The sequence below is a fragment of the Schistocerca gregaria genome, chromosome 7, assembly GCF_023897955.1.
Source record: "Schistocerca gregaria isolate iqSchGreg1 chromosome 7, iqSchGreg1.2, whole genome shotgun sequence".
Classification (NCBI taxonomy): Eukaryota; Metazoa; Arthropoda; class Insecta; order Orthoptera; family Acrididae; genus Schistocerca; species Schistocerca gregaria.
Window position 1 is genome coordinate 10,777,264 of NC_064926.1, and position 72,089 is coordinate 10,849,352.

Sequence of the window (72,089 nt, forward strand, 5' to 3'; positions counted from 1 at the left end):
CTTTCCTCCACGGGAGTAATGTCTCAAACAGTCTACGCTTTGATCGTTCCCTGGAAGACCAGTAGTAGTTTCCGATGCGCATCTGGAGGCATTATGTAATCTGTGGACCTTCAAAGTGTTGATGAAACACAAAAATTGCTTCGGGATTGAATACAACAGTCACCATACGCACTTACCTAAATGGGAGTAATGTCTCAAACAGTCTACGCTTTGATCGTTCCCAGGAAGACCAGTAGTAGTTTCCGGTGCAGATCTGGATTCAATCTGTAATCTGTGGACTATCAGAGTGTTGATGAAACACAGAAATTGAATAGGGATTGAATACAACAGTCACCATCCGCACTTTCCTCCATGGGAGTAATGTCTGAAACAGTCTACGTTTTGATCGTTCCCTGGAAGACCAGTAGTGGATTCCGATGCACAATTGGAGGCATTCTGTAATCTGTGGACCTTCAAAATGTTGATGAAACACAGAAATTGCATCGGGAGTGAATACAACAGTCACCATCCGCACTTTCCTCCATGGGAGTAATGTCTGAAACAGTCTACGCTTTGATCGTTCTCAGGAAGACCAGTAGTAGTTTCCGATGCACATCTGGAGGCAATCTGTAATCTGTATACTATCAGAGTGTTGATGAAAATCAGAAATTGCATCGGGATTGAATACAACAGTCACCATGCCCACTTTCCTCCACGGGAGTAATGTCTCAAACAATCTACGCTTTGATCGTTCCCTGGGAGACCAGTAGTAGTTTCCGATACACATCTGGTAGCATTCTCTAATCTGTGGACTATCAGAGTGTTGATGAAACACAGATATTGAATCGGGATTGAATACAACAGTCACCATCTGCACTTTCCTCCATGGGAGAAATGTCTGAAACAGTCCATTCTTTGATCGTTCCCTGGATGACCAGTAGTAGTCTCCGATGCACATCTGGAGGCATTCTGTAATCTGTGGGCTATCAGAGTGTTGATGAAACACAGTAATTGCATCGGGATTGAATACAACAGTCACCATGCGCACTTTCCTCCACGGGAGTAATGTCTCAAACAGTCTACGATTTGATCGTTCCCAGGAAGGAGAGTAGTACTTTCCGATGCACATCTGGAGGCATTCAGTAATGTGTGGACTATCAGAGTGTTGGTGAAACACAGAAATTGCATCGGTATTAAATACAACAGTCACCATGCGCACTTTCCTCCACGGGAGTAATGTCTCAAACAGTCTAGGCTTTGATCGTTCCCTGGAAGACCAGTAGTAGTTCCCGAAGTACAGCTGGTGGCATTCTGTAATTTGTGGACTGTCAGAGTGTTGATGAAACACAGAAATTGCATCTGGATTGAATACAACTGTCACCATCCGCACTTTCCTCCATGGGAGTAATGTCTCAAACAGTCTACGCTTTGATCGTTCCCTGGAAGACCAGTAGTGGTTTCGAATACACAACTGATGGCATTCTGTAATCTGTGGACTATCAGAGTGTTGATGAAACACAGAAATTGCATCGGGATTGTATACAACAGTCACCATGAGCACTTTCCTCCATGGGAGTATTGTCTCAAACAGTCTACGCTTTGATCGTTCCCTGGAATACCAGTAGTAGTTTCCGATGCACATCTGGAGGCATTCTGTAATCTGTGGATTATCAGAGTGTTGATGAAACACAGAAATTGCATCGGGATTAAATACAACAGTCACCATCCGCACTTTCCTCCATGGGAGTAACGTCTGAAACAGTCTACGCTTTGATCGTTCCCTGGAAGTCCGGTAGTAGTTACCGATGCACATCTGGTGGCATTCTGTAATCTGTGGACTGTGAGAGTGTTGATAAAACACAGAAATTGCATCGGGATTGAATAAAACAGTCAATATTCTCACTTTCCTCCATGGGAGTAGTGTCTCAAACAGTCTACGCTTTGATCGTTCCCAGGAAGACCAGTAGCACTTTCCGATGCACATCTGGAGGCATTCTGTAATGTGTTGACTATCAGAGTGTTGATGAAACACAGAAAATGCATCGGGATTGAATACAACAGTCACCATGCGCACTTTCTTCCACGGGAGTAATGTCTCAAACAGTCTAGGCTTTGATCGTTCCCTGGAAGACCAGTAGTAGTTCCCGACGTACATCTGGTGGCATTCTGTAATTTGTGGACTGTCAGAGTGTTGATGAAACACAGAAATTGCATCGGGATTGAATACAACAGTCACCATCCGCACTTTCCTCCATGGGAGTAATGTCTCAAACAGTCTACGCTTTGATCGTTCCCTGGAAGACCAGTAGTGGTTTCCGATACACAACTGATGGCATTCGGTAATCTCTGTACTGTCAGAGTGTTGATGAAACACAGAAATTGCATCGGGATTGTATACAACAGTCACCATGCGCACTTTCCTCCATGGGAGTAATGTCTCAAACAGTCTACGCTTTTATCGTTCCCTGGAATACCAGTAGTAGTTTCCGATGCACATCTGGAGGCATTCTGTAATCTGTGGACTATCAGAGTGTTGATGAAAAACAGAAATAGCATGGGGATTGAAAACAAAAGTCACCAAGCGCACTTCCCTCCATGGGAGTAATGTCTCAAACAGTCTACGTTTTGATCGTTCCCTGGAAGACCAGTAGTAGTTTCCGATGCACATCTGTTTGCATTCTGTAATCTGTAAACTATCAGAGTGTTGATGAAACACAGAAATTGCATCGGGTTTGAATACAACAGTCACCATGCGCACTTTCCTCCATGGGAGTAATGTGTCAAACAGTCTACGCTTTGATCGTTCCCTGGAAGACCAGTAGTAGTTTCCGATGCACATCTGGAGGCATTCTGTAATCTGTGGAACTTCAAAGTGTTGATGAAACACAGAAAATGCATCGGGAGTGAATACAACAATCACAATCCCCACTTTCCTCCATGGGAGTAATGTCTGAAACAGTCTACGGTTTGATCGTTCCCTGTAAGACCAGTAGTAGTTTCCGATGCACATCTGGAGGCATTCTGTAATCTGTGGACTATCAGAGTATTGATGAAACACAGAAATTGCATCGGGATTGAATACAACAGTCACCATCAGCACTTTCCTCCATGGGGGTAATGTCCGAAACAGTCCAAGCTTTGATCGTTCCCTGGAAGACCAGTAGTAGTTTCCCCATGCACATCTGGTGGCATTCTCTAATCTATGGACTATCAGAGTGTTGATGAAAGACGGAAATAGCATGGGGATTGAAAACAAAAGTCACCAAGCGCACTTCCCTCCATGGGAGTAATGTCTCAAACAGTCTACGTTTTGATCGTTCCCTGGAAGACCAGTAGTAATCTCCGATGCACATCTCGTGGCATTCTGCAATTTGTGGACTAACAAGGTGTTGATGAAACACTGAAAATGCATCGGGATTGAATACAACAGTCAATCTTCGCTCTTTCCTCCATAGGAGTAATGTCTTAAACAGTCTACGCTCTGATCGTTCCCTGGAAGACCAGTACTAATTTCCGATGCGCATCTGGAGGCATTCTGTAATCTGTGGACTATCAGAGTGTTGATAAAACACAGATATTGCATCGGGATTGAATACAACAGTCACCATGCGCACTTTTCTGCATGGGAGTAATGTCTCAATCAGTCTACGCATTGATCCTTCCCTGGAAGACCAGTAGTAGTTTCCGATGCACATCTGGAGGCATTCTGTAATCAGTGGACTATCAGAGTGTTGATAAAACACAGAAACTCCATCGGGATTGAATACAACAGTCACCATGCGCACTTTCCTCCATGGGAGTAATTCTCAAACAGTCTACGCTTTGATCGTTCCCTGGGTGACCAGTAGTAGTTTCCGATGCACATCTGGAGGCAATCATGTAATCTGTGGACTATCAGTGTGTTGACGAAACATAGAAATTGCATCGGGATGGAATACAACAGTCACCATCCGCACTTTTCTCCATGGGAGTAATATCTGAAACAGTTTATGCTTTGATCGTTTCCTGGAAGACCAGTACTAGTTTCCGATGCACATCTCGAGACATTCTGTAATATGTGGACCTTCAAAGTGTTGATGAAACCCAGAAATTGCATCGGGATTGAATACAACAGTCAGAATCCGCTCTTTCCTCCATGGGAGTAATGTCTGATACAGTCTACGCTTTGATCGTTCCCAGGAAGACCAGTAGTAGTTTCCGATGCACATCTGGAGACAAACTGTAATCTGTGGACTATCAGAGTGTTGATGAAACACAGAAATTGAATCGGTTTTGAATACAACTGTCACGATGCGCAGTTTCCTCCATGGGAGCAATATCTCAGACAGTCTACGATTTAATCTTTCTCTGGAAGACCAGTAGTAGTTTTCGATGCACATCTGATGGCATTCTGTATTCTGTGGACTATCAGAGTGTTGATGAAACGCAGAACTTCCATCGGGATTGAATACAACAGTCACCATGCGCACTTTCCTCCATGGGAGTAATGTCTCAAACAGTCTACGATTTGATCTTTCCCTGGAAGACCAGTAGTATTTTCCGATGCACATCTGGTGGCATATTGTAATCTGAGGACTATCAGAGTGTAGATGAAAGACTGAAATTGCATCGGGATTGAATACAACAGTCACCATGCGCACATTCCTCCATGGGAGTAATGTCTCAAACAGTCTACGCTTTTATCGTTTCCTGGAAGACCAGTAGTGGTTTCCGATGCACATCTGGTGTCATTCTGTAATCTGTGGACTATCAGAGTGTTGTTGAAACACAGAAAATGAATCGGGATTGAATACAACCGTCCCCAAGAGCACTTTCCTCCATGGAAGTAATGTTTCAAACAGTCTACGCTTTGATCGTTCCCTGGAAGACCAGTAGTGGCTTCCGATGCACAACTGGTGGCATTCTGTAATCTGTGGACTATCAGAGTGTTGATGAAACACAGATATTAAATCGGGATTGAATACAACAGTCACCATGAGCACTTTCCTCCATGGGAGTAATGTTTTAAACAGTCTACGCTTTGATCGGTCCCTGGAAGTCCAGAAGAAGTATCCGATGCACATCTGGAGGCATTCTGTAATCTGTGGACCATCAGAGTGTTGATGAAACACAGAAATTGCATTGGGATTGAATACAACAGTCACCATGCACACTTTACTCCATGGGAGTAATGTCTCAAACAGTCTACGCATCGATCGTTCCCTGGAAGACCAGTAGTGTTTCCCGATGCACATCTGGTGGCATTCTGTAATCTGTGCATTATAAGAGTGTAGATGAAACAATTTGCTTCGGGATTGAATACAACAGTCACCATGCGCACTTTCCTAAACGGGAGTAATGTCTCAAACAGTCTACGCTTTGATCGTTCCCTGGAAGACCAGCACTAGTTTCAGATGCACATCTGGTGGGATTCTGTAATCTGTGGACTATAAGAGTGTTGATGAAACACAGAAATTGCAACGGGATTGAATACAACAGTCAGCATCCGCACTTTCCTCCATGGGAGTAATGTCTGAAACAGTCCACGCTTTGATCGTTCCCTGGAAGACCAGTAGTAGTTTCCGATGCACATCTGGTGGAATTCTGTAATCTGTGGACTATCAGAGTGTTGATGAAACACAGAATTTGCCTCGGGATTGATTACAACAGTCACCATGCCCACTTTCCTCCACGGGAGTAATGTCTCAAACAGTCTACGCTTTGATCGTTCCCTGGCAGACCAGTAGTAGTTTCCCCATGCACATCTGGTGGCATTCTCTAATCTATGGACTATCAGAGTGTTGATGAAAGACGGAAATAGCATGGGGATTGAAAACAAAAGTCACCAAGCGCACTTCCCTCCATTGGAGTAATGTCTCAAACAGTCTACGTTTTGATCGTTCCCTGGAAGACCAGTAGTAATCTCCGATGCACATCTCGTGGCATTCTGCAATTTGTGGACTAACAGGGTGTTGATGAAACACTGAAAATGCATCGGGATTGAATACAACAGTCAATCTTCGCTCTTTCCTCCATAGGAGTAATGTCTTAAACAGTCTACGCTCTGATCGTTCCCTGGAAGACCAGTACTAATTTCCGATGCACATCTGGAGGCATTCTGTAATCTGTGGACTATCAGAGTGTTGATAAAACACAGATATTGCATCGGGATTGAATACAACAGTCACCATGCGCACTTTTCTGCATGGGAGTAATGTCTCAATCAGTCTACGCTTTGATCCTTCCCTGGAAGACCAGTAGTAGTTTCCGATGCACATCTGGAGGCATTCTGTAATCAGTGGACTATCAGAGTGTTGATAAAACACAGAAACTCCATCGGGATTGAATACAACAGTCACCATGCGCACTTTCCTCCATGGGAGTAATTCTCAAACAGTCTACGCTTTGATCGTTCCCTGGGTGACCAGTAGTAGTTTTCGATGCACATCTGATGGCATTCTGTATTCTGTGGACTATCAGAGTGTTGATGAAACGCAGAACTTCCATCGGGATTGAATACAACAGTCACCATGCGCACTTTCCTCCACGGGCGTAATGTCTCAAACAGTCTACGATTTGATCTTTCCCTGGAAGACCAGTAGTAGTTTCCGATGCACATCTGGTGGCATATTGTAATCTGAGGACTATCAGAGTGTAGATGAAAGACTGAAATTGCATCGGGATTGAATACAACAGTCACCATGCGCACATTCCTCCATGGGAGTAATGTCTCAAACAGTCTACGCTTTGATCGTTTCCTGGAAGACCAGTAGTGGTTTCCGATGCACATCTGGTGTCATTCTGTAATCTGTGGACTATCAGAGTGTTGTTGAAACACAGAAAATGAATCGGGATTGAATACAACCGTCCCCAAGAGCACTTTCCTCCATGGAAGTAATGTTTCAAACAGTCTACGCTTTGATCGTTCCCTGGAAGACCAGTAGTGGCTTCCGATGCACAACTGGTGGCATTCTGTAATCTGTGGACTATCAGAGTGTTGATGAAACACAGATATTAAATCGGGATTGAATACAACAGTCACCATGAGCACTTTCCTCCATGGGAGTAATGTTTTAAACAGTCTACGCTTTGATCGGTCCCTGGAAGTCCAGAAGTAGTATCCGATGCACATCTGGAGGCATTCTGTAATCTGTGGACCATCAGAGTGTTGATGAAACACAGAAATTGCATTGGGATTGAATACAACAGTCACCATGCACACTTTACTCCATGGGAGTAATGTCTCAAACAGTCTACGCTTCGATCGTTCCCTGGAAGACCAGTAGTGTTTCCCGATGCACATCTGGTGACATTCTGTAATCTGTGCATTATAAGAGTGTAGATGAAACAAAGAATTTGCTTCGGGATTGAATACAACAGTCACCATGCGCACTTTCCTAAACGGGAGTAATGTCTCAAACAGTCTACGCTTTGATCGTTCCCTGGAAGACCAGCACTAGTTTCAGATGCACATCTGGTGGGATTCTGTAATCTGTGGACTATAAGAGTGTTGATGAAACACAGAAATTGATTCGGGATAGAATACAACAGTCACCATCCGCACTTTCCTCCATGGGAGTAATGTCTGAAACAGTCTACGCTTTGATCGTTCCCTGGAAGACCAGTAGTGGATTCCGATGCACAATTGGAGGCATTCTGTAATCTGTGGACCTTCAAAATGTTGATGAAACACAGAAATTGCATCGGGAGTGAATACAACAGTCACCATCCGCACTTTCCTCCATGGGAGTAATGTCTGAAACAGTCTACGCTTTGATCGTTCTCAGGAAGACCAGTAGTAGTTTCCGATGCACATCTGAGGGCAATCTGTAATCTGTATACTATCAGAGTGTTGATGAAAATCAGAAATTACATCGGGATTGAATACAAAAGTCACCATGCCCACTTTCCTCCACGGGAGTAATGTCTCAAACAGTCTACGCTTTGATCGTTCCCTGGGAGACCAGTAGTAGTTTCCGATACACATCTGGTAGCATTCTCTAATCTGTGGACTATCAGAGTGTTGATGAAACACAGATAATGAATCGGGATTGAATACAACAGTCACCATCTGCACTTTCCTCCATGGGAGAAATGTCTGAAACAGTCCATTCTTTGATCGTTCCCTGGAAGACCAGTAGTAGTCTCCGATGCACATCTGGAGGCATTTTGTAATCTGTAGGCTATCAGAGTGTTGATGAAACACAGTAATTGCATCGGGATTGAATACAACAGTCACCATGCGCACTTTCCTCCACGGGAGTAATGTCTCAAAGAGTCTACGATTTGATCGTTCCCAGGAAGGCCAGTAGTACATTCCGATGCACATCTGGAGGCATTCAGTAATGTGTGGACCTTCAGAGTGTTGGTGAAACACAGAAATTGCATCGGGATTAAATACAACAGTCACCATGCGCACTTTCCTCCACGGGAGTAATGTCTCAAACAGTCTGGGCTTTGATCGTTCCCTGGAAGACCAGTAGTAGTTCCCGACGTACAGCTGGTGGCATTCTGTAATTTGTGGACTGTCAGAGTGTTGATGAAACACAGAAATTGCATCTGGATTGAATACAACTGTCACCATCCGCACTTTCCTCCATGGGAGTAATGTCTCAAACAGTCTACGCTTTGATCGTTAACTGGAAGACCAGTAGTGGTTTCCAATACACAACTGATGGCATTCTGTAATCTGTGGACTATCAGAGTGTTGATGAAACACAGAAATTGCATCGGGATTGAATACAACAGTCACCATACGCACTTACCTAAATGGGAGTAATATCTAAAACAGTCTACGCTTTGATCGTTCCCAGGAAGACCAGTAGTAGTTTCCGGTGCAGATCTGGATTCAATCTGTAATCTGTGGACTATCAGAGTGTTGATGAAACACAGAAATTGAATCGGGATTGAATACAACAGTCACCATCCGCACTTTCCTCCATGGGAGTAATGTCTGAAACAGTCTACGCTTTGATCGTTCCCTGGAAGACTAGTAGTAGTTTCCGATGCACATCTGGATTCAATCTGTAATCTGTGGGTTATCGAGTGTTGATGAAAATCAGAAATTGCATCGGGATTGAATACAACAGTCACCATGCACACTTTCCGCCATGGGAGTAATGTATCAAACAGTCTACGCTTCGATCGTTCCCTGGAATGCCAGTACTGTTTCCCGATGCACATCTGGTGGCATTCTGTAATCTGAGCAATATCAGAGTGTAGATGAAACAAAGAATTTGCTTCGGGATTGAATACAACAGTCACCATGCGCACTTTCCTAAACTGGAGTAATGTCTCAAACAGTCTACGCTTTGACCGTTCCCTGGAAGACCAGCACTAGTTTCCGATGCACATTTGGTGCGATTCTGTAATCTGTGGACTATAAGAGTGTTGATGAAACACAGAAATTGCATCGGGATTGAATACAACAGTCACCATCCGCACTTTCCTCCATGGGAGTAATGTCAGAAACAGTCCACGCTTTGATCGTTCCCTGGAAGACCAGTAGTAGTTTCCGATGCACATCTGGTGGCATTCTGTAATCTGTGGACTATCAGAGTGTTGATGAAACACAGAAATTTCCTCGTGATTGATTACAACAGTCACCATGCCCACTTTCCTCCACGGGAGTAATGTCTGAAACAGTCTACGCTTTGATCGTTCCCTGGAAGACCAGTAGTAGTTTCCGATGCGCATCTGGAGGCATTATGTAATCTGTGGACCTTCAAAGTGTTGATGAAACACAAAAATTGCATCGGGATTGAATACAACAGTCACCATACGCACTTACCTAAATGGGAGTAATGTCTCAAACATTCTACGCTTTGATCGTTCCCTGGAAGACCAGTAGTAGTTTCCGGTGCAGATCTGGATTCAATCTGTAATCTGTGGACTATCAGAGTGTTGATGAAACACAGAAATTGAATCGGGATAGAATACAACAGTCACCATCCGCACTTTCCTCCATGGGAGTAATGTCTGAAACAGTCTACGCTTTGATCGTTCCCTGGAAGACCAGTAGTGGATTCCGATGCACAATTGGAGGCATTCTGTAATCTGTGGACCTTCAAAATGTTGATGAAACACAGAAATTGCATCGGGAGTGAATACAACAGTCACCATCCGCACTTTCCTCCATGGGAGTAATGTCTGAAACAGTCTACGCTTTGATCGTTCTCACGAAGACCAGTAGTAGTTTCCGATGCACATCTGGAGGCAATCTGTAATCTGTATACTATCAGAGTGTTGATGAAAATCAGAAATTGCATCGGGATTGAATACAAAAGTCACCATGCCCACTTTCCTCCACGGGAGTAATGTCTCAAACAGTCTACGCTTTGATCGTTCCCTGCGAGACCAGTAGTAGTTTCCGATACACATCTGGTAGCATTCTCTAATCTGTGGACTATCAGAGTGTTGATGAAACACAGATAATGAATCGGGATTGAATACAACAGTCACCATCTGCACTTTCCTCCATGGGAGAAATGACTGAAACAGTCCATTCTTTGATCGTTCCCTGGAAGACCAGTAGTAGTCTCCGATGCACATCTGGAGGCATTCTGTAATCTGTGGGCTATCAGAGTGTTGATGAAACACAGTAATTGCATCGGGATTGAATACAACAGTCACCATGCGCACTTTCCTCCACGGGAGTAATGTCTCAAACAGTCTACGATTTGATCGTTCCCAGGAAGGCCAGTAATACTTTCCGATGAACATCTGGAGTCATTCAGTAATGTGTGGACTATCAGAGTGTTGGTGAAACACAGAAATTGCATCGGGATTAAATACAACAGTCACCATGCGCACTTTCCTCCACGGGAGTAATGTCTCAAACAGTCTAGGCTTTGATCGTTCCCTGGAAGACCAGTAGTAGTTCCCGACGTACAGCTGGTGGCATTCTGTAATTTGTGGACTGTCAGAGTGTTGATGAAACACAGAAATTGCATCTGGATTGATTACAACTGTCACCATCCGCACTTTCCTCCATGGGAGTAATGTCTCAAACAGTCTACGCTTTGATCGTTCCCTGGAAGACCAGTAGTGGTTTCCAATACACAACTGATGGCATTCTGTAATCTGTGGACTATCAGAGTGTTGATGAAACACAGAAATTGCATTGGGATTGTATACAACAGTCACCATGCGCACTTTCCTCCATGGGAGTAACGTCTGAAACAGTCTACGCTTTGATCGTTCCCTGGAAGTCCGTTAGTAGTTTCCGATGCACATCTGGTGGCATTCTGTAATCTGTGGACTGTGAGAGTGTTGATAAAACATAGAAATTGCATCGGGATTGAATAAAACAGTCAATATTCTCACTTTCCTCCATGGGAGTAGTATCTCAAACAGTCTACGCTTTGATCGTTCCCAGGAAGACCAGTAGCACTTTCCGATGCACATCTGAAGGCATTCTGTAATGTGTTGACTATCAGAGTGTTGATGAAACACAGAAATTGCATCGGGATTGAATACAACAGTCACCATGCGAACTTTCTTCCACGGGAGTAATGTCTCAAACAGTCTAGGCTTTGATCGTTCCCTGGAAGACCAGTAGTAGTTCCCGACGTACATCTGGTGGCATTCTGTAATCAGTGGACTATCAGAGTGTTGATAAAACACAGAAACTCCATCGGGATTGAATACAACAGTCACCATGCGCACTTTCCTCCATGGGAGTAATTCTCAAACAGTCTACGCTTTGATCGTTTCCTGGAAGACCAGTAGTAGTTTCCGATGCACATCTGGAGGCAATCATGTAATCTGTGGACTATCAGTGTGTTGATGAAACATAGAAATTGCATCGGGATGGAATACAACAGTCACCATCCGCACTTTTCTCCATGGGAGTAATATCTGAAACAGTTTATGCTTTGATCGTTTCCTGGAAGACCAGTACTAGTTTCCGATGCACATCTGGAGACATTCTGTAATATGTGGACCTTCAAAGTGTTGATGAAACCCAGAAATTGCATCGGGATTGAATACAACAGTCAGAATCCGCACTTTCCTCCATGGGAGTAATGTCTGATACAGTCTACGCTTTGATCGTTCCCAGGAAGACCAGTAGTAGTTTCCGATGCGCATCTGGAGACAAACTGTAATCTGTGGACTATCAGAGTGTTGATGAAACACAGAAATTGAATCGGGATTGAATACAACTGTCACGATGCGCAGTTTCCTCCATGGGAGCAATGTCTCAGACGGTCTACGATTTGATCTTTCCCTGGAAGACCAGTAGTAGTTTCCGATGCACATCTGGTGGCATATTGTAATCTGAGGACTATCAGAGTGTAGATGAAAGACTGAAATTACATCGGGATTGAATACAACAGTCACCATGCGCACATTCCTCCATGGGAGTAATGTCTCAGTCTACTCTTTGATCGTTTCCTGGAATACCAGTAGTGGTTTCCGATGCACAACTGGTGGCATTCTGTAATCTGTGGACTATCAGAGTGTTGTTGAAACACAGAAAATGAGTCGGGATTGAATACAACCGTCACCAAGAGCACTTTCCTCCATGGAAGTAATGTTTCAAACAGTCTACACTTTGATCGTTCCCTGGAAGACCAGTTGTGGCTTCCGATGCACAACTGTTGGCATTCTGTAATCTGTGGACTATCAGAGTGTTGATGAAACACAGATATTAAATCGGGATTGAATACAACAGTCACCATGAGCACATTCCTCCATGGAAGTAATGTTTTAAACATTCTACGCTTTGATCGGTCCCTGGACGTCCAGAAGTAGTATCCGATGCACATCTGGTGGCATTCTGTAATCTGTGGACTATCAGAGTGTTGATGAAACACAGAAATTGCATCGGGATTGAATACAACATTTACCACCCGCACTTTCCTCCATGGGAGTAATGTCTCAAACAGTCTACGCTTTGATCGTTCCCTAAAAGACCAGTAATAGTTTCCGATGTACGTCTGGAGGCATTCTGTAATCTGTGGACTATCACAGTGTTGATGAAACACAGAAATTGCATCGGGATTCAATACAACAGTCACCATGCGCAATTTCCTCCATGGGATTAATGTCTGAAACAGTCCACGCATTGATCGTTACCTGGAAGACCAGTAGTAGTTTCCCCATGCACATCTGGTGGCATTCACATATCTGTGGGCTATCAGAGTGTTGATGAAACACAGAAATTGCATCGATATGGAATACAACAGTCACCATCCGCACTTTCCTCCATGGGAGTAATGTCTCAAACAGTCTACGCTTTGATCGTTCCCTAGATGACCAGTAGTGGTTTCCGATGCACAACTGGTGGCATTCTGTAAGCTGTGGACTACCAGAGTATTGATGAAACACAGAAAACGCATCGTGATTGAATACAACAGTCACCATGCGCACTTTCCTCCATGGGAGTAATGTCTCAAACAGTCTACGCTTTGATCGTTCCCTGGAATACGAGTAGTAGTTTCCGATGCACATCTGGTGACATTCTGTAATGTGTGGACTATCAGAGTGTCGATGAAACACAGAAATAGCATCGGGATTGAATACAACAGTCACCATGCGCACTTTCCTCCATAAGAGTAATGTCTCAAACAGTCTACGCTTTGATCGTTCCCTAGAAGACCAGTAGTTGGTTCCGATGCACATCTGGTGGCATTGTGTACTCTGTGGACTATCAGAGTGTTGATGAAACATAGAAATTGCATCGGGATTGAATACAACAGTCACCACCCGCACTTTCCTCCATGGGTGTAACGTCTGAAACAGTCCACGATTTGATCGTTCCCTGGAAGACCAGTAGTAGTTCCCGATGTACATCTGGTGGCATTCTGTAATTTGTGGACTATCAGAGTGTTGATGAAACACAGAAATTGCATCGGGATTGAATACAACAGTCACCATCCGCACTTTCCTTCATGGGAGTAATGTCTCTAACAGTCTACGCTTTGATCGTTCCCTGGAAGACCAGTAGTGGTTACCGATGCACAACTGGTCTCATTCTGTAATCTGTGGACTATCAGGGTGTTGCTGAAACACAGAAAATGCATCGGGATTGAATACAACAATCACCATGCGCACTTTTCTGCATGGGAGTAATGTCTCAATCAGTCTACGCATTGAGAGTTCCCTGGAAGACCAGTAGTAGTTTCCGATGCACATCTGGAGGCATTCTGTAATCAGTGGACTATCAGAGTGTTGATAAAACACAGAAACTCCATCGGGATTGAATACAACAGTCACCATGCGCACTTTCCTCCATGGGAGTAATTCTCAAACGGTCTACGCTTTGATCGTTCCTTGGAAGACCAGTAGTAGTTTCCGATGCACACCTGGAGGCATTCAGTAATCTGTGGACCTTCAAAGTGTTGATGAAACACAGAAATTACATCGAGTTTGAATAAAACAGTCACCATCCGCACTTCCCTCCATGGCAGTAATGTCTCAAACAGTCTACGCTTTGATCGTTCCCAGGAAGACCAGTAGTAGTTTCCGATGCACACCTGGAGGCATTCAGTAATCTGTGGACCTTCTAAGTGTTGATGAAACACAGAAATTGCATCGAGGTTGAATAAAACAGTAACCATCCGCACTTTCCTATATGGGAGTGATAACTCAAGCAGTCTACGCTTTGATCGTTTCCTGGAAGACCAGTAGTAGTTTCCGATGCACAACTGGTGGCATTCTGTAATCTGTGGACTATCAGAGTGTTGATGAAAAACAGAAATAGCAACGGGATTGAATACAACAGTCACCATGCGCACTTTCCTCCATGGGAGTAATGTCTGAAACAGTCCACGCTTTGATCGTTACCTGGAAGACCAGTACTAGTTTCCCCATGCACATCTGGTGGCATTCACTTATCTGTGGGCTATCAGAGTGTTGATGAAACACAGAAATTGCATCGGGATTGAATATAACAGTCAATATTCGCACTTTCCTCCATGGGAGTAATGTCTCAGACAGTCTACGCTTTTATCGTTCCCTGCAAGACCAGTAGTAGTTTCCGATGTACATCAGGAGGCATTCTGTAATCTGTGGACTATCAGAATGTTGATGAAACACAGAAATTGCATCGGGATTGAATACAACAGTCACCATGCGCACTTTCCTCCATGGGAGTAATGTCTGAAACAGTCCACGCTTTGATCGTTACCTGGAAGACCAGTACTAGTTTCCCCATGCACATCTGGTGGCATTCACTTATCTGTGGGCTATCAGAGTGTTGATGAAACACAGAAATTGCATCGGGATTGAATATAACAGTCAATATTCGCACTTTCCTCCATGGGAGTAATGTCTCAGACAGTCTACGCTTTTATCGTTCCCTGCAAGACCAGTAGTAGTTTCCGATGTACATCAGGAGGCATTCTGTAATCTGTGGACTATCAGAATGTTGATGAAACTCAGATATAGCATCGAGATAGAATACAACAGTCACCATGCGCAGTTTCCTCCATGGGAGTAATGTCTCAGACAGTCTACGATTTGATCGTTCTCTGGAAGACCAGTAGTAGTTTTCGATTCACATCTGATGGCATTCTGTATTCTGTGGACTATCAGAGTGTTGTTGAAACACAGAACTTCCATCGGGATTGAATACAACAGTCACCATGCGCACTTTCCTCCATGGAAGTAAAGTCTCAAACAGTCTAAGATTTGATCGTTCCCTGGAAGATTAGTAGTGGTTTCCGATGCACAACTGGTCTCATTCTGTAATCTGTGGACTATCCGGGTGTTGATGAAACACAGAAATTGCATCGGGATTGAATATAACCGTCAATATTCGCACTTTCCTCCATGGGAGTAATGTCTCAAACAGTCTACGCTTTTATCGTTCCCTGCAAGACCAGTAGTAGTTTCCGATGTACATCTGGAGGCATTCTGTAATCTGTGGACTATCAGAATGTTGATGAAACACAGAAATTGCATCGGGATTGAATACAACAGTCACCATGCGCACTTTCCTCCATGGGAGTAATGTCTGAAACAGTCCACGCTTTGATCGTTACCTGGAAGACCAGTACTAGTTTCCCCATGCACATCTGGTGGCATTCACTTATCTGTGGGCTATCAGAGTGTTGATGAAACACAGAAATTTCATCGGGATTGAATATAACAGTCAATATTCGCACTTTCCTCCATGGGAGTAATGTCTCAGACAGTCTACGCTTTTATCGTTCCCTGCAAGACCAGTAGTAGTTTCCGATGTACATCAGGAGGCATTCTGTAATCTGTGGACTATCAGAATGTTGATGAAACTCAGATATAGCATCGAGATAGAATACAACAGTCACCATGCGCAGTTTCCTCCATGGGAGTAATGTCTCAGACAGTCTACGATTTGATCGTTCTCTGGAAGACCAGTAGTAGTTTTCGATTCACATCTGATGGCATTCTGTATTCTGTGGACTATCAGAGTGTTGTTGAAACACAGAACTTCCATCGGGATTGAATACAACAGTCACCATGCGCACTTTCCTCCATGGGAGTAAAGTCTCAAACAGTCTAAGATTTGATCGTTCCCTGGAAGATAAGTAGTGGTTTCCGATGCACAACTGGTCTCATTCTGTAATCTGTGGACTATCCGGGTGTTGATGAAACACAGAAATTGCATCGGGATTGAATATAACAGTCAATATTCGCACTTTCCTCCATGGGAGTAATGTCTCAAACAGTCTACGCTTTTATCGTTCCCTGCAAGACCAGTAGTAGTTTCCGATGTACATCTGGAGGCATTCTGTAATCTGTGGACTATCAGAATGTTGATGAAACACAGAAATTGCATCGGGATTGAATACAACAGTCACCATGCGCACTTTCCTCCATGGGAGTAATGTCTGAAACAGTCCACGCTTTGATCGTTACCTGGAAGACCAGTACTAGTTTCCCCATGCACATCTGGTGGCATTCACTTATCTGTGGGCTATCAGAGTGTTGATGAAACACAGAAATTGCATCGGGATTGAATATAACAGTCAATATTCGCACTTTCCTCCATGGGAGTAATGTCTCAGACAGTCTACGCTTTTATCGTTCCCTGCAAGACCAGTAGTAGTTTCCGATGTACATCAGGAGGCATTCTGTAATCTGTGGACTATCAGAATGTTGATGAAACTCAGAAATAGCATCGAGATAGAATACAACAGTCACCATGCGCAGTTTCCTCCATGGGAGTAATGTCTCAGACAGTCTACGATTTGATCGTTCTCTGGAAGACCAGTAGTAGTTTTCGATTCACATCTGATGGCATTCTGTATTCTGTGGACTATCAGAGTGTTGTTGAAACACAGAACTTCCATCGGGATTGAATACAACAGTCACCATGCGCACTTTCCTCCATGGGAGTAAAGTCTCAAACAGTCTAAGATTTGATCGTTCCCTGGAAGACGAGTAGTAGTTTCCGATGCACATCTGGTTTCATATTGTAATCTGTGGACTATCAGAGTGATGATGAAACACAGAAATTGCATCGGGATTGTATACAACAGTCACCATGCGCACATTCCTCCATGGGAGTAATGTCTCAAACAGTCTACGCTTTGATCGCTTCCTGGAAGACCAGTAGTGGTTTCCGATGCACAACTGGTGGCATTCTGTAATCTGTGGACAATCAGAGTGTTGTTGAAACACAGAAAATTAATCGGGATTGAATACAACCGTCACCATTAGCACTTTCCTCCATGGGAGTAATGTTTCAAACAGTCTACGCTTTGATCGTTCCCTGGAAGACCAGTAGTGGTTTCCGATGCACAACTGGTGGCATTCTGTAATCTGTGGACTATCAGAGTGTTGATGAAACACAGAAATTGCATCGGGATTGAATACAACATTCACCATCCCCTCTTTCCTCAATGGGAGTAATGTCACTAACAGTCTACGCTTTGATCGTTCCCCTTAAGACCTGTTGTGGTTTCCGATGTACATCTGGAGGCATTCAGTAATCTGTGGACTATCAGAGTGTTGATGAAAAACAGAAAATGCATCGAAAGTGAATACAACAGTCACCATGCGCACTTACCTCCACGGAAGTAATGTCTGAAACAGTCTACGCTTTGATGGTTCCCTGGAATACCAGTAGTAGTTTCCGATGCACATCTGGTGTCATTCTGTAATCTGTGGACTAACAGGGTGTTGATGAAACAATGAAATTGCATCGGGATGGAATACAACAGTCAATATTCGCACTTTCCTCCAGGGGAGTAATGTCTCAAACAGTCTACGCTCTGATCGTTCCCTGGAAGACCAGTAGTAATTTCCGATGCACATCTGGAGGCATTCTGTAATCTGTGTACTATCAGAGTGTTGATGAAACACAGAAATTGCATCGGGATTGAATACAACAGTCACCATGAGCAGTTTCCTCCATGGGAGTAATTCTCAAACAGTCTACGCTTTGATCGTTCCCTGGAAGACCAGTAGCAGTTTCCGATGCACATCTGGGAGCATTCAGTAATCTGTGGACCTTCAAAGTGTTGATGAAACACAGAAATTGCATCGAGTTTGAATAAAACAGTAACCATCCGCACTTTCCTATATGGGAGTGATATCTCAAGCAGTCTACGCTTTGATCGTTCCCTGGAATACCAGTAGTAGTTTCCGATGCACATCTGGTGTCATTCTGTAATCTGTGGACTAACAGTGTGTTGATGAAACACTTAAATTGCATCGGGATTGAATACAACAGTCAATATTCGCCCTTTCCTCAATGGGAGTAATGTCTCAAACAGTCTACATTTTGATGGTTCCCTGGAAGACCAGTAGTAATTTCCGATGCACATCTGGAGGCATTCTGTAATCTGTGGACTATCAGAGTGTTGGTGAAACACAGAAGTAGCATCGGGATTGAATACAACAGTCACCATGCGCACTTTCCTCCATGGGAGTAATGTCTCATACAGTCTACGCTTCGATCGTTCCCTGGAATACCAGTACTAGTTTCCCCATGCACATCTGGTGGCAATCACTTATCTGTGGACTATCAGAGTGTTGATGAAACACAGAAATTGCATCGAGTTTGAATAAAACAGTAACCATCCGCACTTTCCTATATGGGAGTGATATCTCAAGCAGTCTACGCTTTGATCGTTCCCTGGAATACCAGTAGTAGTTTCCGATGCACATCTGGTTTCATATTGTAATCTGTGGACTATCAGAGTGATGATGAAACACAGAAATTGCATCGGGATTGTATACAACAGTCACCATGCGCACATTCCTCCATGGGAGTAATGTCTCAAACAGTCTACGCTTTTATCGTTCCCTGCAAGACCAGTAGTAGTTTCCGATGTACATGTGGAGGCATTCTGTAGTCTGTGGACTATCAGAGTGTTGATGAAAAACAGAAAATGCATCGGGAGTGCATACAATAGTCACCATGCGCACTTTCCTCCACGGGAGTAATGTCTCAAACAGTCTACGCTTTGATCGTTCCCTGGAATACCAGTAGTAGTTTCCGATGCACATCTGGTGTCATTCTGTAATCTGTGGACTATCAGAGTGTAGATGAAAGACAGAAATAGCAACGGGATTGAATACAACAGTCACCATCCGCACTTTCCTCCATATGAGCAATGTCTCAAACAGTCTACGCTTTGATCGTTCCCTGGAAGATTAGTAGTGGTTTCCGATGCACAACTGGTCTCATTCTGTAATCTGTGGACTATCCGGGTGTTGATGAAACACAGAAACTGCATCGGGATTGAATACAACAGTCACCATGCGCACTTTCCTCCATGGGAGTAATGTCTGAAACAGTCCACGCTTTGATCGTTACCTGGAAGACCAGTACTAGTTTCCCCATGCACATCTGGTGGCATTCACTTATCTGTGGGCTATCAGAGTGTTGATGAAACACAGAAATTGCATCGGGATTGAATATAACAGTCAATATTCGCACTTTCCTCCATGGGAGTAATGTCTCAAACAGTCTACGCTTTTATCGTTCCCTGCAAGACCAGTAGTAGTTTCCGATGTACATCTGGAGGCATTCTGTAATCTGTGGACTATCAGAATGTTGATGAAACTCAGAAATAGCATCGAGATTGAATACAACAGTCACCATGCGCAGTTTCCTCCATGGGAGTAATGTCTCAGACAGTCTACGATTTGATCGTTCTCTGGAAGACCAGTAGTAGTTTTCGATTCACATCTGTTGGCATTCTGTAATCTGTGGACTATCAGAATGTTGATGAAACTCAGAAATAGCATCGAGATTGAATACAACAGTCACCATGCGCACTTTCCTCCATGGGAGTAATGTCTCAAACAGTCTAAGATTTGATCGTTCCCTGGAAGACGAGTAGTAGTTTCCGATGCACATCTGGTTTCATATTGTAATCTGTGGACTATCAGAGTGATGATGAAACATAGAAATTGCATCGGGATTGTATACAACAGTCACCATGCGCACATTCCTCCATGGGAGTAATGTCTCAAACAATCTACGCTTTGATCGCTTCCTGGAAGACCAGTAGTGGTTTCCGATGCACAACTGGTGGCATTCTGTAATCTGTGGACAATCAGGGTGTTATTGAAACACAGAAAATTAATCGGGATTGAATACAACCGTCACCATTAGCACTTTCCTCCATGGGAGTAATGTTTCAAACAGTCTACGCTTCGATCGTTCCCTGGAAGACCAGTAGTGGTTTCCGATGCACAACTGGTGGCATTCTGTAATCTGTGGACTATCAGAGTGTTGATGAAACACAGAAATTGCATCGGGATTGAATACAACATTCACCATCCGCACTTTCCTCAATGGGAGTAATGTCACTAACAGTCTACGCTTTGATCGTTCCCTGGAAGACCTGTTGTGGTTTCCGATGTACATCTGGAGGCATTCAGTAATCTGTGGACTATCAGAGTGTTGATGAAAAACAGAAAATGCATCGAAAGTGAATACAACAGTCACCATGCGCACTTACCTCCACGGAAGTAATGTCTGAAACAGTCTACGCTTTGATGGTTCCCTGGAATAACAGTAGTAGTTTCCGATGCACATCTGGTGTCATTCTGTAATCTGTGGACTAACAGGGTGTTGATGAAACACTGAAATTGCATCGGGATTGAATACAAAAGTCAATATTCGCACTTTCCTCCAGGGGAGTAATGTCTCAAACAGTCTACGCTCTGATCGTTCCCTGGAAGACCAGTAGTAATTTCCGATGCACATCTGGAGGCATTCTGTAATCTGTGTACTATCAGAGTGTTGATGAAACACAGAAATTGCATCGGGATTGAATACAACAGTCACCATGAGCAGTTTCCTCCATGGGAGTAATTCTCAAACAGTCTACGCTTTGATCGTTCCCTGGAAGACCAGTAGCAGTTTCCGATGCACATCTGGGAGCATTCAGTAATCTGTGGACCTTCAAAGTATTGATGAAACACAGAAATTGCATCGAGTTTGAATAAAACAGTAACCATCCGCACTTTCCTATATGGGAGTGATATCTCAAGCAGTCTACGCTTTGATCGTTCCCTGGAATACCAGTAGTAGTTTCCGATGCACATCTGGTGTCATTCTGTAATCTGTGGACTAACAGTGTGTTGATGAAACACTTAAATTGCATCGGGATTGAATACAACAGTCAATATTCGCACTTTCCTCAATGGGAGTAATGTCTCAAACAGTCTACATTTTGATGGTTCCCTGGAAGACCAGTAGTAATTTCCGATGCACATCTGGAGGCATTCTGTAATCTGTGGACTATCAGAGTGTTAGTGAAACACAGAAGTAGCATCGGGATTGAATACAACAGTCACCATGCGCACTTTCCTCCATGGGAGTAATGTCTCATACAGTCTACGCTTCGATCGTTCCCTGGAATACCAGTACTAGTTTCCCCATGCACATCTGGTGGCATTCACTCATCTGTGGGCTATCAGAGTGTTGATGAAACACAGAAATTGCATCGGGATTGAATATAACAGTCAATATTCGCACTTTCCTCCATGGGAGTAATGTCTCAAACAGTCTACGCTTTTATCGTTCCCTGCAAGTCCAGTAGTAGTTTGCGATGTACATCTGGAGGCATTCTGTAATCTGTGGACTATCAGAGTGTTGATGAAAAACAGAAAATGCATCGGGAGTGCATACAATAGTCACCATGCGCACTTTCCTCCACGGGAGTAATGTCTCAAACAGTCTACGCTTTGATCGTTCCCTGGAATACCAGTAGTAGTTTCCGATGCACATCTGGTGTCATTCTGTAATCTGTGGACTATCAGAGTGTAGATGAAAGACAGAAATAGCAACGGGATTGAATACAACAGTCACCATCCGCACTTTCCACCATATGAGTAATGTCTCAAACAGTCTACGCTTTGATCGTTCCCTGGAAGATTAGTAGTGGTTTCCGATGCACAACTGGTCTCATTCTGTAATCTGTGGACTATCCGGGTGTTGATGAAACACAGAAATTGCATCGGGATTGAATACAACAGTCACCATGCGCACTTTCCTCCATGGGAGTAATGTCTGAAACAGTCCACGCTTTGATCTTTCCCTGGAAGACCAGTAGCACTTTCCGATGCACATCTGGGGGCATTCAGTAATCTGTGGACCTTCAAGGTGTTGATGAAACACAGAAATTGCATCGAGTTTGAATAAAACAGTAACTATCCGCACTTTCCTATATGGGAGTAATGTCTCAAACAGTCTACGCTTTGATCGTTTCCTGGAAGACACATAGTGCTTTCCGATGCACAACTGGTGGCATTCTCTAATCTGTGGACAATCAGAGTGTTGTTGAAACACAGTAAATTATTCGGGATTGAATACAACAGTCACCATGCGCACTTTAGTCCACGGGAGCGATATCTCAAACAGTCTACGCTTTGATCGTTCTCTGGAATACCAGTAGTAGTTTCCGATGCACATCTGATGGCATTCTGTAATCTGTGGACTATCAGAGTGTTGATGAAACTCAGAAATAGCATCGAGATTGAATACAACACTCACCATGCGCAGTTTCCTCCATGGGAGTAATGTCTCAGACAGTCTACGATTTGATCGTTCTCTGGAAGACCAGTAGTAGTTTTCGATGCACATCTGATGGCATTCTGTATTCTTTGGAATATCAGAGTGTTGATGAAACACAGAAATTGCATCGGGATTGTATACAACAGTCACCATGCGTACATTCCCCCATGGGGGTAATGTCTCAAACAGTCTACGCTTTGATCGTTTCCTGGAAGACCAGTAGTGGTTTCCGTTGCACAACTGGTGGCATTCTGTAATCTGTGGACAATCAGAGTGTTGCTGAAACACAGAAAATTAATCGGGATTGAATACAACCGTCACCATGAGCACTTTCCTCCATGGGAGTAATGTTTCAAACAGTCTACGCTTTGATCGTTCCCTGGAAGACCAGTAGTGGTTTCCGGTGCACAACTGGTGGCATTCTGTAATCTGTGGACTATCAGAGTGTTGATGAAACACAGAAATTGCATCGGGATTGAATACAACAGTCACCATGAGCACTTTCCTCCATGGGAGTAATGTTTCAGTCTACGCTTTGATCGGTCCCTGGAAGACCAGAAGTAGTATCCGATGCACATCTGGAGGCATTCTGTAATCTGTGGACTATCAGAGTGTTGATGAAACACAGAAATTGCATCGAGTTTGAATAAAACAGTAACCATCCGCACTTTCCTATATGGGAGTAATGTCTCAAACAGTCTACGCTTTGATCGTTTCCTGGAAGACACATAGTGCTTTCCGATGCACAACTGGTGGCATTCTCTAATCTGTGGACTATCAGAGTGTTGTTGAAACACAGTAAATTATTCGGGATTGAATACAACAGTCACCATGCGCACTTTAGTCCACAGGAGCGATATCTCAAACAGTCTACGCTTTGATCGTTCTCTGGAATACCAGTAGTAGTTTCCGATGCACATCTGATGGCATTCTGTAATCTGTGGACCATCAGAGTGTTGATGAAACTCAGAAATAGCATCGAGATTGAATACAACACTCACCATGCGCAGTTTCCTCCGTGGGAGTAATGTCTCAGACATTCTACGATTTGATCGTTCTCTGGAAGACCAGTAGTAGTTTTCGATGCACATCTGATGGCATTCTGTATTCTTTGCAATATCAGAGTGTTGATGAAACACAGAAATTGCATCGGGATTGTATACAACAGTCACCATGCGCACATTCCCCCATGGGAGTAATGTCTCAAACAGTCTACGCTTTGATCGTTTCCTGGAAGACCATTAGAGGTTTCCGATGCACAACTGGTGGCATTCTGTAATCTGTGGACAATCAGAGTGTTGCTGAAACACAGAAAATTAATCGGGATTGAATACAACCGTCACCATGAGCACTTTCCTCCATGGGAGTAATGTTTCAAACAGTCTACGCTTTGATCATTCCCTGGAAGACCAGTAGTGGTTTCCGGTGCACAACTGGTGGCATTCTGTAATCTGTGGACTATCAGAGTGTTGATGAAACACAGAAATTGCATCGGGATTGAATACAACAATCACCATGAGCACTTTCCTCCATGGGAGTAATGTTTCAGTCTACGCTTTGATCGGTCCCTGGAAGACCAGAAGTAGTATCCGATGCACATCTGGAGGCATTCTGTAATCTGTGGACTATCAGAGTGTTGATGAAACACAGAAATTGCATCGAGTTTGAATAAAACAGTAACCATCCGCACTTTCCTATATGGGAGTAATGTCTCAAACAGTCTACGCTTTGATCGTTTCCTGGAAGACACATAGTGCTTTCCGATGCACAACTGGTGGCATTCTCTAATCTGTGGACTATCAGAGTGTTGTTGAAACACAGTAAATTATTCGGGATTGAATACAACAGTCACCATGCGCACTTTAGTCCACAGGAGCGATATCTCAAACAGTCTACGCTTTGATCGTTCTCTGGAATACCAGTAGTAGTTTCCGATGCACATCTGATGGCATTCTGTAATCTGTGGACCATCAGAGTGTTGATGAAACTCAGAAATAGCATCGAGATTGAATACAACACTCACCATGCGCAGTTTCCTCCGTGGGAGTAATGTCTCAGACATTCTACGATTTGATCGTTCTCTGGAAGACCAGTAGTAGTTTTCGATGCACATCTGATGGCATTCTGTATTCTTTGCAATATCAGAGTGTTGATGAAACACAGAAATTGCATCGGGATTGTATACAACAGTCACCATGCGCACATTCCCCCATGGGAGTAATGTCTCAAACAGTCTACGCTTTGATCGTTTCCTGGAAGACCATTAGAGGTTTCCGATGCACATCTGGAGGCATTCTGTAATCTGTGGACTATCAGAGTGTTGATGAAACACAGAAATTGCATCGAGTTTGAATAAAACAGTAACCATCCGCACTTTCCTATATGGGAGTGATATCTCAAGCAGTCTACGCTTTGATCGTTCCCTGGAATACCAGTAGTAGTTTCCGATGCACATATGGTGTCATTCTGTAATCTGTGGACTAACAGTGTGTTGATGAAACACTTAAATTGCATCGGGATTGAATACAACAGTCAATATTCGCACTTTCCTCAATGGGAGTAATGTCTCATACAGTCTATGCTTCGATCGTTCCCTGGAATACCAGTACTAGTTTCCCCATGCACATCTAGTGGCATTCACTTATCTGTGGGCTATCAGAGTGTTGATGAAACACAGAAATTGCATCGGGATTGAATATAACAGTCAATATTCGCACTTTCCTCCATGGGAGTAATGTCTCAAACAGTCTACGCTTTTATCGTTCCCTGCAAGACCAGTAGTAGTTTCCGATGTACATCTGGAGGCATTCTGTAATCTGTGGACTATCAGAGTGTTGATGAAAAACAGAAAATGCATCGGGAGTGCATACAATAGTCACCATGCGCATTTTCCTCCACGGGAGTAATGTCTCAAACAGTCTACGCTTTGATCGTTTCCTGGAAGACCAGTAGTGGTTTCCGATGCACAACTGGTGGCATTCTGTAATCTGTGGACTATCAGAGTGTTGATGAAAAACAGAAATAGCAACGGGATTGAATACAACAGTCACCATCCGCACTTTCCTCCATATGAGTAATGTCTCAAACAGTCTACGCTTTGATCGTTCCCTGGAAGATTAGTAGTGGTTTCCGATGCACAACTGGTCTCATTCTGTAATTTGTGGACTATCCGGGTGTTGATGAAACACAGAAATTGCAACGGGATTGAATACAACAGTCACCATGCGCACTTTCCTCCATGGGAGTAATGTCTGAAACAGTCCACGCATTGATCGTTACCTGGAAGACCAGTACTAGTTTCCCCATGCAAATCTGGTGGCATTCACTTATCTGTGGGCTATCAGAGTGTTGATGAAACACAGAAATTGCATCGGGATTGAATATAACAGTCAATATTCGCACTTTCCTCCATGGGAGTAATGTCTAAAACAGTCTACGCTTTTATCGTTCCCTGCAAGACCAGTAGTAGTTTCCGATGTACATCTGAAAGGCATTCTGTAATCTGTGGACTATCAGAATGTTGATGAAACACAGAAATTGCATCGGGATTGAATACAACAGTCACCATGCGCACTTTCCTCCATGGGAGTAATGTCTGAAACAGTCCACGCTTTGATCGTTACCTGGAAGACCAGTACTAGTTTCCCCATGCACATCTGGTAGCATTCACTTATCTGTGGGCTATCAGAGTGTTGATGAAACACAGAAATTGCATCGTGATTGAATACAACAGTCCCCATCCGCACTTTCCTCCATGGGAGTAATGTCTCAAACAGTCTACGCTTTGATCGTTCCCTGGAATACCAGTAGTAGTTTCCGATGCACATCTGGTTTCATATTGTAATCTGTGGACTATCAGAGTGATGATGAAACACAGAAATTGCATCGGGATTGTATACAACAGTCACCATGCGCACATTCCTCCATGGGAGTAATGTCTCAAACAGTCTACGCTTTGATCGCTTCCTGAAAGACCAGTAGTGGTTTCCGATGCACAACTGGTGGCATTCTGTAATCTGTGGACAATCAGAGTGTTGTTGAAACACAGAAATTGCATCGGGATTGAATACAACATTCACCATCCGCACTTTCCTCAATGGGAGTAATGTCACTAACAGTCTACGCTTTGATCGTTCCCTGGAAGACCTGTTGTGGTTTCCGATGTACATCTGGAGGCATTCAGTAATCTGTGGACTATCAGAGTGTTGATGAAAAACAGAAAATGCATCGAAAGTGAATACAACAGTCACCATGCGCACTTACCTCCACGGAAGTAATGTCTGAAACAGTCTACGCTTTGATGGTTCCCTGGAATACCAGTAGTAGTTTCCGATGCGCATCTGGTGTCATTCTGTAATCTGTGGACTAACAGGGTGTTGATGAAACACTGAAATTGCATCGGGATTGAATACAACAGTCAATATTCGCACTTTCCTCCATGGGAGTAATGTCTGAAACAGTCCACGCTTTGATCGTTACCTGGAATACCAGTACTAGTTTCCCCATGCACATCTGGTGGCATTCACTTATCTGTGGGTTATCAGAGTGTTGATGAAACACAGAAATTGCATCGGGATTGAATATAACAGTCAATATTCGCACTTTCCTCCATGGGAGTAATGTCTCAAACAGTCTACGCTTTTATCGTTCCCTGCAAGACCAGTAGTAGTTTCCGATGTACATCTGGAGGCATTCTGTAATCTGTGGACTATCAGAGTGTTGATGAAAAACAGAAAATGCATCGGGAGTGCATACAATAGTCACCATGCGCACTTTCCTCCACGGGAGTAATGTCTCAAACAGTCTACGCTTTGATCGTTCCCTGGAATACCAGTAGTAGTTTCCGATGCACATCTGGTGTCATTCTGTAATCTGTGGACTATCAGAGTGTAGCTGAAAGACAGAAATAGCAACGGGATTGAATACAACAGTCACCATCCGCACTTTCCTCCATATGAGTAATGTCTCAAACAGTCTACGCTTTGATCGTTCCCTGGAAGATTAGTAGTGGTTTCCGATGCACAACTGGTCTCATTCTGTAATCTGTGGACTATCCGGGTGTTGATGAAACACAGAAATTGCATCGGGATTGAATACAACAGTCACCATGCGCACTTTCCTCCATGGGAGTAATGTCTGAAACAGTCCACGCTTTGATCGTTACCTGGAAGACCAGTACTAGTTTCCCCATGCACATCTGGTGCATTCACTTATCTGTGGGCTATCAGAGTGTTGATGAAACACAGAAATTGCATCGGGATTGAATATAACAGTCAATATTCGCACTTTCCTCAATGGGAGTAATGTCTCAAACAGTCTACGCTTTTATCGTTCCCTGCAAGACCAGTAGTAGTTTCCGATGTACATCTGGAGGAATTCTGTAATCTGTGGACTATCAGAATGTTGATGAAACTCAGAAATAGCATCGAGATTGAATACAACAGTCACCATGCGCAGTTTCCTCCATGGGAGTAATGTCTCAGACAGTCTACGATTTGATCGTTCTCTGGAAGACCAGTAGTAGTTTTCGATTCACATCTAATGGCATTCTGTATTCTGTGGACTATCAGAATGTTGATGAAACACAGAAATTGCATCGGGATTGAATACAACAGTCACCATGCGCACTTTCCTCCATGGGAGTAATGTCTCAAACAGTCTAAGATTTGATCGTTCCCTGGAAGACGAGTAGTAGTTTCCGATGTACATGTGGTTTCATATTGTAATCTGTGGACTATCAGAGTGATGATGAAACACAGAAATTGCATCGGGATTGTATACAACTGTCACCATGCGCACATTCCTCCATGGGAGTAATGTCTCAAACAGTCTACGCTTTGATCGCTTCCTGGAAGAACAGTAGTGGTTTCCGATGCACAACTGGTCTCATTCTGTAATCTGTGGACAATCAGAGTGTTGTTGAAACACAGAAAATTAATCGGGATTGAATACAACCGTCACCATTAGCACTTTCCTCCATGGGAGTAATGTTTCAAACAGTCTACGCTTTGATCGTACCCTGGAAGACCAGTAGTGGTTTCCGATGCACAACTGGTGGCATTCTGTAATCTGTGGACTATCAGAGTGTTGATGAAACACAGAAGCTGCATCGGGATTGAATACAACATTCACCATCCGCACTTTCCTCAATGGGAGTAATGTCACTAACAGTCTACGCTTTGATCGTTCCCTGGAAGACCTGTTGTGGTTTCCGATGTACATCTGGAGGCATTCAGTAATCTGTGGACTATCAGAGTGTTGATGAAAAACAGAAAATGCATCGAAAGTGAATACAACAGTCACCATGCGCACTTACCTCCACGCAAGTAATGTCTGAAACAGTCTACGCTTTGATGGTTCCCTGGAATACCAGTAGTAGTTTCCGATGCACATCTGGTGTCATTCTGTAATCTGTGGACTAACAGGGTGTTGATGAAACACTGAAATTGCATCGGGATTGAATACAACAGTCAATATTCGCACTTTCCTCCAGGGGAGTAATGTCTCAAACAGTCTACGCTCTGATCGTTCCCTGGAAGACCAGTAGTAATTTCCGATGCACATCTGGAGGCATTCTGTAATCTGTGTACTATCAGAGAGTTGATGAAACACAGAAATTGCATCGGGATTGAATACAACAGTCACCATGAGCAGTTTCCTCCATGGGAGTAATTCTCAAACAGTCTACGCTTTGATCGTTCCCTGGAAGACCAGTAGCAGTTTCCGATGCACATCTGGGAGCATTCAGTAATCTGTGGACCTTCAAAGTGTTGATGAAACACAGAAATTGCATCGAGTTTGAATAAAACAGTAACCATCCGCACTTTCCTATATGGGAGTGATATCTCAAGCAGTCTACGCTTTGATCGTTCCCTGGAATACCAGTAGTAGTTTCCGATGCACATCTGGTGTCATTCTGTAATCTGTGGACCAACAGTGTGTTGATGAAACACTTAAATGGCATCGGGATTAAAAACAACAGTCAATATTCGCACTTTCCTCAATGGGAGTAATGTCTCAAACAGTCTACATTTTGATGGTTCCCTGGAAGACCAGTAGTAATGTCCGATGCACATCTGGAGGCATTCTGTAATCTGTGGACTATCAGAGTGTTGGTGAAACACAGAAGTAGCATCGGGATTGAATACAACAGTCACCATGCGCACTTTCCTCCATGGGAGTAATGTCTCATACAGTCTACGCTTCGATCGTTCCCTGGAATACCAGTACTAGTTTCCCCATGCACATCTGGTGGCATTCACTTATCTGTGGGCTATCAGAGTGTTGATGAAACACAGAGATTGCATCGGGATTGAATATAACAGTCAATATTCGCACTTTCCTCCATGGGAGTAATGTCTCAAACAGTCTACGCTTTTATCGTTCCCTGCAAGACCAGTAGTAGTTTCCGATGTACATCTGGAGGCATTCTGTAATCTGTGGACTATCAGAGTGTTGATGAAAAACACAAAATGCATCGGGAGTGCATACAATGGTCACCATGCGCACTTTCCTCCACAGGAGTAATGTCTCAAACAGTCTACGCTTTGATCGTTCCCTGGAATACCAATAGTAGTTTCCGATGCACATCTGGTGTCATTCTGTAATCTGTGGACTATCAGAGTGTAGAAGAAAGACAGGAATAGCAACGGGATTGAATACAACAGTCACCATCCGCACTTTACTCCATATGAGTAATGTCTCAAACAGTCTACGCTTTGATCGTTCCCTGGAAGATTAGTAGTGGTTTCCGATGCACAACTGGTCTCATTCTGTAATCTGTGGACTATCCGGGTGTTGATGAAACACAGAAATTGCATCGGGATTGAATACAACAGTCAATATTCGCTCTTTCCTCCAGGGGAGTAATGTCTCAAACAGTCTACGCTCTGATCGTTCCCTGGAAGACCAGTAGTAATTTCCGATGCACATCTGGAGGCATTCTGTAATCTGTGGACTATCAGAGTGTTGATGAAACACAGAAATTGCATCGGGATTGAATACAAGAGTCACCATGAGCAGTTTCCTCCATGGGAGTAATTCTCAAACAGTCTACGCTTTGATCGTTCCCTGGAAGACCAGTAGCAGTTTCCGAAGCACATCTGGGGGCATTCAGTAATCAGTGGACCTTCAAGGTGTTGATGAAACACAGAAATTGCATCGAGTTTGAATAAAACAGTAACCATCCGCACTTTCCTATATGGGAGTAATATCTCAAACAGTCTACGCTTTGATCGTTTCCTGGAAGACACATAGTGCTTTCCGATGCACAACTGGTGCCATTCTCTAATCTGTGGACTATCAGAGTGTTGTTGAAACACAGAAAATTATTCGGGATTGAATACAACAGTCACCATGCGCACTTTAGTCCACGGGAGCGATATCTCAAACAGTCTACGCTTTGATCGTTCTCTGGAATACCAGTAGTAGTTTCCGATGCACATATGATGGCATTCTGTAATCTGTGGACTATCAGAGTGTTGATGCAACTCAGAAATAGCATCGAGATTGAATACAACACTCACCATGCGCAGTTTCCTCCATGGGAGTAATGTCTCAGACAGTCTACGATTTGATCGTTCTCTGGAAGACCAGTAGTGGTTTCCGATGCACAACTGGTGGCATTCTGTAATCTGTGGACTATCAGAGTGTTGATGAAACACAGAAATTGCATCGGGATTGAATACAACAGTCACCATGAGCACTTTCTCCATGGGAGTAATGTTTCAGTCTACGCTTTGATCGGTCCCTGGAAGACCAGAAGTAGTATCCGATGCACATCTGGAGGCATTCTGTAAGCTGTGGACTATCAGAGTGTTGATGAAACACAGAAATTGTATCGGGATTGAATACAACATTCACCATCCGCACTTTCCTCAATGGGAGTAATGTCACTAACAGTCTACGCTTTGATCGTTCCCTGGAAGACCTGTTGTGGTTTCCGATGCACATCTGGAGGCATTCTGTAATCTGTGGACTATCAGAGTGTTGATGAAACACAGAAATTGCATCGGGATTGAATACAACATTCACCATCCGCACTTTCCTCAATGGGAGTAATGTCACTAACAGTCTACGCTTTGATCGTTCCCTGGAAGACCTGTTGTGGTTTCCGATGTACATCTGGAGGCATTCTGTAATCTGTGGACTATCAGAATGTTGATGAAACACAGAAATTGCATCGGGATTGAATACAACAGTCACCATGCGCACTTTCCTCCATGGGAGTAATGTCTGAAACAGTCCACGCTTTGATTGTTACCTGGAAGACCAGTACTAGTTTCCCCATGCACATCTGGTGGCATTCACTTATCTGTGGGCTATCAGAGTGTTGATGAAACACAGAAATTGCATCGGGATTGAATATAACAGTCAATATTCGCACTTTCCTATATGGGAGTAATGTCTCAAACAGTCTACGCTTTGATCGTTCCCAGAAAGACCAGTAGTAGTTTCCGATGCACATCTGGAGGCATTCTGTAATCAGTGTACTATCACAGTGTTGATAAAACACAGCATTTCCATCGGGATTGAATACAACAGTCACCATGCGCACTTTCCTCCACGGGAGTAATGTCTCAAATAGTCTACGCTCTGATCGTTCCCTGGAAAACCAGTAGTAATTTCCGATGCACGTCTGGAGGCATTCTGTAATCTGTGGACTAGCAGAGTGTTGATGAAACACAGATATTGCATCGTGATTGAATACCACAGACACCATGCGCACTTTCCTGCATGGGAGTAATGTCTCAATCATTCTAGGCATTGATCGTTCCCTGGAAGACCAGTAGTAGTTTCCGATGCACATCTGGAGGCATTCTGTAATCAGTGTACTATCACAGTGTTGATAAAACACAGCAATTCCATCGGGATTGAATACAACAGTCACCATGCGCACTTTCCTACATGGGAGTAATTTCCAAACAGTCTACGCTTTGATCGTTCCCTGGAAGACCAGTAGTAGTTTCCGATGCACATCTAGAGGCATTCAGTAATCTGTGGACCTTCAAAGTGTTGATGAAACAGAGAAATTGCATCGGGATTGAATACAACAGTCACCATGCACACTTTCCTCAACGGGAGTGATATCTCAAGCAGTCTATGCTTTGATCGTTCCCTGGAATACCAGTAGTAGTTTCCGATGCACATGTGGTGTCTTTCTGTAATCTGTGGACTAACAGGGTGTTGATGAAACACTGAAATTGCATCGGGATTGAATACAACAGTCAATATTCGCACATTCCTCCGTGGGAGTAATGTCTCAAACAGTCTACGCTCTGATCGTTCCCTGGAAGACAAGTAGTAATTTCCGATGCACATCTGGAGGCATTCTGTAGTCTGTGGACTATCAGAGTGTTGTTGAAACATAGAAATTGCATCGTGATTGAATAAAACAGTCACCATCCACACTTTCCTCCATGGGAGTAATGTCGCAAACAGTCTACGCTTTGATCGTTCCCAGAATGAAGAGTAGTAGTTTCCGATGCACATCTGCAGGCAATCATGTAATCTGAGGACTATCAGAGTGTTGATGAAACATAGGAATTGCATCGGGATGCAATACAACAGTCACCATCCGCACATTTCTCCATGGGAGTAACGTCTGAAACAGTCTACGCTTTGATCGTTCCCTGGAAGACCAGTAGTTGTTTCCGATGCACATCGGGTAGCACTCTGTAATCTGTGGACTGTGAGAGTGTTGATGAAACACAGAAGTTGCATCGGGATTGAATACAACAGTCAATATTCGCACTTTCCTCCATGGGAGTAATGTCTCAAACAGTCTACGCTTTGATCGTTCCCTGGAAGACCAGTAGTAGTTTGCGATGCACATCTGGTGGCATTCTGTAATCTGCAGACTATCAGAGTGTTGATGAAACACAGAAATAGCATCGCGATTGAATACAACAGTCACCATGCGCACTTTCCTCCATGGAAGTAATGTCTCAAAGAGCCTACGCTTTGATCGTTCCCTGGAAGACCAGTAGTAGTCTCCAATGCTCATCTGGTGGCATTCTGTAATCTGTGGACTAACAGAGTGTTGATGAAACACAGAAATTGCATCGGGATTGAATACAACAGTCAATATTCGCACTTTCCTCCATGGGAGAAATGTCTCAAACAGTCTACGTTTTGATCGTTCCCTGGAAGACCAGTAGTAATTTCCGATGTACATCTGGTGGCATTCTGTAATCTGTGGACTATCAGAGTGTTGGTGAAACACAGAAATGGCATCGGGATTGAATAAAACAATCACCATGCGCACTTTCCTCCATGGGAGTAATGTCTCATACAGTCTACGCTTTGATCGTTCCCTGGAGGACCAGTAGTAGTTTCCGATGCACATCTGGTGGCATTCTGTAGTCTGTGGACTATCAGAGTGTTGATGAAACACAGAAATTGCATCGGGATTGAATACAACAATCACCATGCGCACTTTCCTCCATGGGAGTAATGTGTGATACAGTCTACGCTTTGATCGTTCCCAATAAGACCAGTAGTAGTTTCCGATGCACATCCGGGGACAATCTGTAATCTGTGGAATATCAGAGTGTTGATGAAACACAGAAATAGCATCTAGATTGAATATAAAAGTCACCATCCGCACTTTCCTCCACGGGAGTAATATCTCAAACAGTCTTCGCTTTGATCGTTCCTTGGAAGACCAGTAGTAGTTTCCGATGCACATCTGGAGGCATTCTGTAATCTGTGGGCTATCAGAGTGTTGATGAAACACAGAAATTCCATCGGGATTGAATACAACAATCACCATGCGCATTTTCCTCCATGCGAGTAATTCTCAAATATTCTACGCTTTGATCGTTCCCTGGAAGACCAGTAGTAGTTTCCGATGGACGTCTAATGGCATTTTGTAATCTGTGTACTATCACAGTGTTGATGAAACACAGAAAATATATCGCGATTGAATACAACAGTCCCCATGCGCACTTTCCTCCATGGGAGTAATGTCTCATGCCGACTACGCTTTGATCGATTCCTGGAAGACCAGTAGTGGTTTCCGAGGCACAACTGGTGGCATTCTGTAATCTGTGGATTATCAGAGTGTTGTTGAAACACAGAAATTGCATCGGGTTTGATTACAACAGTCACCATTCGCACTTTCCTCAATGGGAGTAATGTCTCAAACAGTCTAGGCTTTGATCGTTCCCTGGAAGACCAGTAGTAGTTTCCGATGCCCATCTGGTGGCATTCTGAAATCTATGGACTATCAGAGTGTTGATGAAACACAGAAATTGCATCGGGATTGATAACAACAGTCAGTATGCCCACTTTCCTAAATGGGAGTAATGTCTCAAACAGTCTACGCTTTGATCGTTCCCTGGAAGACCAGTAGCAGTTTCCGATGCACATCTGGGAGCATTCAGTAATCTGTGGACCTTCAAAGTGTTGATGAAACACAGAAATTGCATCGAGTTTGAATAAAACAGTAACCATCCGCACTTTCCTACATGGGAGTGATATCTCAAGCAGTCTACGCTTTGATTGCTCCCTGGAATACCAGTAGTAGTTTCCGATGCACATCTGGTGTCATTCTGTAATCTGTGGACTAACAGTGTGTTGATGAAACACTTAAATTGCATCGGGATTGAATACAACAGTCAATATTCGCACTTTCCTCAATGGGAGTAATGTCTCAAACAGTCTACGCTTTTATCGTTCCCTGCAAGACCAGTAGTAGTTTCCGATGTACATCTGGAGGCATTCTGTAATCTGTGGACTATCAGAGTGTTGATGAAAAACAGAAAATGCATCGGGAGTGCATACAATAGTCACCATGCGCACTTTCCTCCACGGGAGTAATGTCTCAAACAGTCTACGCTTTGATCGTTCCCTGGAATACCAGTAGTAGTTTCCGATGCACATCTGGTGTCATTCTGTAATCTGTGGACTATCAGAGTGTAGCTGAAAGACAGAAATAGCAACGGGATTGAATACAACAGTCACCATCCGCACTTTCCTCCATATGAGTAATGTCTCAAACAGTCTACGCTTTGATCGTTCCCTGGAAGATTAGTAGTGGTTTCCGATGCACAACTGGTCTCATTCTGTAATCTGTGGACTATCCGGGTGTTGATGAAACACAGAAATTGCATCGGGATTGAATACAACATTCACCATGCGCACTTTCCTCCATGGGAGTAATGTCTGAAACAGTCCACGCTTTGATCGTTACCTGGAAGACCAGTACTAGTTTCCCCATGCACATCTGGTGCATTCACTTATCTGTGGGCTATCAGAGTGTTGATGAAACACAGAAATTGCATCGGGATTGAATATAACAGTCAAGATTCGCACTTTCCTCCATGGGAGTAATGTCTCAAACAGTCTACGCTTTTATCGTTCCCTGCAAGACCAGTAGTAGTTTCCGATGTACATCTGGAGGAATTCTGTAATCTGTGGACTATCAGAATGTTGATGAAACTCAGAAATAGCATCGAGATTGAATACAACAGTCACCATGCGCAGTTTCCTCCATGGGAGTAATGTCTCAGACAGTCTACGATTTGATCGTTCTCTGGAAGACCAGTAGTAGTTTTCGATTCACATCTGATGGCATTCTGTATTCTGTGGACTATCAGAGTGTTGTTGAAACACAGAACTTCCATCGGGATTGAATACAACAGTCACCATGCGCACTTTCCTCCATGGGAGTAATGTCTCAAACAGTCTAAGATTTGATCGTTCCCTGAAAGACGAGTAGTAGTTTCCGATGCACATCTGGTTTCATATTGTAATCTGTGGACTATCAGAGTGATGATGAAACACAGAAATTGCATCGGGATTGTATACAACTGTCACCATGCGCACATTCCTCCATGGGAGTAATGTCTCAAACAGTCTACGCTTTGATCGCTTCCTGGAAGACCAGTAGTGGTTTCCGATGTACAACTGGTGGCATTCTGTAATCTGTGGACAATCAGAGTGTTGTTGAAACACAGAAAATCAATCGGGATTGAATACAACCGTCACCATTAGCACTTTCCTCCATGTGAGAAATGTTTCAAACAGTCTACGCTTTGATCGTTCCCTGGAAGACCAGTAGTGGTTTCCGATGCACAACTGGTGGCATTCTGTAATCTGTGGACTATCAGAGTGTTGATGAAACACAGAAATTGCATCGGGATTGAATACAACATTCACCATCCGCACTTTCCTCAATGGGAGTAATGTCACTAAGAGTCTACGCTTTGATCGTTCCCTGGAAGACCTGTTGTGGTTTCCGATGTACATCTGGAGGCATTCAGTAATCTGTGGACTATCAGAGTGTTGATGAAAAACAGAAAATGCATCGAAAGTGAATACAACAGTCACCATGCGCACTTACCTCCGCGGAAGTAATGTCTGAAACAGTCTACGATTTGATGGTTCCCTGGAATACCAGTAGTAGTTTCCGATGCACATCTGGTGTCATTCTGTAATCTGTGGACTAACAGGGTGTTGATGAAACACTGAAATTGCATCGGGATTGAATACAACAGTCAATATTCGCACTTTCCTCCAGGGGAGTAATGTCTCAAACAGTCTACGCTCTGATCGTTCCCTGGAAGACCAGTAGTAATTTCCGATGCACATCTGGAGGCATTCTGTAATCTGTGTACTATCAGAGAGTTGATGAAACACAGAAATTGCATAGGGATTGAATACAACAGTCACCATGATCAGTTTCCTCCATGGGAGTAATTCTCAAACAGTCTACGCTTTGATCGTTCCCTGGAAGACCAGTAGCAGTTTCCGATGCACATCTGGGAGCATTCAGTAATCTGTGGACCTTCAAAGTGTTGATGAAACACAGAAATTGCATCGAGTTTGAATAAAACAGTAACCATCCGCACTTTCCTATATGGGAGTGATATCTCAAGCAGTCTACGCTTTGATCGTTCCCTGGAATACCAGTAGTAGTTTCCGATGCACATCTGGTGTCATTCTGTAATCTGTGGACTAACAGTGTGTTGATGATACACTTAAATTGCATCGGGATTGAATACAACAGTCAATATTCGCACTTTCCTCAATGGGAGTAATGTCTCAAACAGTCTACATTTTGATAGTTCCCTGGAAGACCAGTAGTAATTTCCGATGCACATCTGGAGGCATTCTGTAATCTGTGGACTATCAGAGTGTTGGTGAAACACAGAAGTAGCATCGGGATTGAATACAACAGTCACCATGCGCACTTTCCTCCATGGGAGTAATGTCTCATACAGTCTACGCTTCGATCGTTCCCTGGAATACAAGTACTAGGTTCCCCATGCACATCTGGTGGCATTCACTTATCTGTGGGCTATCAGAGTGTTGATGAAACACAGAAATTGCATCGGGATTGAATATAACAGTCAATATTCGCACTTTCCTCCATGGGAGTAATGTCTCAAACAGTCTACGCATTTATCGTTCCCTGCAAGACCAGTAGTAGTTTCCGATGTACATCTGGAGGCATTCTGTAATCTGTGGACTATCAGAGTGTTGATGAAAAACACAAAATGCATCGGGAGTGCATACAATAGTCACCATGCGCACTTTCCTCCACGGGAGTAATGTCTCAAACAGTCTACGCTTTGATCGTTCCCTGGAATACCAGTAGTAGTTTCCGATGCACATCTGGTGTCATTCTGTAATCTGTGGACTATCAGAGTGTAGATGAAAGACAGAAATAGCAACGGGATTGAATAAAACAGTCACCATCCGCACTTTCCTCCATATGAGTAATGTCTCAAACAGTCTACGCTTTGATCGTTCCCTGGAAGATTAGTAGTGGTTTCCGATGCACAACTGGTCTCATTCTGTAATCTGTGGACTATCCGGGTGTTGATGAAACACAGAAATTGCATCGGGATTGAATACAACAGTCAATATTCGCACTTTCCTCCAGGGGAGTAATGTCTCAAACAGTCTACGCTCTGATCGTTCCCTGGAAGACCAGTAGTAATTTCCGATGCACATCTGGAGGCATTCTGTAATCTGTGGACTATCAGAGTGTTGATGAAACACAGAAATTGCATCGGGATTGAATACAAGAGTCACCATGAGCAGTTTCCTCCATGGGAGTAATTCTCAAACAGTCTACGCTTTGATCGTTCCCTGGAAGACCAGTAGCAGTTTCCGATGCACATCTGGGGGCATTCAGTAATCTGTGGACCTTCAAGGTGTTGATGAAACACAGAAATTGCATCGAGTTTGAATAAAACAGTAACCATCCGCACTTTCCTATATGGGAGTAATGTCTCAAACAGTCTACGCTTTGATCGTTTCCTGGAAGACACATAGTGCTTTCCGATGCACAACTGGTGGCATTCTCTAATCTGTGGACTATCAGAGTGTTGTTGAAACACAGAAAATTATTCGGGATTGAATACAACAGTCACCATGCGCACTTTAGTCCACGGGAGCGATATCTCAAACAGTCTACGATTTGATCGTTCTCTGGAATACCAGTAGTAGTTTCCGATGCACATCTGATGGCATTCTGTAATCTGTGGACTATCAGAGTGTTGTCGCAACTCAGAAATAGCATCGAGATTGAATACAACACTCACCATGCGCAGTTTCCTCCATGGGAGTAATGTCTCAGACAGTCTACGAGTTGATCGTTCTCTGGAAGACCAGTAGTAGTTTTCGATGCACATCTGATGGCATTATGTATTCTTTGGAATATCAGAGTGTTGATGAAACACAGAAATTGCATCGGGATTGTATACAACAGTCACCATGCGCATATTCCCCCATGGGAGTAACGTCTCAAACAGTCTACGCTTTGATCGTTTCCTGGAAGACCAGTAGTGGTTTCCGATGCACAACTGGTGGCATTCTGTAATCTGTGGACAATCAGAGTGTTGCTGAAACACAGAAAATTAATCGGGATTGAATACAACCGTCACCATGAGCACTTTCCTCCATGGGAGTAATGTTTCAAACAGTCTACGCTTTGATCTTTCCCTGGAAGACCAGTAGTGGTTTCCGATGCACAACTGGTGGCATTCTGTAATCTGTGGACTATCAGAGTGTTGATGAAACACAGAAATTGCATCGGGATTGAATACAACAGTCACCATGAGCACTTTTCTCCATGGGAGTAATGTTTCAGTCTACGCTTTGATCGGTCCCTGGAAGACCAGAAGTAGTATCCGATGCACATCTGGAGGCATTCTGTAATCTGTGGACTATCAGAATGTTGATGAAACACAGAAATTGCATCGGGATTGAATACTACAGTCACCATGTGCACTTTCCTCCATGGGAGTAATGTCTGAAACAGTCCACGCTTTGATCGTTACCTGGAAGACCAGTACTAGTTTCCCCATGCACATCTGGTGGCATTCACTTCTCTGTGGGCTATCAGAATGTTGATGAAACACAGAAATTGCATTGGGAGTGAATACAACAGTCACCATGCGCACTTTCCTCCACGGGAGTAATGTCTCAAACAGTCTACGCTTTGATGGTTCCCTGGAATACCAGTAGTAGTTTCCGATGCACCTCTGGTCTCATTCTGTAATCTGTGGACTATCTGAGTGTTGATGAAGGACAGAAATAGCATTGGGATTGAATACAACAGTCACCATCCGCACTTTCCTCCATATGAGTAATGTCTCAAACAGTCTACGCTTTGATCGTTCCCTGGAAGACCAGTAGTGATTTCCGATGCACAACTGGTCTCATTCTGTAATCTGTGGACTATCAGGGTGTTGATGAAACACAGAAAATGCATCGGGATTGAATACAACAGTCACCATGCGCCCTTTCCTCAACGGGAGTGATATCTCAAGCAGTCTACGCTTTGATCGTTCCCTGGAATACCAGTAGTAGTTTCCGATGCACCTCTGGTCTCATTCTGTAATCTGTGGACTATCAGAGTGTTGATGAAGGACAGAAATAGCATTGGGATTGAATACAACAGTCACCATCCGCACTTTCCTCCATATGAGTAATGTCTCAAACAGTCTACGCTTTGATCGTTCCCTGAAAGACCAGTAGCGGTTTCCGATGCACAACTGGTCTCATTCTGTAATCTGTGGTTTATCAGGGTGTTGATGAAACACAGAAAATGCATCGGGATTGAATACAACAGTCACCATGCACACTTTCCTCAACGGGAGTGATATCTCAAGCAGTCTATGCTTTGATCGTTCCCTGGAATACCAGTAGTAGTTTCCGATGCACATCTGGTGTCTTTCTGTAATCTGTGGACTAACAGGGTGTTGATGAAACACTGAAATTGCATCGGGATTGAATACAACAGTCAATATTCGCACATTCCTCCGTGGGAGTAATGTCTCAAACAGTCTACGCTCTGATCGTTCCCTGGAAGACAAGTAGTAATTTCCGATGCACATCTGGAGGCATTCTGTAATCTGTGGACTATCAGAGTGTTGTTGAAACATAGAAATTGCATCGTGATTGAATAAAACAGTCACCATCCACACTTTCCTCCATGGGAGTAATGTCGCAAACAGTCTACGCTTTGATCGTTCCCAGAAAGACCAGTAGTAGTTTCCGATGCACATCTGCAGGCAATCATGTAATCTGAGGACTATCAGAGTGTTGATGAAACATAGGAATTGCATCGGGATGCAATACAACAGTCACCATCCGCACATTTCTCCATGGGAGTAACGTCTGAAACAGTCTACGCTTTGATCGTTCCCTGGAAGACCAGTAGTTGTTTCCGATGCACATCGGGTAGCACTCTGTAATCTGTGGACTGTGAGAGTGTTGATGAAACACAGAAGTTGCATCGGGATTGAATACAACAGTCAATATTCGCACTTTCCTCCATGGGAGTAATGTCTCAAACAGTCTACGCTTTGATCGTTCCCTGGAAGACCAGTAGTAGTTTGCGATGCACATCTGGTGGCATTCTGTAATCTGCAGACTATCAGAGTGTTGATGAAACACAGAAATAGCATCGCGATTGAATACAACAGTCACCATGCGCACTTTCCTCCATGGAAGTAATGTCTCAAAGAGCCTACGCTTTGATCGTTCCCTGGAAGACCAGTAGTAGTCTCCAATGCTCATCTCGTGGCATTCTGTAATCTGTGGACTAACAGAGTGTTGATGAAACACAGAAATTGCATCGGGATTGAATACAACAGTCAATATTCGCACTTTCCTCCATGGGAGAAATGTCTCAAACAGTCTACGTTTTGATCGTTCCCTGGAGGACCAGTAGTAATTTCCGATGTACATCTGGTGGCATTCTGTAATCTGTGGACTATCAGAGTGTTGGTGAAACACAGAAATGGCTCGGGATTGAATACAACAATCACCATGCGCACTTTCCTCCATGGGAGTAATGTCTCATACAGTCTACGCTTTGATCGTTCCCTGGAGGACCAGTAGTAGTTTCCGATGCAAATCTGGTGGCATTCTGTAATCTGTGGACTATCAGAGTGTTGATGAAACACAGAAATTGCATCGGGATTGAATACAACAATCACCATGCGCACTTTCCTCCATGGGAGTAATGTGTGATACAGTCTACGCTTTGATCGTTCCCAATAAGACCAGTAGTAGTTTCCGATGCACATCCGGGGACAATCTGTAATCTGTGGAATATCAGAGTGTTGATGAAACACAGAAATAGCATCTAGATTGAATACAAAAGTCACCATCCGCACTTTCCTCCATGGGAGTAATATCTCAAACAGTCTTCGCTTTGATCGTTCCTTGGAAGACCAGTAGTAGTTTCCGATGCACATCTGGAGGCATTCTGTAATCTGTGGGCTATCAGAGTGTTGATGAAACACAGAAATTCCATCGGGATTGAATACAACAATCTCCATGGGCATTTTCCTCAATGCGAGTAATTCTCAAATATTCTACGCTTTGATCCTTCCCTGGAAGACCAGTAGTAGTTTCCGATGGACGTCTAATGGCATTTTGTAATCTGTGTACTATCACAGTGTTGATGAAACACAGAAAATATATCGCGATTGAATACAACAGTCCCCATGCGCACTTTCCTCCATGGGAGTAATGTCTCATGCAGTCGACGCTTTGATCGATTCCTGGAAGACCAGTAGTGGTTTCCGAGGCACAACTGGTGGCATTCTGTAATCTGTGGATTATCAGAGTGTTGTTGAAACACAGAAATTGCATCGTGTTTGATTACAACAGTCACCATTCGCACTTTCCTCAATGGGAGTAATGTCTCAAACAGTCTACGCTTTGATCGTTCCCTGGAAGACCAGTAGTAGTTTCCAATGCCCATCTGGTGGCATTCTGAAATGTATGGACTATCAGAGTGTTGATGAAACACAGAAATTGCATCGGGATTGATAACAACAGTCAGTTTGCAAACTTTCCTAAATGGGAGTAATGTCTCAAACAGTTTACGCTTTGATCGTTCCCTGGAAGACCAGTACTAGTCTCCGATGCACATCTGGTGGCATTCTGTAATCTGTGGACCATCAGAGCGTCGATGAAACACAGAAATAGCATCGGGATTCAATACAACAGTCAACATGCACACTTTCCACCATGGGAGTAACGTCTCAAATAGTCTACGTTTTGATCGTTCTCTGGAAGACCAGTAATAGTTTCCGATGCACATCTGATGGCATTCTGTAATCTGTGGACTATCAGAGTGTTGATGAAACACAGAAATTACATTGGGATTGAATACAACAGTCACCATGCGCACTTTCCTCAATGGGAGTAATGTCTCAAACAGTCTACGCTTTGGTCGTTCCTTGGAAGACCAGTAGTAGTTTCCGATGCACATCTGGTGGCATTTTGTAATCTGTGGACTATCAGAGTGTTGATGAAACACAGAAATTGCATCGGAATTGAATGCAACAGTCACCATGCGCACTTTCCTCCATGGGAGTAATGTCTCAAACAGTCTACGCTTTGATCGTTCCCTGGAAGACCAGTAGTAGTTTCCAATGCACATCTGAGGCATTCTGTAATGTATGGACTATCAGATTGTTGATGAAACACAGAAATTGCATCGGGATTGAATACAACAGTCACCATCCGCAATTTTCTCCATGGGAGTAATATCAGAAACAGTCTACGCTTTGATCGTTCGCTGGAATACCAGTAGTAGTTTCCGATGCACATCTGGAGGCATCCAATAATCTGTGGAGCATCAAAGTGGGGATGAAACACAGAAATTGCATCGGGAGTGAATACAACAGTCTCAATCCGCACATTCCTCCATGGGAGTAATGTCTGATACAGTCTACGCTTTGATCGTTCCCTGGAAGACCAGTAGTAGTTTCCGATGCACATCTTGAGGCATTCTGTAATCTGTGGACTATCTCAGTGTTGATGAAACACTGAAATTGCTTCGGGATTGAATACAACAGTCACCATGCGCACTTTCCACAATGGGAGTAATGTCTCAAACAGTCTACGCTTTCATCGTTCCCAGGAAGACCAGTAGTAGTTTCCGAAGCACATCTGGAGGCATTCTGTAATCTGTGGTCTATCAGAGTGTTGATGAAACACAGAAATTGCATCGGGATTGAATACAACAATCACCATGCGCACTTTCCTCCATGGGAGTAATGTCACTAAAAGTCTACGCTTTGATCGTTCCCTGGAAGACCTGTAGTGGTTCCCGATGAACAACTGGTGGCATTCTGTAATCTGTGGATGATCAGACTGTTGATGTAGCACAGAAAATGCATCGGGATTGAATACAACAGTCACCATGCGCACTTTCCTCCATGGGAGTTATATCTCAAACAGTCTACGCTTTGATCGTTCCCTAGAATACCAGTAGTAGTATCCGATGCACATCTGGTGGCATTCTGTAATCTGTGGACTATCAGAGAGTGTATGAAACACAGAAATAGCATCGGGATTGAATACAACAGTCACCATGCGCACTTTCCTCCATGGGAGTAATGTCTCAAACAGTCTACTCTTTGATCGTTACCTGGAAGACCAGTACTAGTTTCCCCATGCACATCTGGTGGCATTCCCTTATCTGTGGGCTATCAGAGTGTTGATGAAACACAGAAATTGCATCTATATTGAATACAAAAGTCACCATGCGCACTTTCCTCCATGGGAGTAATGTCTGAAACAGTCCACGCTTTGATCGTTACCTGGAAGACCAGTACTAGTTTCCCCATGCACATCTGGTGGCATTCACTTCTCTGTGGGCTATCAGAATGTTGATGAAACACAGAAATTGCATTGGGAGTGAATACAACAGTCACCATGCGCACTTTCCTCCACGGGAGTAATGTCTCAAACAGTCTACGCTTTGATGGTTCCCTGGAATACCAGTAGTAGTTTCCGATGCACCTCTGGTCTCATTCTGTAATCTGTGGACTATCAGAGTGTTGATGAAGGACAGAAATAGCATTGGGATTGAATACAACAGTCACCATCCGCACTTTCCTCCATATGAGTAATGTCTCAAACAGTCTACGCTTTGATCGTTCCCTGGAAGACCAGTAGTGATTTCCGATGCACAACTGGTCTCATTCTGTAATCTGTGGACTATCAGGGTGTTGATGAAACACAGAAAATGCATCGGGATTGAATACAACAGTCACCATGCGCCCTTTCCTCAACGGGAGTGATATCTCAAGCAGTCTACGCTTTGATCGTTCCCTGGAATACCAGTAGTAGTTTCCGATGCACCTCTGGTCTCATTCAGTAATCTGTGGACTATCAGAGTGTTGATGAAGGACAGAAATAGCATTGGGATTGAATACAACAGTCACCATCCGCACTTTCCTCCATATGAGTAATGTCTCAAACAGTCTACGCTTTGATCGTTCCCTGAAAGACCAGTAGCGGTTTCCGATGCACAACTGGTCTCATTCTGTAATCTGTGGTTTATCAGGGTGTTGATGAAACACAGAAAATGCATCGGGATTGAATACAACAGTCACCATGCACACTTTCCTCAACGGGAGTGATATCTCAAGCAGTCTATGCTTTGATCGTTCCCTGGAATACCAGTAGTAGTTTCCGATGCACATCTGGTGTCTTTCTGTAATCTGTGGACTAACAGGGTGTTGATGAAACACTGAAATTGCATCGGGATTGAATACAACAGTCAATATTCGCACATTCCTCCGTGGGAGTAATGTCTCAAACAGTCTACGCTCTGATCGTTCCCTGGAAGACAAGTAGTAATTTCCGATGCACATCTGGAGGCATTCTGTAATCTGTGGACTATCAGAGTGTTGTTGAAACATAGAAATTGCATCGTGATTGAATAAAACAGTCACCATCCACACTTTCCTCCATGGGAGTAATGTCGCAAACAGTCTACGCTTTGATCGTTCCCAGAAAGACCGGTAGTAGTTTCCGATGCACATCTGCAGGCAATCATGTAATCTGAGGACTATCAGAGTGTTGATGAAACATAGGAATTGCATCGGGATGCAATACAACAGTCACCATCCGCACATTTCTCCATGGGAGTAACGTCTGAAACAGTCTACGCTTTGATCGTTCCCTGGAAGACCAGTAGTTGTTTCCGATGCACATCGGGTAGCACTCTGTAATCTGTGGACTGTGAGAGTGTTGATGAAACACAGAAGTTGCATCGGGATTGAATACAACAGTCAATATTCGCACTTTCCTCCATGGGAGTAATGTCTCAAACAGTCTACGCTTTGATCGTTCCCTGGAAGACCAGTAGTAGTTTGCGATGCACATCTGGTGGCATTCTGTAATCTGCAGACTATCAGAGTGTTGATGAAACACAGAAATAGCATCGCGATTGAATACAACAGTCACCATGCGCACTTTCCTCCATGGAAGTAATGTCTCAAAGAGCCTACGCTTTGATCGTTCCCTGGAAGACCAGTAGTAGTCTCCAATGCTCATCTCGTGGCATTCTGTAATCTGTGGACTAACAAAGTGTTGATGAAACACAGAAATTGCATCGGGATTGAATACAACAGTCAATATTCGCACTTTCCTCCATGGGAGAAATGTCTCAAACAGTCTACGTTTTGATCGTTCCCTGGAGGACCAGTAGTAATTTCCGATGTACATCTGGTGGCATTCTGTAATCTGTGGACTCTCAGAGTGTTGGTGAAACACAGAAATGGCATCGGGATTGAATACAACAATCACCATGCGCACTTTCCTCCATGGGAGTAATGTCTCATACAGTCTACGCTTTGATCGTTCCCTGGAGGACCAGTAGTAGTTTCCGATGCAAATCTGGTGGCATTCTGTAATCTGTGGACTATCAGAGTGTTGATGAAACACAGAAATTGCATCGTGATTGAATACAACAATCACCATGCGCACTTTCCTCCATGGGAGTAATGTGTGATACAGTCTACGCTTTGATCGTTCCCAATAAGACCAGTAGTAGTTTCCGATGCACATGCGGGGACAATCTGTAATCTGTGGAATATCAGAGTGTTGATGAAACACAGAAATAGCATCTAGATTGAATACAAAAGTCACCATCCGCACTTTCCTCCATGGGAGTAATATCTCAAACAGTCTTCGCTTTGATCGTTCCTTGGAAGACCAGTAGTAGTTTCCGATGCACATCTGGAGGCATTCTGTAATCTGTGGGCTATCAGAGTGTTGATGAAACACAGAAATTCCATCGGGATTGAATACAACAAACACCATGCGCATTTTCCTCAATGCGAGTAATTCTCAAATATTCTACGCTTTGATCGTTCCCTGGAAGACCAGTAGTAGTTTCCGATGGACGTCTAATGGCATTTTGTAATCTGTGTACTATCACAGTGTTGATGAAACACAGAAAATATATCGCGATTGAATACAACAGTCCCCATGCGCACTTTCCTCCATGGGAGTAATGTCTCAAACAGTCTACGCTTTGATCGATTCCTGGAAGACCAGTAGTGGTTTCCGAGGCACAACTGGTGGCATTCTGTAATCTGTGGATTATCAGAGTGTTGTTGAAACACAGAAATTGCATCGTGTTTGATTACAACAGTCACCATTCGCACTTTCCTCAATGGGAGTAATGTCTCAAACAGTCTACGCTTTGATCGTTCCCTGGAAGACCAGTAGTAGTTTCCAATGCCCATCTGGTGGCATTCTGAAATCTATGGACTATCAGAGCGTTGATGAAACACAGAAATTGCATCGGGATTGATAACAACAGTCAGTATGCAAACTTTCCTAAATGGGAGTAATGTCTCAAACAGTTTACGCTTTGATCGTTCCCTGGAAGACCAGTAGTAGTCTCCGATGCACATCTGGTGGCATTCTGTAATCTGGGGACCATCAGAGCGTCGATGAAACACAGAAATAGCATCGGGATTCAATACAACAGTCACCATGCACACTTTCCACCATGGGAGTAACGTCTCAAACAGTCTACGTTTTGATCGTTCTCTGGAAGACCAGTAATAGTTTCCGATGCACATCTGATGGCATTCTGTAATCTGTGGACTATCAGAGTGTTGATGAAACACAGAAATTACATTGGGATTGAATACAACAGTCACCATGCGCACTTTCCTCAATGGGAGTAATGTCTCAAACAGTCTACGCTTTGATCGTTCCCTGGAAGACCAGTAGTAGTTTCCAATGCACATCTGAGGCATTCTGTAATGTATGGACTATCAGATTGTTGATGAAACACAGAAATTGCATCGGGATTGAATACAACAGTCACCATCCGCAATTTTCTCCATGGGAGTAATATCAGAAACAGTCTACGCTTTGATCGTTCGCTGGAATACCAGTAGTAGTTTCCGATGCACATCTGGAGGCATCCAATAATCTGTGGAGCATCAAAGTGGGGATGAAACACAGAAATTGCATCGGGAGTGAATACAACAGTCTCAATCCGCACATTCCTCCATGGGAGTAATGTCTGATACAGTCTACGCTTTGATCGTTCCCAGGAAGACCAGTAGTAGTTTCATATGCACATCTGGAGACAAACTGTAATCTGTGGACTGTCAGAGTGTTGATTAAACACAGAAACTGCATCGGGTTTCATAACAACAGTAACCATGCAAACTTTCCTCCACGGGAGTAATGTCTCAAACAGTCTACGCTTTGATCGTTCCCTGGAAGACCAGTAGTAGTTTCCGATGCACATCTGGAGGCATTCTGTAATCTGTGGACTATCTCAGTGTTGATGAAACACTGAAATTGCTTCGGGATTGAATACAACAGTCACCATGCGCACTTTCCACAATGGGAGTAATGTTTCAAACAGTCTACGCTTTCATCGTTCCCAGGAAGACCAGTAGTAGTTTCCGAAGCACATCTGGAGGCATTCTGTAATCTGTGGTCTATCAGAGTGTTGATGAAACACAGAAATTGCATCGGGATTGAATACAACAATCACCATGCGCACTTTCCTCCATGGGAGTAATGTCACTAAAAGTCTACGCTTTGATCGTTCCCTGGAAGACCTGTAGTGGTTCCCGATGAACAACTGGTGGCATTCTGTAATCTGTGGATGATCAGACTGTTGATGTAGCACAGAAAATGCATCGGGATTGAATACAACAGTCACCATGCGCACTTTCCTCCATGGGAGTTATATCTCAAACAGTCTACGCTTTCATCGTTCCCTGGAATACCAGTAGTAGTATCCGATGCACATCTGGTGGCATTCTGTAATCTGTGGGCTATCAGAGTGTTGATGAAACACAGAAATTCCATCGGGATTGAATACAACAATCACCATGCGCATTTTCCTCCATGCGAGTAATTCTCAAATATTCTACACTTTGATCGTTCCCTGGAAGACCAGTAGTAGTTTCCGATGCACGTCTAATGGCATTTTGTAATCTGTGTACCATCAGAGTGTTGATGAAACGCGGAAATTATATCGCGTTTGAATACAACAGTCCCCATGCGCACTTTCCTCCATGGGAGTAATGTCTCATGCAGTCTACGCTTTGATCGTTTCCTGGAAGACCAGTAGTGGTTTCCGATGCACAACTGGTGGCATTCTGTAATATGTGGAATATCAGAGTGTTGTTGAAACACAGAAATTGCATCGGGTTTGATTACAACAGTCACCATTCGCACTTTCCTCAGTGGGAGTAATGTCTCAAACAGTCAACGCTTTGATCGTTCCCTGGAAGACCAGTAGTAGTTTCCGATGCTTATCTGGTGGCATTCTGTAATCTATGGACTATCAGAGTGTTGATGAAACACAGAAATTGCATCGGGATTGATAACAACAGTCAGTATGCCCACTTTCCTAAATGGGAGTAATGTCTCAAATAGTCTACGCTTTGATCGTTCCCTGGAAGACCAGTAGTAGTCTCCGATGCACATCTGGTGGCATTCTGTAATCTGTGGACCATCAGAGCGTCGATGAAACACAGAAATAGCATCGGGATTCAATACAACAGTCACCATGCACACTTTTCACCATGGGAGTAACGTCTCAAACAGTCTACGTTTTGATCGTTCTCTGGAAGACCAGTAATAGTTTCCGATGCACATCTGATGGCATTCTGTAATCTGTGGACTATCAGAGTGTTGATGAAACACAGAAATTGCATCGGGATTGAATACAACAGTCACCATGCGCACTTTCCTCAATGGGAGTAATATCTCAAACAGTCTACGCTTTGGTCGTTCCCTGGAAGACCAGTAGTAGTTTCCGATGCACATCTGGTATCATTTTGCAATCTGTGGACTATCAGAGTGTTGATGAAACACAGAAATTGCATCGGAATTGAATGCAACAGTCACTATGCGCACTTTCCTCCATGGGAGTAATTTCTAAAACAGTCTACGCTTTTATCGTTCCCAGGAAGACCAGTAGTAGTTTCAGATGCACATCTGGAGACAAACTGTAACCTGTTTACTGTCAGAGTGTTGATTAAACACAGAAACTGCATCGGGTTTCATAACAACAGTAACCATGCGAACTTTCCTCCACGGGAGTAATGTCTCAAACAGTCTACGCTTTGATCGTTCCCTGGAAACCAGTAGTAGTTTCCGATGCACATCTGGAGGCATTCTATAATCTGTGGACTATCAGAGTGTTGATGAAACACAGGAATTGCTTCGGTATTGAATACAACAGTCACCATGCGCACTTTCCTCCATGGGAGTAATGTCACTAAAAGTCTACGATTTGATCGTTCCCTGGAAGACCTGAAGTGGTTCCCGAAGAACAACTGGTGGCATTCTGGAATCTGTGGACGATCAGACTGTTGATGTAGCACAGAAAATGCATCGGGATTGAATACAACAGTCACAATGCGCACTTTCCTCCATGGGAGTTATATCTCAAACAGTCTACGTTTTGATCGTTCCCTGGAATACCAGTAGTAGTTTCCGATGCTCATCTGGAGGCTATCTGTAATCTGTGGACTATCAGAGTGTAGATGAAACACAGAAATTCCGTCGGGTTTGAATACAACAGTCACCATGCGCACTTTCCTCCATGGGAGTAAAGTCTCAAACAGTCTACTCTTTGATCGTTAGCTGGAAGACCAGTAGTAGTTTCCGATGCCTATGTGGTGGCATTCTGTAATCTGTGGACTAACAGAGCGTTGATGAAACACAGAAATAGCATCGAGATTCAATACAACAGTCACCATGCGCACCTTTCTCCATGGGAGTAATGTCTCAGTCAGTCTACGCTTTGATTGTTCTCTGGAAGACCAGTAGTAGTTTCCGATGCACATCTGATGGCATTCTGTAATCTGTGGACTATCAGAGTGTTGATGAAACACAGAAATTGCATCGGGATTGATAACAACAGTCAGTATGCCCACTTTCCTAAATGGGAGTAATGTCTCAAATAGTCTACGCTTTGATCGTTCCCTGGAAGACCAGTAGTAGTCTCCGATGCACATCTGGTGGCATTCTGTAATCTGTGGACCATCAGAGCGTCGCTGAAACACAGAAATAGCATCGGGATTCAATACAACAGTCACCATGCACACTTTTCACCATGGGAGTAACGTCTCAAACAGTCTACGTTTTGATCGTTCTCTGGAAGACCAGTAATAGTTTCCGATGCACATCTGATGGCATTCTGTAATCTGTGGACTATCAGAGTGTTGATGAAACACAGAAATTGCATCGGGATTGAATACAACAGTCACCATGCGCACTTTCCTCAATGGGAGTAATGTCTCAAACAGTCTACGCTTTGGTCGTTCCCTGGAAGACCAGTAGTAGTTTCCGATGCACATCTGATGGCATTCTGTAATCTGTGGACTATCAGAGTGTTGATGAAACACAGAAATTGCATCGGGATTGAATACAACATTCACCATGCGCACTTTCCTCCATGGGAGTAATGTCACTAACAGTCTACGCTTTGATCGTTCCCTGGAAGTCCTGTTGTGGTTTCCGATGAACAACTGGTTGCATTCTGTAATCTGTGGATTATCAGAGTGTTGATGTAACACAGAAAATGCATCGGTATTGAATACAACAGTCACAAAGCGCACTTTCCTCCACGGGAGTGATATCTCAAACAGTCTACGCTTTGATCGTTCCCTGGAAACCAGTAGTAGTTTCCGATGCACATCTGGAGGCATTCTGTAAGCTGTTTGTCAAACAGAGCGTTGATGAAACACAGAAATAGCATCGGGATTCAATACAACACTCACCATGCGCACTTTACCCTATGTGAGTAATGTCTCAAACATTCTACGCTTTGATCGTTCCCTGTTAGACCAGTAGTAGTTTCCGATGCACATCTGGAGGCATTCTATAATCTGTGGACTATCAGAGTGTTGATGAAACACAGGAATTGCTTCGGTATTGAATACAACAGTCACCATGCGCACTTTCCTCCATGGGAGTAATGTCACTAAAAGTCTACGCTTTGATCGTTCCCTGGAAGACCTGAAGTGGTTCCCGAAGAACAACTGGTGGCATTCTGTAATCTGTGGACGATCAGACTGTTGATGTAGCACAGAAAATGCATCGGGATTGAATACAACAGTCACAATGCGCACTTTCCTCCATGGGAGTTATATCTCAAACAGTCTACGTTTTGATCGTTCCCTGGAATACCAGTAGTAGTTTCCGATGCACATCTGGAGGCTATCTGTAATCTGTGGACTATCAGAGTGTAGATGAAACACAGAAATTCCGTCGGGTTTGAATACAACAGTCACCATGCGCACTTTCCTCCATGGGAGTAAAGTCTCAAACAGTCTACTCTTTGATCGTTAGCTGGAAGACCAGTAGTAGTTTCCGATGCCTATGTGGTGGCATTCTGTAATCTGTGGACTAACAGAGCGTTGATGAAACACAGAAATAGCATCGGGATTCAATACAACAGTCACCATGCGCACTTTTCTCCATGGGAGTAATGTCTCAGTCAGTCTACACTTTGATTGTTCTCTGGAAGACCAGTAGTAGTTTCCGATGCACATCTGATGGCATTCTGTAATCTGTGGACTATCAGAGTGTTGATGAAACACAGAAATTGCATCGGGATTGATAACAACAGTCAGTATGCCCACTTTCCTAAATGGGAGTAATGTCTCAAATAGTCTACGCTTTGATCGTTCCCTGGAAGACCAGTAGTAGTCTCCGATGCACATCTGGTGGCATTCTCTAATCTGTGGACCATCAGAGCGTCGATGAAACACAGAAATAGCATCGGGATTCAATACAACAGTCACCATGCACACTTTTCACCATGGGAGTAACGTCTCAAACAGTCTACGTTTTGATCGTTCTCTGGAAGACCAGTAATAGTTTCCGATGTACATCTGATGGCATTCTGTAATCTGTGGACTATCAGAGTGTTGATGAAACACAGAAATTGCATCGGGATTGAATACAATAGTCACCATGCGCACTTTCCTCAATGGGAGTAATGTCTCAAACAGTCTACGCTTTGGTCGTTCCCTGGAAGACCAGTAGTAGGTTCCGATGCACATCTGGTATCATTTTGTAATCTGTGGACTATCAGAGTGTTGATGAAACACAGAAATTGCATCGGAATTGAATGCAACAGTCACCATGCGCACTTTCCTCCATGGGAGTAATTTCTCAAACAGTCTACGCTTTGATCGTTCCCTGGAAACCAGTAGTAGTTTCCGATGCACATCTGGAGGCATTCTGTAAGCTGTTTGTCAAACAGAGCGTTGATGAAACACAGAAATAGCATCGGGATTTAATACAACAGTCACCATGCGCACCTTTCTCCATGGGAGTAATGTCTCAATCAGTCTACGCTTTGATTGTTCTCTGGAAGACCAGCAGTAGTTTCCGATGCACATCTGATGGCATTCTGTAATCTGTGGACTATCAGAGTGTTGATGAAACACAGAAATTGCATCGGGATTGAATACAACATTCACCATGCGCACTTTCCTCCATGGGAGTAATGTCACTAACAGTCTACGCTTTGATCGTTCCCTGGAAGACCTGTTGTGGTTTCCGATGAACAACTGGTTGCATTCTGTAATCTGTGGATTATCAGAGTGTTGATGTAACACAGAAAATGCATCGGTATTGAATACAACAGTCACAAAGCGCACTTTCCTCCACGGGAGTGATATCTCAAACAGTCTACGCTTTGATCGTTCCCTGGAATACCAGTAGTGGTTTCCGATGCACATCTGGTTGCATTCTGTAATCTGTGGACTATCAGAGTGTGGATGAAACACAGATATAGCATCGGGATTGAATACAACAGTCACCATGCGCACTTTCCTCCATGGGAGTAATGTCTCAAACGGTCTACGCTTTGATCGTTCCCTGGAAGACCAGTAGTAGTCTCCGATGCACATCTGGTGGCATTCTGTAATCTGTGGACCATCAGAGCGTCGATGAAACACAGAAATAGCATCGGGATTCAATACAACAGTCACCATGCACACTTTCCACCATGGGAGTAATGTCTCAAACAGTCTACGTTTTGATCGTTCTCTGGAAGACCAGTAATAGTTTCCGATGCACATCTGATGGCATTCTGTAATCTGTGGACTATCAGAGTGTTGATGAAACACAGAAATTGCATCGGGATTGAATACAACAGTCACCATGCGCACTTTCCTCCATGGTAGTTATATCTCAAACAGTCTACGCTTTAATCGTTCCCTGGAATACCAGTAGTAGTATCCGATGCACATCTGGTGGCATTCTGTAATCTGTGGACTATCAGAGAGTGTATGAAACACAGAAATAGCATCGGGATTGAATACAACAGTCACCATGCGCACTTTCCTCCATGGGAGTAATGTCTCAAACAGTCTACTCTTTGATCGTTTCCTGGAAGACCAGTACTAGTTTCCCCATGCACATCTGGTGGCATTCACTTATCTGTGGGCTATCAGAGTGTTGATGAAACACAGAAATTGCATCTAGATTGAATACAAAAGTCACCATGCGCACTTTCCTCCATGGGAGTAATATCTCAAACAGTCTTCGCTTTGAGCGTTCCTTGGAAGACCAGTAGTAGTTTCCGATGCACATCTGGAGGCATTCTGTAATCTGTGGGCTATCAGAGTGTTGATGAAACACAGAAATTCCATCGGGATTGAATACAACAATCACCATGCGCATTTTCCTCCATGCGAGTAATTCTCAAATATTCTACGCTTTGATCGTTCCTGGAAGACCAGTAGTAGTTTCCGATGCACGTCTAATGGCATTTTGTAATCTGTGTACTATCAGAGTGTTGATGAAACACAGAAATTATATCGCGATTGAATACAACAGTCCCCATGCGCACTTTCCTCCATGGGGGTAATGTCTCATGCAGTCTACGCTTTGATCGTTTCCTGGAAGACCAGTAGTGGTTTCCGATGCACAACTGGTGGCATTCTGTAATCTGTGGATTATCAGAGTGTTGTAGAAACACAGAAATTGCATCGGGTTTGATTACAACAGTCACCATTCGCACTTTCCTCAATGGGAGTAATGTCTCAAACAGTCTACGCTTTGATCGTTCCCTGGAAGACCAGTAGTAGTTTCCGATGCTTATCTGGTGGCATTCTGTAATCTATGGACTATCAGAGTGTTGATGAAACACAGAAATTGCATCGGGATTGATAACAACAGTCAGTATGCCCACTTTCCTAAATGGGAGTAATGTCTCAAATAGTCTACGCTTTGATCGTTCCCTGGAAGACCAGTAGTAGTCTCCGATGCACATCTGGTGGCATTCTGTAATCTGTGGACTATCAGAGTGTTGATGAAACACAGAAGTTGCATCGGGATTGAATACAACATTCACCATGCGCACTTTCCTCCATGGGAGTAATGTCACTAACAGTCTACGCTTTGATCGTTCCCTGGAAGTCCTGTTGTGGTTTCCGATGAACAACTGGTGGCATTCTGTAATCTGTGGATTATCAGAGTGTTGATGTAACACAGAAAATGCATCGGTATTGAATACAACAGTCACAAAGCGCACTTTCCTCCACGGGAGTGATATCTCAAACAGTGTACGCTTTGATCGTTCCCTGTAATACCAGTAGTGGTTTCCGATGCACATCTGGTTGCATTCTGTAATCTGTGGACTATCAGAGTGTGGATGAAACACAGAAATAGCATCGGGATTGAATACAACAGTCACCATGCGCACTTTCCTCCATGGGAGTAATGTCTCAAACGGTCTACGCTTTGATCGTTCCCTGGAAGACCAGTAGTAGTCTCCGATGCACATCTGGTGGCATTCTGTAATCTGTGGACTATCAGAGTGTTGATGAAACACAGAAATGGCATCGGGATTGAATACAACATTCATCATGCACACTTTCCACCATGAGAGTAACGTCTCAAACAGTCTACGTTTTGATCGTTCTCTGGAAGACCAGTAATAGTTTCCGATGCACATCTGATGGCATTCTGTAATCTGTGGACTATCAGAGTGTTGATGAAACACAGAAATTGCATCGGGATTGAATACAACAGTCACCATGCGCACTTTCCTCCATGGGAGTTATAACTCAAACAGTCTACGCTTTGATCGTTCCCTGGAATACCAGTAGTAGTATCCGATGCACATCTGGTGGCATTCTGTAATCTGTGGACTATCAAAGAGAGTATGAAACACAGAAATAGCATCGGGATTGAATACAACAGTCACCATGCGCACTTTCCTCCATGGGAGTAATGTCTCAAACAGTCTACTCTTTGATCGTTTCCTGGATGACCAGTACTAGTTTCCCCATGCACATCTGGTGGCATTCACTTATCTGTGGGCTATCAGAGTGTTGATGAAACACAGAAATTGCATCTAGATTGAATACAAAAGTCACCATGCGCACTTTCCTCCATGGGAGTAATATCTCAAACAGTCTTCGCTTTGATCGTTCCTTGGAAGACCAGTAGTAGTTTCCGATGCACATCTGGAGGCATTCTGTAATCTGTGGGCTATCAGAGTGTTGATGAAACACAGAAATTCCATCGGGATTGAATACAACAATCACCATGCGCATTTTCCTCCATGCGAGTAATTCTCAAATATTCTACGCTTTGATCGTTCCCTGGAAGACCAGTAGTAGTTTCCGATGCACGTCTAATGGCATTTTGTAATCTGTGTACTATCAGAGTGTTGATGAAACACAGAAATTATATCGCGATTGAATACAACAGTCCCCATGCGCACTTTCCTCCATGGGAGTAATGTCTCATGCAGTCTACGCTTTGATCGTTCCCTGGAAGACCAGTAGTGGTTTCCGATGCACAACTGGTGGCATTCTGTAATCTGTGGATTATCAGAGTGTTGTTGAAGCACAGAAATTGCATCGGGTTTGATTACAACAGTCACCATTCGCACTTTCCTCAAAGGGAGTAATGTCTCAAACAGTCTACGCTTTGATCGTTCCCTGGAAGACCAGTAGTAGTTTCCGATGCTTATCTGGTGGCATTCTGTAATCTATGGACTATCAGAGTGTTGATGAAACACAGAAATTGCATCGGGATTGATAACAACAGTCAGTATGCCCACTTTCCTAAATGGGAGAAATGTCTCAAATAGTCTACGCTTTGATCGTTCCCTGGAAGACCAGTAGTAGTCTCCGATGCACATCTGGTGGCATTCTGTAATCTGTGGACCATCAGAGCGTCGATGAAACACAGAAATAGCATCGGGATTGAATACAACAGTCACCATGCACACTTTCCACCATGGGAGTAACGTCTCAAACAGTCTACGTTTTGATCGTTCTCTGGAAGACCAGTAATAGTTTCCGATGCACATCTGATGGCATTCTGTAATCTGTGGACTATCAGAGTGTTGATGAAACACAGAAATTGCATCGGGATTGAATACAACAGTCACAATGCGCACTTTCCTCCATGGGAGTTATATCTCAAACAGTCTACGTTTTGATCGTTCCCTGGAATACCAGTAGTAGTTTCCGATGCACATCTGGAGGCTATCTGTAATCTGTGGACTATCAGAGTGTAGATGAAACACAGAAATTCCGTCGGGTTTGAATACAACAGTCACCATGCGCACTTTCCTCCATGGGAGTAAAGTCTCAAACAGTCTACTCTTTGATCGTTAGCTGGAAGACCAGTAGTAGTTTCCGATGCCTATGTGGTGGCATTCTGTAATCTGTGGACTAACAGAGCGTTGATGAAACACAGAAATAGCATCGGGATTCAATACAACAGTCACCATGCGCACCTTTCTCCATGGGAGTAATGTCTCAGTCAGTCTACGCTTTGATTGTTCTCTGGAAGACCAGTAGTAGTTTCCGATGCACATCTGATGGCATTCTGTAATCTGTGGACTATCAGAGTGTTGATGAAACACAGAAATTGCATCGGGATTGAATACAACATTCACCATGCGCACTTTCCTCCATGGGAGTAATGTCACTAACAGTCTACGCTTTGATCGTTCCCTGGAAGTCCTGTTGTGGTTTCCGATGAACAACTGGTGGCATTCTGTAATCTGTGGATTATCAGAGTGTTGATGTAACACAGAAAATGCATCGGTATTGAATACAACAGTCACAAAGCGCACTTTCCTCCACGGGAGTGATATCTCAAACAGTCTACGCTTTGATCGTTCCCTGGAATACCAGTAGTGGTTTCCGATGCACATCTGGTTGCATTCTGTAATCTGTGGACTATCAGAGTGTGGATGAAACACAGAAATAGCATCGGGGTTGAATACAACAGTCACCATGCGCACTTTCCTCCATGGGAGTAATGTCTCAAACGGTCTACGCTTTGATCGTTCCCTGGAAGACCAGTAGTAGTCTCCAATGCACATCTGGTGGCATTCTGTAATCTGTGGACCATCAGAGCGTCGATGAAACACAGAAATAGCATCGGGATTCAATACAACAGTCACCATGCACACTTTCCACCATGGGAGTAACGTCTCAAACAGTCTACGTTTTGATCGTTCTCTGGAAGACCAGTAATAGTTTCCGATGCACATCTGATGGCATTCTGTAATCTGTGGACTATCAGAGTGTTGATGAAACACAGAAATTGCATCGGGATTGAATACAACAGTCACCATGCGCACTTTCTTCCATGGGAGTTATATCTCAAACAGTCTACGCTTTGATCGTTCCCTGGAATACCAGTAGTAGTATCCGATGCACATCTGGTGGCATTCTGTAATCTGTGGACTATCAGAGAGTGTATGAAACACAGAAATAGCATCGGGATTGAATACAACAGTCACCATGCGCACTTTCCTCCATGGGAGTAATGTCTCAAACAGTCTACTCTTTGATCGTTACCTGGAAGACCAGTACTAGTTTCCCCATGCACATCTGGTGGCATTCACTTATCTGTGGGCTATCAGAGTGTTGATGAAACACAGAAATTGCATCTAGATTGAATACAAAAGTCACCATGCGCACTTTCCTATATGGGAGTAATATCTCAAACAGTCTTCGCTTTGATCGTTCCTTGGAAGATCAGTAGTAGTTTCCGATGCACATCTGGAGGCATTCTGTAATCTGTGGGCTATCAGAGTGTTGATGAAACACAGAAATTCCATCGGGATTGAATACAACAATCACCATGCGCATTTTTCTCCATGCGAGTAATTCTCAAATATTCTACGCTTTGATCGTTCCCTGGAAGACCAGTAGTAGTTTCCGATGCACGTCTAATGGCATTTTGTAATCTGTGTACTATCAGAGTGTTGATGAAACACAGAAATTATATCGCGATTGAATACAACAGTCACCATGCGTACTTTCCTCAATGGGAGTAATGTCTCAAACAGTCTACGCTTTGGTCGTTCCCTGGAAGACCAGTAGTAGTTTCCGATGCACATCTGGTATCATTTTGTAATCTGTGGACTATCAGAGTGTTGATGAAACACAGAAATTGCATCGGAATTGAATGCAACAGTCACCATGCGCACTTTCCTCCATGGGAGTAATTTCTCAAACAGTCTACGCTTTTATCGTTCCCAGGAAGACCAGTAGTAGTTTCAGATGCACATCTGGAGACAAACTGTAACCTGTTTACTGTCAGAGTGTTGATTAAACACAGAAACTGCATCGGGTTTCATGACAACAGTAACCATGCGAACTTTCCTCCACGGGAGTAATGTCTCAAACAGTCTACGCTATGATCGTTCCCTGGAAACCAGTAGTAGTTTCCGATGCACATCTGGAGGGATTCTGTAAGCTGTTTGTCACACAGAGCGTTGATGAAACAAAGAAATTGCTACGGTATTGGATACAACAGTCACCATGCGCACTTTCCTCCATGGGAGTAATGTCACTAAAAGTCTACGCTTTGATCGTTCCCTGGAAGACCTGAAGTGGTTCCCGAAGAACAACTGGTGGCATTCTGTAATCTGTGGACGATCAGACTGTTGATGTAGCACAGAAAATGCATCGGGATTGAATACAACAGTCACAATGCGCACTTTCCTCCATGGGAGTTATATCTCAAACAGTCTACGTTTTGATCGTTCCCTGGAATACCAGTAGTAGTTTCCGATGCACATCTGGAGGCTATCTGTAATCTGTGGACTATCAGAGTGTAGATGAAACACAGAAATTCCGTCGGGTTTGAATACAACAGTCACCATGCGCACTTTCCTCCATGGGAGTAAAGTCTCAAACAGTCTACGCTTTTATCGTTCCCTGGAAGTCCTGTTGTGGTTTCCGATGAACAACTGGTGGCATTCTGTAGTCTGTGGATTATCAGAGTGTTGATGTAACACAGAAAATGCATCGGTATTGAATACAACAGTCACAAAGCGCACTTTCCTCCACGGGAGTGATATCTCAAACAGTCTACGCTTTGATCGTTCCCTGGAATACCAGTAGTGGTTTCCGATGCACATCTGGTTGCATTCTGTAATCTGTGTACTATCAGAGTGTGGATGAAACACAGTAATAGCATCGGGATTGAATACAACAGTCACCATGCGCACTTTCCTCCATGGGAGTAATGTCTCAAACGGTGTACGCTTTGATCGTCCACTGGAAGACCAGTAGTAATTTCCGATGCACATCTGGAGGCATTCTGTATTCTGTGGACTATCATAGTGTTGATGAAACACAGAAATTGCATCGGGATTGAATACAACAGTCACCATGCGCACTTTCCTCCATGGGAGTAATGTCTCAAACAGTGTACGCTTTGATCGTTCCCTCGAAGACCAGTAGTAGCTTCCGATGCACATCTGAGGCATTCTGTAATCTGTGGACTATCAGAGTGTTGATGAAACACAGAAATTCCATCGGGATTGAATACAACAGTCACCATCCGCACTTTTCTCCATGGGAGTAATATCTGAAATAGTCAACGCTTTGATCGTTCCCTGGAATACCAGTAGTAGTTTCCGATGCACATCTGGAGGCGTTCTGTAATCTGTGAACCTTCAAAGTGTTGATGAAACACAGAAATTGCATCGGGAGTGAATACAACAGTCACAATCCGCACTTTCCTCCATGGGACTAATGTCTGATACAGTCTACGCTTTAATCGTTCCCATTAAGACCAGTAGTAGTTTCCGATGCTCATCTGGAGACAATCTGTAAACTGTGACTATCAGAGTGTTGATGAAACACAGAAATTGCATCGGGATTGAATACAACAGTCACCATAAGCACTTTCCTCCATGGGAGTAATGTGTGATACAGTCTACGCTTTGATCGTTCCCAGGAAGACCAGTAGTAGTTTCCGATGCAATACTGGAGGCTATCTGTAATCTGTGGACTATCAGAGTGTAGATGAAACACAGAAATTCCGTCGGTTTTGAATACAACAGTCACCATGCGCACTTTCCTCCATGGGAGTAAAGTCTCAAATAGTCTACTCTTTGATCGTTAGCTGGAAGACCAGTAGTAGTTTCCGATGCCTATCTGGTGGCATTCTGTAATCTGTTGACTAACAGAGCGTTGATGAAACACAGAAATAGCATTGGGATTCAATACAACAGTCATCTTGCGCACCTTTCTCCATGGGAGTAATGTCTCAAACGGTCTACGCTTTGATCGTTCTCTGGAAGACTAGTAGTAGTTTCCGATGCACATCTGATGGCAATCTGTAATCTGTGGACTATCAGAGTGTTGATGAAACACAGTAATTGCATCGGGATTGAATACAACAGTCACCATGTGCACTTCCCTCCATGGGAGTAATGTCAGTAACAGTCTACGCTTTGATCGTTCCCTGGAAGACCTGTTGCGGTTTCCGAGAACAACTGGTGGCATACTGTAATCTGTGGATTATCAGAGTGTTGATGTAACACAGTAATTGCATCGGGATTGAATACAACAGTCACAATCCGCACTTTCCTCCATGGGAGTAATGTGTGATACAGTCTACGCTTTGATCGTTCCCAGGAAGACCAGTAGTAGTTTGCGATGCATATCTGGAGGCTATCTGTAATCTGTGGACTATCAGAGTGTAGATGAAACACAGAAATTCCGTCGGGTTTGAATACAACAGTCACCATTCGCACTTTCCTCCATGGGAGTAATGTCTCAAACGGTCTACGCTTTGATCGTCCCCTGGAAGACCAGTAGTAATTTCCGATGCACATCTGGAGGCATTCTGTAATCTGTGGACTATCAGAGTGTTGATGAAACACAGAAATTGCATCGGGATTGAATACAATAGTCACCATGCGCACTTTCCTCCATGGGAGTAATGTCTTAAATAGTGTACGCTTTGATCGCTCCCTCGAAGACCAGTAGTAGTTTCCGATGCACATCTGAGGCATTCTGTAATCTGTGGACTATCAGAGTGTTCATGAAACACAGAAATTCCATCGGGATTGAATACAACAGTCATCATGCGCACTTTTCTCCATGGGAGTAATATCTGAAATAGGCTACGCTTTGATCGTTCCCTGGAATACCAGTAGTAGTTTCCGATGCACATCTGGAGGCATTCTGTAATCTGTGAACCTTCAAAGTGTTGATGAAACACAGAAATTGCATCGGGAGTGAATACAACAGTCACAATCCGCACTTTCCTCCATGGGAGTAATGTCTGATACAGTCTACGCTTTAATCGTTCCCATTAAGACCAGTAGTAGTTTCCGATGCACATTTGGAGACAATCTGTAAACTGTGACTATCAGAGTGTTGATGAAACACAGAAATTGCATCGGGATCGAATACAACAGTCACCATAAGCACTTTCCTCCATGGGAGTAATGTGCGATACAGTCTACGCTTTGATCGTTCCCAGGAAGACCAGTAGTAGTTTCCGATGCACATCTGGAGGCTATCTGTAATCTGCGGACTATCAGAGTGTAGATGAAAAACAGAAATTCCGTCGGGTTTGAATACAACAGTCACCATGCGCACTTTCCTCCATGGGAGTAAAGTCTCAAACAGTCTACGCTTTGATCGTTAGCTGGAAGACCAGTAGTAGTTTCCGATGCTTGTCTGGTGGCATTCTGTAATCTATGGACAATCAGAGTGTTGATGAAACTCAGAAATTGCATCTAGATTGAGTACAACAGTCACCATCCGCACTTTCCTCCATGGGAGTAACGTCTGAAACAGTCTACGGTTTGATCGTTCCCTGGAAGACCCGTAGTAGTTTACGATGCACATCTGGAGGCATTCTGTAATCTGTGGTCGGTCAGAGTGTTAATGAAACACAGAAATTGCATCGGGTTTGATTACAACAGTTACCATTCGCACTTTCCTCAATGGGAGTAATGTCTCAAACAGTCTACGCTTCTATCGTTCCCTGCAAGACCAGTGGTAGTTTCCGATGCCCATCTGGTGGCATTCTGTAATCTATGGACTATCAGAGTGTTGATGAAACACAGAAATTGCATCGGGATTGATAACAACAGTCAGTATGCCCACTTTCCTCCATGGGAGTAATGTCTCAAACAGTCTACGCTTTGATCGTTCTATGGAAGACCAGTAGTAGTCTCCGATGCACATCTGGTGGCATTCTGTAATCTGTGGACAATCAGAGCGTCAATGAAACACAGAAATAGCATCAGGATTCAATACAACTGTCACCATGCGCACCTTTCTCCATGGGAGTAATGTCTCAGTCAGTCTACGCATTGATCTTTCTCTGGAAGACCAGTAGTGGTTTCCGATGGACATCTGATATCATTCTGTAATCTATGGACTATCAGAGTGTTGATGAAACACAGAAATTCCGTCGGGTTTGAATACAACAGTCACCATGCGCACTTTCCTCCATGGGAGTAATGTATGATACAGTCTACGCTTTGATCGTTCCCAGGAAGACCAGTAGTAATTTCCGATGCAGATCTGGAGGCATTCTGTAATCTGTGGACTATCAGAGTGTTGATGAAACACTGAAATTGCATCGGGATGGAATACAACAGTCGCCATGCGCACTTTCCTCCATGGGAGTAATGTCTCAAACATCCGCTCTTTTCTCCATGGGAGTAATATCTGAAACAGTCTACGCTTTGATCGTTCGCTGGAATACCAGTAGTAGTTTCCGATGTACATCTGGAGGCATTCTATAATCTGTGGAGCTTCAAAGTAGTGATGAAACACAGAAATTGCATCGGCAGTGAATACAACAGTCACAATCCGCACATTCCTCCATGGGAGTAATGTCTGATACAGTCTACGCTTTGATCGTTCCCAGGAAGACCAGTAGTAGTTTCAGATGCACATCTGGAGACAAACTGTAATTTGTGGACTGTCAGAGTGTTGATTAAACATAGAAACTGCATCGGGTTTCATAACAACAGTAACCATGCGAACTTTCCTCCACGGGAGTAATGTCTCAAACAGTCTACGCTTTGATTGTTCCCTGGAAGACCAGTAGTAGTTTCCGATGCACATCTGGAGGCATTCTGTAATCTTTGGACTATCTCAGTGTTGATGAAACACTGAAATTGCTTAGGGATTGAATACAACAGTCACCATGCGCACTTTCCACAATGGGAGTAATATCTCAAACAGTCTACGCTTTGATCGTTCCCAGGAAGACCAGTAGTAGTTTCCGATGCACATCTGGAGGCATTCTGTAATCTGTGGACTAACTGAGTGTTGATGAAACACAGAAATTGCATCGTGATTGAATACAACAGTCACCATGAGCACTTTCCTCCATGGGAGTAATGTCTCAAACAGTATACGCTTTGATCGTTCCCTGGAAGACCAGTAGTAATTTCCGATGCACTTCTGGAGGCATTCTGTAATCTGTGGTCTATCAGAGTGTTGATGAAACACAGAAATTGCATCGGGATTGAATACAACAGTCACCATGCGCACTTTCCTCCATGGGAGCAATATCTCAAACAGTCTAGGCTTTGATCGTTCCCTGGAAGACCAGTAGTAATTTCCGATGCACATCTGGAGGCATTCTGTAATCTGTGGACTATCAGAGTGTTGATGAAACACAGAAATTCATCGGGATTGAATACAACAGTCACCATCCGCCTTTTTCTCCATGTTAGTAATATCTGAAACAGTCTACGCTTTGATCGTTCCCTGGAATACCAGTAGTAGTTTCCGATGCACATCTGGAGGCATTCTGTAATCTGTGGACCTTCAAAGTGTTGATGAAACACAGAAATTGCATCAGGTGTGAATACAACAGTCACAATCCTCACTTTCCTCCATGGGAGTAATGTGTGATACAGTCTACGCTTTGATCGTACCCAGGAAGACCAGTAGTAGTTTCCGATGCAAATCTGGAGGCTATCTGTAATCTGTGGACTATCAGAGTGTTGATGAAACACAGAAATTCCATGGGGTTTGAATACAACAGTCACCATGCGCACTTTCCTCCATGGGAGTAAAGTCTCAAACATCTACGCTTTGATCGTTCCCTGGAATAACAGTAGTAGTTTCCGATCTACATCTGGAGGCATGGCCGCGGTGGTCTCGCGGTTCTAGGCGCGCAGTCCGGAACCGTGGGACTGCTACGGTCGCAGGCTCGAATCCTGCCTCGGGCATGGATGTGTGTGATGTCCTTAGGTTAGTTAGGTTTAAGTAGTTCTAAGTTCTAGGGGACTAATGACCACAGCAGTTGAGTCCCATAGTGCTCGGAGCCATTTGAACCATCTGGAGGAATTCTGTAATCTGTGGACCTTCAAAGTGTTGATGAAACACAGAAATTGCATCAGGAGTGAATACAACAGTCACAATCCGCACTTTTCTAAATGGGAGTAATGTATGATACAGTCTACGCTTTGATCGTTCTCAGGAAGACCAGTTGTAGTTTCCGATGCACATCTGGAGACAATCTGTAATCTGTGGACTATCAGAGTGTTGATGAAACACAGAAATTGCATCGGGATTGAATACAACAGTCACCATAAGCACTTTCCTCCATGGGAGTAACGTCTGAAACAGTCTACGCTTTGATCGTTCCCTGGAAGACCAGTAGTAGATTCCGATGCACATCTGGTGGCATTCTGTAATCTGTGGACTGTCAGAGTGTTGATGAAACGCAGAAATTGCATCGGGTTTGATAACAACAGTCACCATCCGCACTTTCCTCCATGGGAGTAAAGACTCAAACAGTCTACGCTTTGATCGTTAGCTGGCAGATCAGTAGTAGTTTCCGATGCCTATCTGGTGGCATTCTGTAATCTATGGACTATCAGAGTGTTGGTGAAACACAGAAATTGCATCGGGATTGAATACAACAGTCTCCATCCGCACTTTTCTACATGGGAGTAATATCTGAAACAGTCTACGCTTTGATCGTTCCCTGGAATACCAGTAGTAGTTTCCGATGCAAATCTGGAGGCATTCTGTAATCTTTGGACCTTCAAAGTGTTGATGAAACACAGAAATTGCATCGGGGGTGAATACAACATTCACAATCCGCACTTTCCTCCATGGGAGTAATGTCTGATACAGTCTACGCTTTGATCGTTCCCAGGAAGACCAGTAGTAGTTTCCGATGCACATCTGGAGACAATCTGTAATCTGTGGTCTATCAGAGTGTTGATGAAATACAGAAATTGCATCGGGATTGAATACAACAGTCACCATAAGCACTTTCCTCCATGGGAGAAACGTCTGAATCAGTATACGCTTTGATCGTTCCCTGGAAGACCAGTAGTAGTTTCCGATGCACATCTGGTGGCATTCTGTAATCTGTGGACCTTCAAAGTGTTGATGAAACACAGAAATTGCATCGGGGGTGAATACAACATTCACAATCCGCACTTTCCTCCATGGGAGTAATGTCTGATACAGTCTACGCTTTGATCGTTCCCAGGAAGACCAGTAGTAGTTTCCGATGCACATCTGGAGACAATCTGTATTCTGTGGACTATCAGAGTGTTGATGAAACACAGATATTCCGTCGGGTTTGAATACAACAGTCACCATGCGCACTTTCCTCCATGGGAGTAAAGTCTCAAACAGTCTACTCTTTGATCGTTAGCTGGAAGACCAGTAGTAGTTTCCGTTGCCTATGTGGTGGCATTCTGTAATCTGTGGACTAACAGGGCGTTGATGAAACACAGAAATAGCATCGGGATTCAATACAACAGTCACCATGCGCACCTTTCTCCATGGGAGTAAAGTCTCAGTCAGTCTACGCTTTGATCGTACCCTGGAAGACCAGTAGTAATTTCCGATGGACATCTGGAGGCTTTCTGTAATCTGTGGACTATCAGAGTGTTGATGAAACACAGAAAATGCATCGGGATTGAATACAATAGTCACCATGCGCACTTTCCTAAATGGGAGTAATGTCTCAAACAGTCTACACTTTGATCGTTCCCTCGAAGACCAGTAGTAGTTTCCGATGCACATCTGAGGCATTCTGTAATCTGTGGACTATCAGAGTGTTAATGATACACAGAAATTCCATCGGGATTGAATACAACAGTCTCCATCCGCACTTTTCTCCATGGGAGTAATATCTGAAATAGTCTACGCTTTGATCGTTCCCTGGAATACCAGTAGTAGTTTCCGATGCACATCTGGAGGCATTCTGTATTCTGTGGACTATCAGAGTGTAGATGAAACACAGAAATTCCGTCGGGTTTGAATACAACAGTCACCATGCGCACTTTCCTCCATGAGAGTAAAGTCTCAAACAGTCTACGCTTTGATCGTTAGCGCGAAGACCAGTAGTAGTTTCCGATGCCTATCTGGTGGCATTCTGTAATCTATGGACTATCAGAGTGTTGATGAAACACAGAAATTTCAGCGGGATTGATAACAACAGTCACCAAGCGCACTTTCCCTTATGGTAGTAATGTCTCAAATATTCTACGCTTTGATCGTTCCCTGTTAGACCAGTAGTAGTTTCCGATGCACATCTGGAGGCATTCTGTAATCTGTGGACTATCAGAGTGTTGATGAAACAGGAATTGCTTCGGGATTGAATACAACAGTCACCACGCGCACTTTCCTCCATGGGAGTAATGTTTCAAACAGTCTACGCTTTGATCGTTCCCTATAAGACCAGTAGTAATTTCCGATGCACATCTGGAGGCATTCTGCAATCTGTCGACTATCAGAGTGTTGGTGAAACACAGAAATTGCATCGGGATTGAATACAACAGTCACCATGCGCACTTTCCTCCATGGGAGTAATGTCTCATACAGTCTACGCTTCGATCGTTCCCTGGAATACCAGTACTAGTTTCCCCATGCACATCTGTTGGCATTCACTCATCTGTGGGCTATCAGAGTGTTGATGAAACACAGAAATTGCATCGGGATTGAATATAACAGTCAATATTCGCACTTTCCTCCATGGGAGTAATGTCTCAAACAGTCTACGCTTTTATCGTTCCCTGCAAGACCAGTAGTAGTTTGCGATGTACATCTGGAGGCATTCTGTAATCTGTGGACTATCAGAGTGTTGATGAAAAACAGAAAATGCATCGGGAGTGCATACAATAGTCACCATGCGCACTTTCCTCCACGGGAGTAATGTCTCAAACAGTCTACGCTTTGATCGTTCCCTGGAATACCAGTAGTAGTTTCCGATGCACATCTGGTGTCATTCTGTAATCTGTGGACTATCAGAGTGTAGATGAAAGACAGAAATAGCAACGGGATTGAATACAACAGTCACCATCCGCACTTTCCACCATATGAGTAATGTCTCAAACAGTCTACGCTTTGATCGTTCCCTGGAATACGATTAGTAGTTTCCGATGCACATCTGGAGGCATTGTGTAATCTGTGGACCTTCAAAGTGTTCATGAAACGCAGAAATTGCATCGGGAGTGAATACAACAGTCACAATCCGCACTTTCCTCCATGGGAGTAATGTGTGATACAGTCTACGCTTTGATCGTTCCCAGGAAGACCAGTAGTAGTTTCCGTTGCACATCTGGAGGCTATCTTTATTCTGTGGACTATCAGAGTGTAGATGAAACACAGAAATTCCGTCGGGTTTGAATACAACAGTCACCATGCGCACTTTCCTCCATGAGAGTAAAGTCTCAAACAGTCTACGCTTTGATCGTTAGCTGGAAGACCAGTAGTAGTTTCCGATGCCCATCTGGTGGCATTCTGTAATCTATGGACTATCAGAGTGTTGATGAAACACAGAAATTGCATCGGGATTGATAACAACAGTCACCATGCGCACTTTCCCTTATGGGAGTAATGTCTCAAACATTCTACGCTTTGATCGTTCCCTGTCAGACCAGTAGCAGTTTACGATGCACTTCTGGAGGCATTCTGTAATCTGTGGACTATCAGAGTGTTGATGAAACACAAGAATTGCTTCGGGATTGAATACAACAGTCACCTTGCGCACTTTCCTCCATGGGAGTAATGTTTCAAACAGTCTACGCTTTGATCGTTCCCTGGAAGACCAGTAGTAATTTCCGATGCACATCTGGAGGCATTCTGTAATCTGAGGTCTATCAGAGTGTTGGTGAAACACAGAATTTGCATCGGGATTCAATACAACAGTCACCATGCGCACCTTCCTCCACGGGAGTAATGTCTCAGTCAGTCTACGCTTTGATCGTTCCCTGGAAGACCAGTGGTAGTTTCCGATTCACATCTGGAGGCATTCTGTAATCTGTGGACTATCTGAGTGTTGATGAAACACAGAAATTCCATCGGGATTGAATACAACAGTCACCATGCGCACTTTCCTCCACGGGAGTAATGTCTCAAACAGTCTATGCTTTGATCGTTCCCTGGAAGACCAGTAGTAGTTTCCGATGCACATCTGGAGGCATTCTGTAATCTGTGGACAATCAGAGTGTTGATGAAACACTGAAATTGAATCGTGATTGAATACAACCGTCACCATCCGCACTTTCCTCCATGGGAGTAATGTCTGAAACAGTCTACGCTTTGATCGTTAACTGGAAGACCATTAGTAGTTTCCGGTGCACATCGGATGGCATTCTGTAATCTGTGGACTATCAGAGTGTTGGTGAAACACAGAAATAGCATTTGGATTGAATACAACAGTCTCCATGCGCACTTTCCTCCATGGGAGTAACGTCTCAAACAGTCTACGCTTTGATCGTTCCCTAGAAGACCAGTGGTAGTTTCCGATGCACATCTGGAGGCATTCTGTAATCTGTGGACTATCAGAGTGTTGATGAAACACAGAAATTGCATCAGGATTGAATACAACAGTCACCATGCGCACTTTCTTCCATGGGAGTAATGTCTCTAAGGGTCTACGCTTTGATCGATCCCTGAAAGACCAATAGTAGATTCCGACGCATGTCTGGTGGCATTCTGTAATCTGTGGACTATAAGAGTGTTGATGAAACACAGAAATTGCATCAGGATTGAATACAACAGTCACCATGCGCACTTTCTTCCATGGGAGTAATGTCTCTAAGGGTCTACGCTTTGATCGTTCCCTAGAAGACCAGTGGTAGTTTCCGATGCACATCTGGAGGCATTCTGTAATCTGTGGACTATCAGAGTGTTGATGAAACACAGAAATTGCATCAGGATTGAATACAACAGTCACCATGCGCACTTTCCTCCATGGGAGTAATGTCTGATACAGTCTACGCTTTAATCGTTCCCAGGAAGACCAGTAGTAGTTTCCGATGCACATCTGGAGACAGTCTGTAAACTTTGACTCTCAGAGTGTTGATGAAACACAGAAGTTGCATCGGGATTGAATACAACAGTCACCATAAGCACTTTCCTCCATGGGAGTAACGTCTGAAACAGTCTACGCTTTGATCGTTCCCTGGAAAACCAGTAGTAGTTTCCGATGCACATCTGGTGGCATTCTGTAATCTGTGGACTGTCAGAGTGTTGATGAAACACAGAAATTGCATCGGGTTTGATAACAACAGTCACATTCCGCACTTTTCTCCATGGGAGTAATATCTGAAACAGTCTACGCTTTGATCGTTCCCTGGAATACCAGTAGTAGTTTCCGACGCACATCTCGAGGCTCTCTGTAATCTGTGGACCTTCAAAGTGTTGATGAAACGCAGAAATTGCATCGGGAGTGAATACAACAGTCACAATCCGCACTTTCCTCCATGGGAGTAATGTGTGATACAGTCTACGCTTTGATCGTTCCCAGGAAGACCAGTAGTAGTTTCCGTTGCACATCTGGAGGCTATCTGTATTCTGTGGACTATCAGAGTGTAGATGAAACACAGAAATTCCGTCGGGTTTGAATACAACAGTCACCATGCGCACTTTCCTCCATGAGAGTAAAGTCTCAAACAGTCTACGATTTGATCGTAAGCTCGAAGACCAGTAGTAGTTTCCGATGCCTATCTGGTGGCATTCTGTAATCTATGGACTATCAGAGTGTTGATGAAACACAGAAATTGCATCGGGATTGATAACAACAGTCACCATGCGCACTTTCCCTTATGGGAGTAATGTCTCAAACATTCTACGCTTTGATCGTTCCCTGTCAGACC